The 71,841-nt window shown below is 41.3% G+C and overlaps 2 protein-coding genes and 1 long non-coding RNA gene across 8 annotated transcripts in view; 2 read left to right on the top strand and 1 right to left on the bottom strand.

Moving 5' to 3' along the window:
* The window catches only part of SPC24 (SPC24, NDC80 kinetochore complex component), a 13,649-nt gene extending 9,207 nt beyond the window's left edge, over positions 1–4,442 (top strand). For all 3 annotated transcript variants that reach the window (XM_027851205.1, XM_027851207.1, XM_027851206.1), the window contains exons 2-5: positions 1,918–2,062; positions 3,368–3,472; positions 3,988–4,064; positions 4,158–4,442. In XM_027851205.1, coding sequence (XP_027707006.1) covers positions 1,918–2,062; positions 3,368–3,472; positions 3,988–4,064; positions 4,158–4,264 — 434 coding nt within the window. In that variant the 3' untranslated portion in view covers positions 4,265–4,442. The remainder of the gene's footprint in view (positions 1–1,917; positions 2,063–3,367; positions 3,473–3,987; positions 4,065–4,157) is intronic.
* An 11,434-nt stretch (positions 4,443–15,876) lies between these two features.
* On the bottom strand, positions 15,877–51,975 carry LDLR (low density lipoprotein receptor). 2 transcript variants are annotated; one of them, XM_027850876.1, is made up of 18 exons: positions 51,736–51,975; positions 41,034–41,153; positions 39,533–39,655; positions 38,229–38,606; positions 33,140–33,262; positions 32,574–32,696; positions 31,961–32,080; positions 29,419–29,544; positions 28,071–28,242; positions 27,666–27,893; positions 25,366–25,484; positions 23,698–23,837; positions 22,349–22,490; positions 21,886–22,038; positions 21,381–21,551; positions 20,630–20,707; positions 19,331–19,488; positions 15,877–18,121 (listed from the first exon to the last, which is right to left on the bottom strand). In XM_027850876.1, the coding sequence occupies exons 1-18, from the start codon at positions 51,815–51,817 to the stop codon at positions 18,086–18,088; spliced, it is 2,592 nt and encodes an 863-aa protein (XP_027706677.1). In that variant the 5' UTR covers positions 51,818–51,975; the 3' UTR covers positions 15,877–18,085. The 2 variants fall into 2 exon arrangements, with proteins under 2 accessions (XP_027706677.1, XP_027706676.1); XM_027850875.1 differs by having other exon boundaries at positions 20,630–20,710; positions 51,736–51,974.
* Positions 51,976–60,367: 8,392 nt separating this feature from the next.
* On the top strand, positions 60,368–69,183 carry LOC114035250. Of its 3 annotated transcripts, XR_003568200.1 has the most exons (5): positions 60,368–60,665; positions 62,484–62,710; positions 65,207–65,510; positions 65,617–65,719; positions 67,700–69,183. It is a non-coding gene; the product is annotated as an uncharacterized LOC114035250 (long non-coding RNA). The 3 variants fall into 3 exon arrangements; XR_003568201.1 differs by lacking the exon at positions 65,207–65,510; XR_003568202.1 differs by lacking the exon at positions 65,617–65,719 and having other exon boundaries at positions 65,207–65,585.
* Positions 69,184–71,841: the final 2,658 nt, after the last annotated feature.

The following is a 71,841-nucleotide window of genomic DNA, read 5'->3' as shown; positions in this document are numbered from 1 at the left end:
TTCTGCCTGGTTTCAACTCCATGGAAGAAGATGCCTCCGGTCCTCATTTTCCTGCCTCCTTTTGTGTGTTGTCTCCCCTCAGTATATTGTATGCTCCTTGAGGGCAGTGACAGTCTTTATTTTAATGTATTCCCAGTGCTTAGCACAGTGCCTGGCACAGTAGGCCCTTAATAAATGTATTTTGGATTAGAAATAAATATTACTGCTTACTCAGCATTTGAATGAATGAATATTGCAAACACAGGACAAAAACACTTCAAGAATTCAGGGAAAGGAGAGGATCATTTGTGATTGAAATGACCAGAGAATCTTCATGAAGGAGGTGGTTTTTGAGCTGAACCTTGAAGGGAGAGTGGAAAATGGGCAGCCATCGAAGTGGAGAGTGTAGGGCTTGGGCCTAGTCCCCTTGCTCCTAAGCCCTTAGAGTAGGGGCATCCATGAGTCGTTTTAGCTGTCTTTGGAGTGGGGAGGATAGATAGGAGTGTCCAGTCCTGCAGCTTCTCTTACCCTACTCTTTTGCCCCTGGTGCCAGGCATGCTCAGGCTGCTTGTGGCCCTCAGCCAAGAGAGGAATATCCCCAGACCATGCCTGTCTCTTAAAGGCAAGGTAAAGGAAAGACTGTCTTTGGGGAAATGCATTTGGAAATGCCTGACCACACAAGAGATAGGAAGGTTCACAGAAGGTAAAATAGATAATTTTGATTGCATGAAATTTTTTTTAAAATTGCACAAACAAAACCAATGCAACTAAAATTAAAAGATCAAATTTTGCACAAACAAAACCAATGCAATTAAAATTAGAAGAGCAGGATAGCAGGGCGGGGGAGATCTTTGCAGCAAGTTTCTTAAATAGAGGTCCCACTTCTCAAATATATAGGGAACTGAGCCAAATTTATAAGAATTAGAGTCATTCTTCACTAGATGAATGATCAAAGGATATGAATAGTTAGTTTTCAGAGGAAAAATCAGTAGTCATATGAAAAATGTTCTAAATCCCTAGTAATTAGAGAAATGCAAATTAAAACAACTGAGGTACCACATCATACTCATCAGATTGGCTAAGATGACAGAAAAGGAAAGTCACAGATGCTGGAGGAATGCGGGAAACAGGTATGCTAATGTACTGCTGGTGAAGCTGTGAACTAGTCTAACCATTCTGGAAAGTAATTTGGAACTATGTCCAGAAAACTACTAAAATTTGCATATCCTTTGACCCAGAAATAATTCTATACCCCCAAAGAGATCAAAGAAAAAGAAAAACAACTCATATGCATAAAAATATAATATGTCTTTTTGTGGTGGCAAAGAAGGGATGCTCATCACCTGAGGAATGACTGAAAAAGTTGTAGCATATGATTGTGATGGAATACCATTGTGCTGTAAGAAATAATGAAGAGGCTGGTTTCAGAAAAACCTGGGAAGACTTGTATGATGCCAGGTGAAGTGAGCAGACCCAAGAGAACATTGTACAGAAACAGCAGTATTGTAAAGATAAGTAACTCTGAAAGACTTAGCTACTCTGAACAGTGCAATAATCCAAGATATTTCCAAAGGACTCATGATATAAAATGCTATACACCTCCAAATAACAGACTGATGAACTCAGAATGAAAATTGAAGCTTTTTTTTCTCTTTTTCTTGCTTTTTTTTTTTTTCTGGAACATGTCTAATGCAGAAATTTTTGGGTGTGACTTCATTTTGTAATAGGTTTTGTATTTCTTGTCTTCTCAGTAAGGGGATGGGGAAGGGAGATAATTTGGAATTAAAAATAAAATTGAATTAAAAAAAAAAAGAAAAACACCTCTTATTTGTACTGTACATTTCCTGTTTTCCCAGAAGGAAAGGGAACCCTGGCTATTCACTATTTTTCCTAACTAAGCATCTGATGTTGAATATACCGTTTCTGGTCTGTCTGCAGAGATCCTTGCTATGGAGGAAGATGTGGCCCAGAAACTAATTGATGAGGAGGAAACAGCACAACACGTTGAATCCAAGTTACAGAAAATTGAATCTGAGCTTCAGAAAACCAGCGAGAAGGATGCCAGTCTAAAGGCTGATCTCCAATATCCTTGTCCTTTTTCTTTTAAAATATTGTATTGTTTTTTTTTTCACATCACTATAACTTTCCAGTGACTACCCCCATGTCTAGGGAATTATCAGTTATAACACATAAGTGGAGATAGAGACTAGACCTATGATTTCATTGATCTAGGGAACATCTGAATGAGAAAACTCCTTCTACCAATGCAGGTTGGCACCTCTCTGTAACTTTTAGTCTTGGAGAGCTGCCTACAGTACTGAGAGGTAAGGGACTTGTCCAGGGTCACATAGCCGACACATGTCAGAGGCAGGGCTAGGATCCAGGCCTTCCTGGCCCAAAGGCCAGCTTTCTATCCCCTATATTAAGCTACTTCTCTAACACATAAATGCAGTCATAGAGAAACTAATCAAACCATTGACCATGTCAAAGTATCTACCTTATTCCACATGTATACTCTGCTACCTCTTTACGGAGAGGCAGGAGAAAAGTTTCATCGTCAGTCCTCAGAAGTCATGATTAGCTGCTGCACCAACCAGGAATTCCAAGATTTTCTGTGCCATTTTCCTTTACCTGATTATGGTCATCATGTCAGTTGTTAGGATGATGTTTACTTTGCTCTGCTTAAGTTCATACACGTTTTCCCATGAGTATGACTTCTTCATACTCTTCAAACATCCTCCAAATGATAGCTATATACTTTCCTTCCAGTTCTTTGCTATTTCAAAAAGTGCTACTAAAATATTTTTGTATTTATGAGACCTTTCCCTCCGTCTTTGACTTCCTTGGAATATATGCCTAGTAGTAGAATTATTGGGTCAAAAAGTTTATACACTTTAGTGACTTTTTTAAGTATAAGTCCTACTTATTTTCCAACAATTTATAGCTCCATCAATAGTGCAGTAGTGTGCTCATTTTCCCATAGCCCCTCCAACATTTATCATTTTCATCTTTTGTCATCTATATTAGTTTGGAAGCCAAGTGAAACCTCAGAGAGCTGAAACCTCATTTGCATTTATTTTATTAGTGATTGGGAGGATTCTTTCATGTAGTTATTGATAGCTTGTATTTCTTCTTTTGACAACTACCTAGTCAAACTCTGACCGTTTATCTGTTGGGATAGCTTCTACTATCCTTTTCCAAAAGCTTGAATTCAAAGCTAGCCTCCAGCAAAGACTTGTCCTTTGAAATATACTTAGGGTTTCTTATGAATTACATATATTTGTGGATTTGGAAGAAAGCTGCTCATATTAGAGACCAGTATTGTGATTTTGATAGGACCTAGAGGGGAGTATTCAAAAATGAATATCTCTTTAACTTCCTGTTGCACTCTGTTGATGAAAGAGCTAGAAGAACTCAAGGAAATGGAGCAAGACCTCACAAAGACAGAAGGAGAAGTGGATGAAGATTCGACTGTTGTGATCCCTTCGGCTGTGTAAGTGTCCCGTAATGTACATCGCCAGGAAGCCATGCTCATGTGAGATGTGAAGTGTTTGACCCAATAGAATGGCCTCCACTTTCAGCAGAGATTCTTGACAGCGTCCATTACATCCCACTTTGATGCTTCAAAATGGTATGGAGGTGACTGTGGGTTCTTGGAGGTTGTACCAGTGGAGCATGAGTTCTGTCAGGTCATACCAAACTGGGCCCCGTTGCCAATCATCATTCAAGGAGCAGCCAAATTAAGTACAGAGATCACCAAAAGATTGGCTACCCCAGCTCGTGAAACTCTGTTAATGCTTGGAAGGATCATAGGATTTAGAGCTGGAAGGAAGCTTAGAGATCATCCTGTCCAGCCCCTTTCATTTTATAGATGGGAAACCTGAGGCCCAAATAGGTTAAAGGGATCAAAATTTCTTTCAATGGATGAAACTATACTACTCCTAATAACTTACAACTAGAATATTAACATATTCCCAGTCACCAAACCTTTTGTGTTTTCTTTTGCAGATATGTGTCTCAACTTTATCATCGAGTCAGTAAAATTGAGTGGGATTATGAATGTGAACCAACTGTGATCAAAGGCAGTATCCTTCTCTGACTGTCAAGGGGTCAAGGGTCCCAATGGGGGCGCGGGGGTTGTAAATAGAAATTTGTTTTCCTTTACTTTGGCTCCTCAGTTCATCATGGCCCCAACATTGCCCAGCCTATCCATTTCGACAGCACCCAGCACTCTAAGAAGTTTATCAGTGACTATCTGTGGAGCTTGGTGGACACACAGTGGTGACCAGTCCGTTGGCCTCATTGGTGTATGTTTTGGGGGGGGGATGTGAAGTGGAGGGGAGCTGTGTTAGAATGGGCAGTCTTAGGGAACCTCGTTCATATGGGTGCTATACCATTTGGTGTATATGTGTTTAATATTGATATTACTTCATTATCTGTGGTACTTTTTAGCAAAATGTAATTTCCCTGCTTATCTCTTTCAGTTAAATCTGTTTTTGCTTTTGCTTTGTCTGAGATCATGATTACTACCCGTTTTGTTTTTTTTTTACTTTAGCTAAAGCGTAATAGATTCTGCTCCAGCCCCTTACCTTTACTCTGTGTGTGTCTCTCTGCTTCAAGTGTGTTTCTTATAAACAACATATTGTAGGATTCTGGATTTTAATCTACTCTGCTTGCTGCTTCCATTTTATGGAACCACGAGTTCATCCCATTCACAGTTACGATTATTGTATATTTCCCTCCAACCTATTTTTTTTTCCGTTTATTCTTCTCTCTCTCCTTTTACCCTTTCCCTCCTCATCAGTGTCACAGAGGGATTAAGGGAGGATTTGAATCCATGATTTCACCTTAACATTTTATCCAAGATAACACCCACCAGCCCATTAGTTCCGTGAGAGTAACTGGCAATTTGAGACCTCAAGTCTCCAGATTAGGCTGCAGAGTAAAAATGTCTACCCAGTCATTTTTCCTAAACCCATAGCTCACTATCCAAGGAGAGGGCTGACCAACTAGTCAATAGTATATAGTATATCACCAATGTCAGAAAGGACAGTTGGCAAGGGCAGGAGTAGAATCATTTCTTGGCTTCTGCCTTGCTATCTAACAGCCGCCAGGAGATGGCACTAAGATCAAGGCCCTGAGCCTCACTCTTCCCTTGTTCTTGCGGGGACTTGAGGCAAACCAGTCATCTAGCACTTACTAAGTAAGCACCAACTATATGCCAGGTACCATGTAAACCACTGGAGTCCACTGGATTTCCTGGCCCCAACATGGGACTTAAAGTTCTGAGAGGATAGTTATGCTTTATTTTCCCAAATGGCTTCGCCCAAAGGGAAAAGCAAAGAATTCAAGCCTAACCCAGGGGACTGGGTATTATATTAAAAATAGCATTAGTGACTCCCTTTTGCCTTTATCCACCATTTTGTGAGGCTAAGTTTCTGCTGCTTCAAAGTCATCTGATTTTGGAGAAGTCCCAAAGGTCACTCAGCTTAAGGAATGTCACAAAACTACCCCCTCACCCTTTTACTTCAGTGTCTACCAAAATCCTCCACCACCGAGAAACCGGATGTCTCAGTGCCTCTAATCCTGTTTTTCACTCCCTCCAAACTGTATTTTAATTGTATAGAAACCAAACTTCAGGGTCCTTGGTTACAGAGAGCCTCGGTCCCAATTTGAAACTTGGTTTCTTTATTCTACCATTAACATTAAGCAAAGAATCAAACCTAACCCAGGGAACCGGGTCCTGTGGGGGATACAAGCTAAGAATGTGGCCCACAGAGACCTTAGGCTAGTTCCCAAGAAATAAGTTTAAAAAAAAAAAGAAATATTCAATGTTATCGGCCTCTGGACCGTGATTAAATTATAACTGGGGATTACTTGAACCCAAAGACCTCGTGCTTCAAACTTGCATGTCCCCAGCTGGGGTTCTACTCTCCTCTGTTCTTCCAAAGGGACCTGCCTAGTTTTTTTTTTGTTTGGTTCCCCCCCCACCCCCCACCCCCCCGTGGGAGAGCAGCTAAGAGAAGCAGAATGGGGTGACAACTAACAGCAGCTTTTCCGCTAGTCATGGCCTCGGAGGGGATGCCTTTCAGATGGAATCTGCTGACCAGACGATAAAAGTCAGTTCCGGGGGACATGTGCAGGGGGTTGGCAGGGTCCAAGTACTCTGGAGACGTGCAGAAGGCAGGGAGGGACAAGGAATGTACAAGTGGGTGAGGAATGTGGCCTAGGCTTGTTCTCCAAGAGCATCATTCCCCCTGGCCTCATTCAGGGAGTTGCTTGGCTTGGAAAGAACGAAATTGTGGAAAGAGAGATGAATATCCTCATGAAGAGCTAGGCGTGAGAAGGGGTGGATATGCATGTTTCAGCGTCTGACTCACAGGGTAGCTATGGACCCTAGTACAGGCTGGTACACTACTCCAGCCCAGCCTGTTTCTCTCTACCACACCAGACCAGACTTCCTTCTACTTCTCCTCCATAGCCTGGGATCTGGGACTACTCTAACAGAAAGGAGATACTGAAAGCTACTGTACCCTCCTTCGGGAAACTGAGTACAATAGCTAAAGACTCCCAAAGCCTCAGAGATGGAAGTAGAGCTGGGATCTAAACTTCCTTGGGGAATTAGGGTGCAAATTAAACCTGTCCAGCTGTTCAGGTTTTGAATAGTCACCTATGACTAATGTTTAAGTATGAATCACATCCTCTTCCTCCTAGGGTAATGACCGGCTCCACCCACATATTTCACTAAACCCACCCTCCCAGGGTCCTGGGCAAGCTTCCCTGAGGACTCAAGCTCTAAGAATCAGATTTAGAACTGGAAGGGACCTTAGACACCATCCAGTCCAATTCCTGCATTTTCTATGTGGGACATGGATTACACGTATGTGAGGCCACAGGGCCAGATGAGGAAGTGACGTAGCCTAAGCCATATAAGAAGTTGACCAAGCTGCTATTTGAACTCAGGTCCTTTGACCTTCCACTACCCAGTTCGGGGTGGGTGATGGTTGGTCTCTGGATCATCACTCACTAGTAGCAGACGTTGGTCTTTTTTCTGGGGTTTAGAAGGTGTCTAGAAGGTGCTCTGATGTGAGCTGCCCCAGGCTGAGGGTCAGAGCTAGGGGCTGGGCTCAAGGCAGACGCCACAATAGAAACTTGAGGCTCCTGGAGCCTCTTATCGGGGGTGGAGCAGGAGCTTTGGGGGCCCTGCCTCAGAATGAGGTGATGTCCCTCCCTTCACCCCCTGGTGTCAGACCAGGGTTCAGCCTCTCTGGCTACTCTGAGATAATCCTTCACTTTGCCAGTAGGGGTGGGGCAGGGTGGGAAAGAGACGTGTCTGGCAGGAATGTGTAATCTGAAATCTGTCAGCAAATGCCTACCCTGCATGGGCACTCAGAAGAGGAGACCACTGGAGGGAATGAGTGGGGTCAGCCTCCCACCTTGATAATATCATCTCTCCAGATGGAGACTTGGCCCAGGTATCAGCGGCACCAGCCACTACTGTCCCTGACTGAGAAGGAAAGGTTCCTGGTATTTTCTCCCTTCAAGTACCTGGGATCTTTGTACCACCCAGGACCCACCTAGGCCAGCCCTGGGAAGGGTGTTGGGTATGGAACTCTCTCCTGCCAGCCACTAGGTACTTGACCTTCTATGGCCTCAGCAGTATGGAAAGGCAAAGCTTCAATGGAGGTGGGAGACTTTGGCTGGTCAGAGGCCGAAGAGACAATGCTTAGGATCTAGGGCAGAGAAATGTTTCAGAGGAGAGAAAAAGCATTTAAAGACTGATAGGTCACAAGCAAATTCTGAGCTGTTTTCTTCCTGGGGGCCTTGGGACTACTGAGTTGTTTTGTTTTTGTTTTTTTTTGGTGAGGCAGTCGGGGTTAAGTGACTTGCCCAGAGTCACACAGCTGGAGGGACCACTGAGTTCTGAGATGAAAGAAAGTAGCTAATAGCTTCCTCTTTCCTCCTCCTATCTTGCTGCCCTCCTTTTCCACCTGCCCACCCATTCCAAGGGCACAGGGAGGTTTAAAGGCTAGAGCTGCAGAGCAGGAAACGAGCTCAGCACAAGAGAGCACTGTCCTGGGGTCACCAACATGGTTAATGGTCAGAAAGGCTCTGCTAGTAGAAGTTGCCCTTGCAGGGAGATAAGCACTTCAGAACCTGCCATTGGGTATGGCTGGATCAGGCCAGTGTGTGAACACACTCATGTGTTCTCCATCCACACTGTGGGAGCCTGTCTGGTGCCCTGCTGTACCTGGAATTCCCTCCCTCCAACCGCCCATGACCCTTTTACCCCTACCCATGAATGACCTACCCAGTCCTGCCCTCCACATGCTGCTTCAGGTCCTGGATTTACTTGGCCTGTGCCCAGTCCCTTCAGGCAGGCCCTATTCTACATGGAACTGGGGAACTTTGTCATCTTGGCAAAGGAGTTAATTAATTTGTTCTTAGGCTGGAGCTCCATGCCTCCCCCTTCCCCATATACCACACCTTCCCCCCCTCCTAAACATTTTTAATTCAACAGGGGCTTTCCGAAGATAGTCTTCTCTAAAAAGAAATGGCCCTCCTTGCTTGTCCACATTTATCTGTTACAGGGGACGATTTTTTTTTAAATTGTTTAGGGGGAGGTGGAGCCAATATGGCAGAGTGAAAGCAGAGACTCACCTGAGTTCCCCTGAATTCCTCTCCAAATAACTTTAAAATAACATCTCTAATTGAATTCTAGGGTAGCAGAACCAACAAAAGGTCAAGATGAAACAATTTTTCAGGCCAGGATAACTTAGGAGGTCAGCAGGAAAGGTGTGTCTCAGTGGGGTGGTGGGCAGACCTGGAGCCCAGCTCAGAAAGTGCCAGCAGCAGACCTTCAAGGCAATTCATCAATAGTAGCAACTTTAGGAGTTCTCAAGGGGGTCAGACAACTGGTCAGAAGGAAATTACAGGGGATCCTTTGTTGGCACTGGATGCAGGACTCTGTCGCATTGCCTATACTTAGTTCCCAGACACAGTCTGAGAGCTAAGAAGAGCACTCACTCACAAGTACTTGAGACTGAAGGCATACAGAGGCCCTGGTCACAGTTCCAGGGTGGAGAAGAATGCTTGTAGTTGCTCAAAGACCAGGAGAATAGTAAACACAACTCTCCTTAGATCATACCACCTTGGAAGAACAGAAAACCTACAGACCCCTAGAACTAGCTCTGAAAATAGCAGCAAGAAAGACCTGAAGCTTGAGATAATGCTCTCTCCACCCCAGGAGTAGAGGCCAACTTTAACATAAAATTATAATTAAGAAATAGACTGGAGAAATGAGCAAACAACAACAAAAAGAACCTGACCATTAAGGGATGATTAAGAAACAAACTCAGAAGACAACTAAGTCAAAACTGCTATATCCAAAGCTTCAAAGAAAAATATGAATTGGTCACAAGCCCAAAAAGAATTTCTGAAAGAGCTTAAAAAATATTCTAAAAATCAAATAAGAAAGGTAGGGGGGAAATGGGAAAAGAAATGAGAGTGATGCAAAAATTATGAAAAGAGAGTCAAGAGCTTGGTAAAGGAGGCACACACAAAAAAAAATACTGAAGAAAATAACAACATAGAATTGACCAAATGGTAAAAGAGGTACAAAAAATTCACTGAAGAAAAGAACTTAAAAAGTATAATTAGCCAAATGGAAAAGAAAGTACAAAACTTCACTTAAGAAATTATTTCCTTAATAAGATATTCAGGCAATGGGTATAGAAATCTGTCCTGCCCTACAGGAAAATAGAAGGCGAAGGGGATAAGAGAAGGGGTTGTGGTAATGGAAAGGAGGACAGATTGGGGGAAGGGGTATTCAGAATCCATGCCGTCTTGGAGTGGGGGGGAGAGGAGAGATGGGGAGAAAACGTGGAACTCAAAATCTTGTGGAAGTGAATGTTGAAAACTAAAAATAAATAAATTAATAATAAAAAAAGAAATTATTTCCTTAAAAATTTGAATTGGCAAGTGGAAGCTAATGACTCCATGATACATCAAGGAACAATAAAAGTCAAAAGAATGAAAAACAGAAGAAAATGTGAAGTATCTCATTGGAAAAAACAACTGACTTGAAAAATAGGCTGAGGAAAGATAATTTATGAATTATTGGGTTACCTGAAAGCCATGATCAAAAAAAGAGCCTAGATATCATATTTTAAGAAATTATCACAGAAAACTGCCATGATATCCTAGAACCAGAGGCTAAAATAGAAATTGAAAGAATCTACTGATCATCTCCTGAAAGAGATCCAAAATGAAAACTCACAGGAATATTATAGCCAAATTCCAGAGCTCCCAGATCAAGGAGAAAATATTGCAAGCAGCCAGAAAGAAACAATTCAAATATCATGGAGCCACAATCAGGATACGACAAGATTTAGCAGTTTCTACATTAAAGGACCAGAGGGCTTGGAATGTGGTATTACAGAGGATAAAGGGGATAAGATTACAACCTAGAATAACCTACCCAGAAAAACTTTCAGGGGGGAAAATGGATGTTCAATGAAATAGAGGACTTTCAAATATTCCTGATAAAAAGACCAAAGCTGAATAGGAAATCTGACTTTTGATACAAGACTCAAGAGAAGAATATCAAGTTAAACAGGAAAGAGAAATCATAAATGATTCAATAAAGTTAATCTGTTTAGATCCTACACAGGAAGATGATACTTAGAACTCCTAAGAACTTCTATTATTATTAGGGCAGTTAGAAGGAGTATGCAAGGACAGAGGGCATGAATGTGAGTTGAATGTGATGGGATGTTATCTAAAAAAATGAATATTAAGGGATGAGAAAGGGAGATGCACTGGGAGAAGGGCAAAGGAAGAGGTGGAATGGGGTAAATTATCAGAGAAGAGTCACAAAAGGAAGAGCTGTTACAGTGGAGGGGAAGAAACTTACTCTCATTGAAATTGGCTCAAAGAGGGAATAACACACCTACTCAGTTGGGTATAGAAATCTATCTTGCCCTACAGGGAATTAGGAGGGGAGAAAGATAAGAAAAGGGGATGGCATGTGATAGAAGGGGCGGCGGAGTGGGGGAGGTAGGAGTCAGAAGTAAAACAGACTTTTGAGGAGGGACAGGGTAAAAGGACAGAGAAAAAAAAGGATAAATGGGAAAAAAATAGGATAGAGGGAAACACACAGTTAGCAACCGTATCTATGAATGTGAATGGGTTGAACTCACTCATAAAACAGAACCAGATGGCAGAGTGGATTAAAAAACAGAATCTGAACACAAAACACTTACTAGATGTGTGACCCTGGGCAAGTCACTTAACCTCAGTTGCCTAGCAAAAAGCAGAACAAAAACAAAAAAAAAAACCCAGAATCTGACTGCATTGTTTACAAGAAACACTTGAAGTACAGAGACACAAAGAGTAAGGGTAAGGGCCTAAAGCAGAATCTATTACTATCAGCTGATGTAAAAAAAAGCAGGGGTAGCAATCATGGTCTCAAAGCAAAAGCAAAAATAGATCTAATTAAAAGAGATAAGCAGGGACACTAAATTTTGCTGAAAGATACCATAGACGATAAAGTAATATCAATACCAAACATATATGAACCAAATGATATAGCATCCAAATTCTTAAAAGAAAAGCTAAATGAGTTACAATAAGAAATAGATAATACAACTATACTAGTGGGGAACCTCAATTTTCCCCTCTCAAAACTAGGTAAATCTAATAAAAAATAAACAAGAAAGAAGTTAAAAAGATGAATAGAATTTTAGAAAAGTTAGATATGATAGACCTCCGGAGAAAACTGAATGAGACTAGAAAGGAATATACTTTTTTCTCAATGGTACATGGTACCTATACAAAAATGACTATGTATACATAAAAACCTCACAACTAAATGCAGAAAAACACTGCATTAAATTATTAAATGCATCCTTTTCAGACTATAATGCAATTAAAATTACATTCAATAAAGGACCAAGATTAGAAGGAAAGCAAAAAAAGGGAAAAAATTTTGTAGCAAATTCCTCTGATAAAGGCCTCATTTCTCAAATATATAAAGAATTGAGACACATTTATAAAAATATGAATCATTCCCCAATTGATAACTGGTCAAAGTATATGAACAGGTAGTTTTCAGAAGAAATCAAAGCTATCTATACTCATATGAAAAAATGCTCTCAATCACCATTGCTTAGACAAATACAAATTAAAACAACTCTGAGGTGCCACCTCACACATATCAGATTGGCTAATATAACAGAAAAGGAAAATGACAAACATTGGAGGGGATATGGAAAAATTGGGACACTAATGCATTGTTAGCAGAGTTGTGAACTGATCCAGCCTTTCTGGAGGACAATTGGGAACTATGCCCAAAGGGCTATAAAAACTATGTGTATACCTGTGATCCAGCAATATTAGGTCTGTATCCCAAAGAGATCAAAAAAAAAAAAAAGGAAAAGGATCCATATGTATAAAAATATTTATAGCAGCTCTTTTTGGGGTGGCAAAGAATTGGAAATTGAGGGGATGCCCATCTATTGGGGAATGGCTGAACAAGTTGTGGTATGTGACTGTAATGGAATACTATTGTGCTCTAAGAAATGATGAGTAGGATGATTTCAGAAAAACTTAAGAGTTACATGAACTAATGCTAAGTGAAGTGAGCAGAACCAGAACATTGCACATAATAACAGCAACATTGTGCAACGATCAACTGTGAATGCCTGAGTTATTCTTAGCAATACAATGATCCAAGACAATTCTGAAGGACTTTTGATAGAAAATACTATCTACCTCCAGAGAAAGAACCGATGGAGTCTGAATGAAGATTGAAGCATGCTTTTTTTAAACTTTATTTTTCTTGGGCTTTTTTTTTGGTCTGTGTGTTCATTTGCAACATGGCTAATATAGATACATGTTTTGCATTACTTTACATTTATAGTCTATGTCAAGTTTCTTGTCTTCTCAAAGAGGAGAGAGGAGAGAGAGAGGGAGAGAGGAAGAGAATCTGAAACTCATGATTTTAGGAAATGAATGTTAAAAATTGTTTTTAAATGTAATTGGAAAAAATTAAATTTAAAAAGTAAAAAATTTGTTTGGAGGGAAGATGCAGGGGGTAAGGGAGACTAGTGATGGTGATGCCAAAAAAAAAGAGTGTCATTGAAGTATTTTTATTTTTATTTGTATTATTTATAAATAATGCATTTTGATCTTTTATTTTTATCACTAAAATTTTCCCCAGTATCTCTCACCCACCTCATCCCAAACAGTCATCCCATATAACAAATTATATTCATATATATTGTTATTGGGTTTTTTTTGGTGAGGCAATTGTTGTTAAGTGACTTGCCTAGAGTACACACAGCTAGCGAGTGTTATGTGTCTGAGGCCGGATCTGAACTCAGGTCCTCCTGACTCCAGGGTGGTGCTCTATCCACTGTGCCACCTAGCTGCCCCAATAAAATACAAATAATATTTTTTAAGGAAAAGAAAAAGAGAAATCAGGAAACCTGATCAATACATTGAAAAAGTATGAAAATATGTGTAACTACCACACCCATGGACTTTCCACCTCTGCAAAGGGGTGTCTCCTCATACCTCTTCTTTGAAGCCAGGCTTGTTCTTTGCAGTTTTGCTGCTTTTGTTTGCTTTGTGATTGTTCTTTCCACTTATATTGTTGAGGTCAAAGGTTGTATTGTTCTCTTGACTCTGGATCCATCCATGTAAATCTTTGCATGTAAAGTTCATGGGTTTGTTTGCTTTTTAACGCAGTGGGGAGAAGAAAGGAAGTGGTGGGGCAGAGAAGCAGTCCAGCTTTGTAATCAATATGTTGAATTTCTTTTATACTTAAAAACAAAACAGACTGTACAAAGTAGAGATTATAGGTTTCATTTACAGGCTTCTTTTTCCTGTTCTTCGTATATGAAACCATTCATATTTGTTGATGTTTATTAAATTCAGAGTAGCAAAAAATAAAAATTTATGACAGAGAGAAAATAATAAAAAGCAGTGACTCCCATGAAGGAATGTCTGGCTACCTGGGACATTGGGGTTGGTGTCAGTGGTGGTGGTATTTTTGGAGGTGCAAGTACCCCCTGATTCATTCCATCTATCTTTTGGCAAACTAATATGCATAGCTCCAGTACGTGGGGAGAGAGAGGGTTTTAAGGATAGAGCCAAAAGCCTTGCTGTGCTTTTTCCTTGGCTGATTTGCCCCACCCTGGAATGCCTATTCTTTGGTGCTATTCCCAGGGCACAGTGACAGAGGAGAGAACATTACTCAGGAGATTAGAGGGGATGTGTTTGCCCCTATATATAGTCTGTTCTTTGAACAGAGAATCCAGGGTGGATGGTAATGTCTTTGGAAGACCTGGTATGGAAAACTCAACTCTGTCTAATCATACTGTCAGACATATGGGCAGTCCCTTTCTTAGATCTACCACTTTCTTTTAAAAATATATTAATTTTTAAAATACTTTTTATTTTGTTCTCTTCCACCTACTGTTCCCCCCCCACACAAAAAAATCTTCATAAGCAAATACACATAAATCCAGCAAAACAAATTCCCATGTAGGCCACGTCCAAAAATAGGCCACATCCAAAAATAAAATGCATTCTGCATTTTAAATCTGTCATTTCCCTGGCAAGAGGTAAGTAGCATGTTTCATATTCAGTTTTCTGGACTTGGGTCTACCACCTTCTCATCCCCTTCCCCCACTCTCAAACATACAAGCTGGTTCAAAGCAGGTAAGCTAGTCCCATCCCCACCAGCTCTTACTAGGTCTCCATTTCTGAGGGCCCTGCTGGCCAAGAGGCTGAGGTGGGAGTCTGCTTCCAACACTTCTTACTTCTGGAGGTCCTGCCCTAGGTTAGAGCTGGTGTACAAATAGAAGCTGGTCCCCATTTGGCCCCCTGCCCCCAATCCATTCTTCAGGCTCAAGATCACTCACATGGCTTCTTAAAACTTTACATCATCCCTTATCTAAAGTTAAACCTCCTTCACTGCAACCAGTTACATTGCAACTTTCAATTCTTGGATTTTCATCTGGGCTTCCATCTGAGATGAGGAGGGACCGAGAACTGAGTGTAACCATTCTGGCCCACAGCCTCACTCAGAAAGAGGCACAAGAAGCTGAACAGCTAAACCCAAGAAGGATCCCAACAGGTTGGGTCAGCTCGCGTCTACACTCCCTCTCCTTCCTGCCAAGAAAACAAAATAAGCAGCCTCAAACATCCCTTCTTCCCCTTCTCCAAGGCTGAAGGTAGATCTCTGTTTCTATCGTTACTCAGATGCGGAATCAAGTTTTCTTAGAAACTAATCTTACTTTATTAAGGTAATCTTGCATTTTGCCAGAGGCTGATAATTAGGCAGATCATGCAATGAGGAGGGCTGGGATGGGGAAGGCACGGAAGGTTGGTGAGTAGCTCAGGAGTCCAAGAGGATTAGAATGACAAAAGGTCTCAGGTGAGAAAAAACAACAGGTTGATGCCCAAAGTTTGTTTGGAAGAAGTTTCGAGAGCTAGATAGCTAAGTTTCCCCCACCCCCTACTTTTTGGTTAGGGATTTTATGTATTAAAACAATCACTACCCTTTTCAAAATTGAGGAGATTATGGAACAGGACTCCAGTTCCAAGGTTCAAATTCTAGAATTTTGATAACCTTTGAGGAGCCACCGCCAATGGACATCCAAGCAAAAGCAGCACCATCGCAGAGATAAGAAAGGCTTTGGCATTAGATTGTCAGTTATGGAACAACAGCCCCCTGCTGGCCAGGTGTGTGGCAACTGGGCAGTAACGAAGTGGGGTTGGGTAGCCTCCATCTGGGCAATATCCCAGGCCCCAGGGTTCTCCTGGAGGACTCCCGTGGACAAATGGAAGAAAGGTAGGGATTAAGTGGAAGAGGAAACACACATTAACTTAAAACTTTGTACTTAAGAAATTTAATTGATCACAATAAGACAATCAGGCTACAAAAACATTTTGTACATACAGTTGTTTAAAAAGTCTGACACCCACCCATTCCAAAGTGTTTCAGGTGTGTGTGCAAATGACATTTATCCAGGAAGCATCAGCCACAGTGGTGCAAATGTCATATTTAGATATAGGATGAGGAAAGACCCAGAAAAAAAATCACCCCAGACATAGAGGGTGCCCCATGAAGTTAAAAAAATAAATAAAGTGATTTAAAAAAAATGAGTGAGTGGTCTTACCCAAATATACAAAGAATACACAAAAAGACATATTGTGTGCAAAAAAAAAACCCCACACAAATAACCTACTGACTGTATGTTATTTTATTTACAGGCTTTAGAGCGTCTTTCACAGCTTCTGGTAACAGAGGGTTGTAGTGTTTTACATCTTTCTCTACTCTGGTCTTTATGTCCTGTTCACTCCCCCTTCCTTTACACTCTAAAAAGGATGGATGAGGGCAAGGGGAGAACAAACATTCACCAATCAGGAATGAGGGCAGTTTGCCTGGCTCTCTCCAGTGTTCAGTTGAACAACAAACATTTATTCAGGGCCCATGAAGTGCAAGGCAGCCAGTCCGATGGCTGACTGATGCTCTTCTTTCCAAAAGGAAAATAAAGAGCTGAACCCAGCATAAGGATCACCAGTCCTATGCAAACATTCTGGGCAAAGGACACTGATTTGAGATGTACTGAGACAGCGCATCTCCCTAAGTGAAGTAAAGCATTCAATGGCGCAGTCTAGAAGGATTCACAAGGAACATGAGGGGAGCAGACTTTTCAAATAGCCTATTAGATGTGAGCTAGAAAGATAATGGATGGCAATTCTAAACTGTATTTTAAACAATGAAGTCCTGGCTTAGGTTTCCTGATCAATTCTTCCATTTGGACAGACTCAGAAGAACACACACACACACACACACACACACAGAGACACACCCCTTCTCACTTGCTGAACAGTATACAAAACATAGCAAATTCACAAATACAATGAAATCTTTTTGTTTGCAATTTGCAATTGTTAGTCCTGGCCAAGCTCTCATTATTAGTCAAAATAATATTTACAAAAGAAAACAGTGCAAAACCATAATAAAAATATAAAATTTACAAATATACAACCCTGAACTGAAAAAGTGCAAGAAAAAAAAAAGGGATACAAAATTCACCCATGAAAAGGAAGAGGGGTGAGAAGCAGGGAGGTGTTGGGGTGGGGGGGACAAGAAAAAACTTCATATAATGGCAGACTATGAACTCTCAGGACCAAACTGCCCTAGTTGGAGTTCACTGGATAAGTGTCTAGTACATTGTGGTATATTATAGGATGAATGATGGCAGAAGTTACTGTAAATGAGTGGTTAAGTGACTGGGGTGAGGCTAGTTTTAGCTCAAGCTAACCCCACATTTGATTACTAGTTATCTCTGAGGCAACTTAATGGCTTAAAAGAAGAGCACAGATGTGCTTGGGAGGCCAAGTTTGGGATTAATTGGGAGGGTGGGTATCAGGACAGGTTGTCTACCAAGAACTCCAAGGTAGAAGTAAACACTTTCACTCCTGAGATAAAGTGAGTGGGGAAGGGATGGGGCGCAGCACCTGACCAGGAGTAGCACCTGCTTCCATCTGGAAGCCACTGTGCTTTTGTGCAGTCCCCAAGTCTTCACGTAACCGCATTCCTCATCTTGACTCCTTTATCCAAAAGACTGGTAGAAGAAGCATCCAAATCCCACCAAAGAAATATTGCAGCCTTACATCCAGAGAATCATCTCCATCTTGTTTCCTGTTTTTCTTCTCCTTCACACGTAAGGGAAATTACCAACAAAAACCATCATTCAAGAGACCCTATCAGAAGCCTGACTGCCTTGCCTCCAAGATGAATAAATATATAAAACACAACTCCAAGCAGACAGCCAGCTTAGCCCAGACACCACCAACAAAGCCCATTCCTCTGGGGCTGAGTGAAGGTGGTGGCTTTGTTTTGTCTTTTGTTTTCCTTTTTCTTCTTTCTTTAGGTGGGAGGATATCAGTTAGGTCCCTTGGGAAGTAGTAGCAGTGGCTGCCCTGGGAAGTGAGCAGTTGATAAAGGAACTGGGAAAGAAAAGGCATTTTCCTCCCGTAAATAAGCAGCAACTTTTGGTTAAGAGGCACTTCTTGTGGCAACCATTCATGCGATATCATCTTCCAGGCTCACCATCTGTCTCTGCAAATGCAAGAAGGAGAGTTTAGGAATGGCCATATTGTTTCTTCTATTCAGTTGTCAAAACACCCCCTCTGAAGCTTCCCAGACCAGAACAGGTGAGGAAGTTTGGCTCTGATACCAAGAGTGGGACAAGTGATCCATAATGAAGCAGCACAGTATGGGGGCAAAGGCACCAAAAACCCTGTACCGGTCACAACTCATTTTGTTACCTTGGACAAATCACTTGCTACGATTATCCCCATTTTAGAGCTGAGGAAACTGAGGCAGACAGGTTAAGGGACTTGTCCATGTTTGCATATGTTTACACACTGAGGTTAGAATTGAACTCAGATCTTCCTGACTCCAGACCCATTCTTCCATCTATTGTGTCACCTAGCTGCTGTCAAACTGAAGGAGTTGCATACGTAAAAAAATATATATATATATATATACATATATACATACATATATATATATATATATATATATATATATACACACAAACTGTTTCTGTTTCTGTAATAGCAAAAAAAGAAAAAGAAAAAAAGAAAGAAAAAGAACTAGGAGTTGTCCGTCAAGTGGGGAAAGGCTAAATAAATTACGGTATATAAATGTAATGGAATACTATTGTGCCATACTAAATGATAATGGAATAATTTCAGAAAAACCTGTTAAGACTAGTATGAACTGATGCAGAGGAAAGGAAGCATGTACTAAGACAGCACATCTCCAGAACAATTTATACAATGACAATAACACTGTAAAAATAAAAAACTTTGAATGACCTAAGAACCGATCAATTTAATGACTAACCATGATTGCAAAAGGACTAACAATGAAGCATGCCACCTAGCTCCAGACAGAGAGGCGAGGATGGACTCAGGGTGCAGAATTAGACAAATATTTTTGGACATGGCCAATGTGGAAATTTGTTTTGCCTGATTGTTCATATTTGTTACAAAGGTTTTGTTTTTCATCTTTTTTTTTTTAAATGGGAGTGGAGAGGAGGGGAGAAAAACCAATTTTTGTTCATTAAAAAATATAAGTGCGATAAAAAATTGTAAAGAGTTAGTCAAAACGATCTCTCTAGTCCCCTCCAGCTCTTAAAGTCTTTGAATTACACCACAGATGCCCCCATGGGGAAGTCATTTATCACAGGACTGGGCACACAATGTGCACTCAATGAATATTTGTCAGACACGTGGCTAAAGGAAGAAACACGCCAATTACCGAGGGGTATGTGTAGCCATCTTGACTCCTACAGATGTGAACTTCATCTTCTGTTGTCTTTTGATAGACGGGATTATCAAAGTTTATACTATTGATGTTCCTGAGACGCCAGTTCTTCCATAGCCAGTATGCTCCAAAGCAAAGCAAAGTGATCACAACTGGAGAAAGGGAAAGAGAAGTAAAATGGAATATAAGCCGCTCGAGGGCAGGAACTATTTTTCATTTTGTCGTTGTCTCCCCAGAGCCTAGCATAATCCCCAGTACTTAGTAAATACTGTAGGATCAAATACTGTAGGAATTATCTCTTAAAAGTCACTAAATTGTGCATACCCTTTGACATAGGGATACTCCTGCTAGGCATATACCCCCAAAGAGGTCAGAGGAAAAGATCCCATATATGAAAAAAATACTAGAGTAGTGGATTTTTTTAGTCATATCAAAGAACTAGAAGGAAAATGAGTATATACCAATTGGAGAATGGCTGAACATATTGTAGAGAAATATGAATGGAAAATTACCATAAGAAATTATGAATATGAATAAATCTGAGAAATTTGGTAAGATATATATGAACTGATACATAGCAAAGATGCCTAGCAGAACCAGGAGATCAGTTTACATGATGATACAGATGATACAAAAAAGATACTCTGAAAGACTTGAGAACTGTGATAAAGACTGACCAATCAAGGTTTCAGAGGACTGATGGTGAAACAAGTGTCCTGCTTCTTGTAAAGACTTGGTGGACTACAGGTAAAGATTGAGACATACATTTTGAGACACAGCCAATGTACTGATCTGTTTTGTTTGGATGTCCTAACTAGTCACAAGAAAGGGTTCTACGGTGGGGGATGGAGTCAAAGTCCCAGAGATGAAGTGATGGCAAATAAACTCTGCTCAAAAATCCTCATTGGCTCCCTACTGCCTCCCAAGTAAAGTTTTAACTCCTCAGAGCTCTCTACAGCTTGGCACCACCCTCATCTCATATTACTCCACTTTACGCTCCATCCAAACTAGGCTATTTGGTGTCCCCCTAATATTCCATGCACTTTCCTACCTCCATGCCTTTGCTTAAGTAAATTCCTCCCAATTTCTCTTCACCTGTTGAATACTATGTCTGTTCATTGAAGTCCAATTCAAATGCTATTTCCTCCCCAAAAGCTAACTTATTGTAGACTAAATAAAAATTTGTTCATATATTAATGAAATGCAGACTTTGCTTCATGGAGTTGGAAGAAAGGTTTAAAAAAAATGTTCTGAGAAGAGGGCATCTATCCCAGCAGGATATCTGCATCTTACCTATTGGTAAAACAATGACGAGAGCTGTGGATCCACCTTGATGCTCCTGACCATCTTTCATACCCAATGGATTATGAACTGCTGAGGAAGAAACACACAAAAGTAAGTAAAAGGAGGAAGATGAAAAAACAAAAAAACAAAAAAATGCATAATTAGTTTATGAAGGTTAGGACTTGGAAGAGCGAACTATACTACCATGTTTCTTTTAGAAATTCAAATGACCTCACTCCCATCTACTGAGAAAAAGTAGACTTTTAAGTCCTCAAACTAACTCCATCAAGCTTAATTACCTTGTTGGGTGAAAGTGGTCAATCTATAGGGACAGCATGGCATAGCAGAGGGAGTGCTGGGGCTAAGGATCAGGAAGACCCAAGTTAAAATCGCACCTTTCATATGAGCTGTGTAAAGTTGGGCAAGTTCACACAATTACTATCAATCAATAAAACTGTGTGCCAGGCACTGCGCTAAGTGCTGTGTCCCGTGCAACTCTCTAGGATTTATCTACTGTCCATAAGATCTTTTAACACCATAGAGGAAAGTGGGCCATTTGGGATGTTTGGACTAGATGACCTCTAAGTTTCCCTTTCTCTCTCAGGTTCTGTGATGCTCCTGTATCTTTGCGGAAGACTATAAAAAGGAATTCCATGCAAGGAGATCTCATTCATTTTTAATTGTCAGGGTGATTAGCTCAATGTAAAGTCTTTCAAGTCATAAAGGCATTCATGATCCTACTGGACAACCTGAAATATACCTTTTTGGGACATTGTAACCATTTCTGCAGTTGTGAGGCGAGGAGTGCCATGTTTGGGCGTCTGCTTCTGAGTTGTTACAGTTGTTACTAATCGAGTAAGAGTGGTTGTTTTAGAAGGAGGCTCCTTTGTTGCACTGGTCATGGTAGAAGTAACAGGTACAACAATCGCTTCTGTAAGAACAGAAATGTCCTAAGGATCAACAAGATTCTAGTAAATTCCATTAACACAAGACCAACACAGAGCTTCCTTGAAATTCGATGCAGATCCTGGGTTCATTAAACGCCAAGGACTGTGATCTACTGCATAAATATTGTAATTGGAACTTAGGCAGAAGGGGGAGACCTGAAGCAGAATATCAAAGGCATAATGGAACCTCAGAGCTTTTTCTAAGACAAGAGGAAGCCATCCCCCCAAATAGGTTGTTCACCCAGTAAAAATGCACCCTGGGTAGGCTTAACAGTCCCCTTGAAAGGCTGGTGGCCAAGGATTCCCGAAGCCTCTTACCTTTGGTACACCTTCGCATATCTGTAGCCAGGTACATGCCATCAGGACAGGCACAGGTGTATTTGGGGGAGTGAGAGCTGATTTGTGGAGCTGGAAGGCACAGATACTGGCAGCCACCATTGGGGAGAGAAGTCTTTTCACACCAATTCACCCCTGAAAGGCCAGGAAACACAGAGGTGAACATATACCAATTCACAAACATTCACATTGAGCACTCTCTCTACACACCCTTACACACAGCATTGTGTAAGGCACAGGGAGCACAAAGACAAAAACCAAAGCAGTCTCTTGCCATCATGCAGCTCACATTCTTCTTAGAAGAGACACATCTAGCACCATGAATAAGTGAAAATGGAAGAACAATTCACTTCCAAAGGAGAACAGCAAGATAAGTCAAGAAACAGAGAAACACAAAGGAAAAGTTTCAAGAAGCCATGAAAGCCTATAAAAGTCAATCTAATACCTGTAGGCTGGGTGAGGTTGTGATAGAGAACAATGTCCTCTGGAGACAACAGATCTTCTGCCACCAAAATGATATCGGAGCCCGTGAGGCGATTTGCACTGAAAATGGCTTCATTCATAATATCTGTCCAGAAGACCTTATCCTAAGGAATCATTTAAGAACAACAGATCCTTTTAACCAATAGGTTTTCTCCAGCCCCCATGAAGTCTCTATAAAGCCCAAATCTCCCAGCCCAACGGGCAGGCACAGATATGCAAATGTATATGCATGCCTACACAGCAGGCTGTCAGAAAAGGTCAGGCCCTTCACCTCCACAGAATGGCTTCCTTTTGTTAAGGGCATGAATAGTAGAACCCATGAACCACTAAGACTAACAGGAGGCGCAGTTGGTGGCGCAGTGGATAGAGCACCAGCCCTGCAGTCAGGAGGACCTGAGTTCAAATCCAGCCTCAGACACTTGACACTTATTAATTGTGTGACCTTGGGCAAGTCACTTAACCCCAATTGCCTCATTACTCTCCCTACCCATCCCTCCCAAAAAAAAGGACAGGAGAAATCCTAAGGACTGGCCCTCCCTTCCCTCTGATCTCTCACAAATAAAAATTATATCTGAACAAGATCATAGAATCAAAGGATCATAAACCTAAGAGGATCATAGATGGAGGCCATCTAATTTAACCTCTCTTATTTTAGGGATGAGGAAACTGAGGCCCAGGAAGATTATGTGACTTGCCCTAAGTCTTACCAGTGGTAATAATAATGCTACCAACTAATATTTTCTATAGCACTTTAGTACATATGATCTCAGCTGATGCCCACAACAACCTTGTGATAAAGATGCTATTATTATCTGGATTTTATAGCTAGGGAAAACCAAGGCTGAGAGAGGTTAAGTGACTTGGCCAGGGTCACAGAGTCAATAACTATCTGAAGAAGAATTCAAACTCAGATCATCCTGATTCCAAGTCTAGTGCTTTATTCAGATCAGATCAATGATGGTAGAATTCAAATCCTGGTCCTATGGCCCCAGAGTTAATGTTCTTTCCACCATGCAGTTCATTTTCCTCTAAGACAAGGGGCTAACCCAGAAAAAGTAGGAAGAGGTGATACAGTTTGCAAATAATTTAGATGGAAAAAATAATTACGGGGATGGAGAGAAAGGAGGAAGGAAGGAAATTTATTTAAAATTCCAGTGTGAAACATCACTTGCCAAATCCCTGTAATAAAGCTTATTCCTTTTCATAATTAAGCATCCAGAGCAAACCTTGTTTCCTGAAAAGAGATTTGCTTATAAGCAAAATGAGCCCCTCCCCTTTGCATTTTCTACCTAAATTACCTCAAAGCCTCACCTCGAAGATTGCCAAGGAGAATGGGTGTGCAAGTTTGTTTTTATCCTCTAAAACAGTCCTCCTATTTCCACCATTGAAGTCCACACTGGAAATGGAGTGGAGTTTGGAGTCAACCCAGTAGACACGACCATTGGAAAGATCTACAAACAAGACAGAGATAAGGTGAGGGCAGCGGTAGACACTGGAGCTCCTGGCCTTTCAAACATTAAAACTGCTTGACAATTAGCTGCCTTGAAGAAGCTCCTGCTTTCCCTCTCTCTCATCACCAGCTTCAGAATACCAAAGAAATGCAGGATTTCATCAGTGTGGGTATTATGTTCCCTGCCACCAATTCAGATCATTATAGCCTCTCCTTGTCTTAGCAGATCATTTTCACGAGTGGTCCAAAATATACAATTCCTTGGTGGTCAGCCTTCTAGGAAGCAGAAGTCTGCACTGAAGGAGGCTGGAGAATAGCCCATCTTGCTGGGCCCGAGCCTGACTGGACAGTTTATGTTCTGTGGGCATAGCCTTCAAGAATCCAGGGTCACTTCTATGACACAATCAGGAATCACGAGAAGACATTAATGAAGGTCATGAGGTTACCACTATGTTAAAGATACCCAGATGGACAGCTGTGGGAGTAGCTGCTAAGGGGTGAGACATATTATAGAAAATATAGTTGTCATATGCCTCTGCATTTCATTCATTTTTAGAAAAAAATGCAAAATCTAAATTTTTGTGAAATTTTCCTGCAATTTGTATATTGTGTTATAAAGTTGGAAGGGAATTTTGGTTTTTTGTTTTGTTTTTGTTTGTTTGTTTGTTTGTTTGTTTTTTAAGGTTCCACTATCTTCCTCTTAGCAGCAGAGGAGTGGAGAACTAGGAATATGCAATGGTACGCTCACTGTTAGATGTGGTCATTGAATTGCTTGATTTAGCTTAAATGTCTTTCTTTGTTACAAGGCCAAGCTGAATGCAGGGGTGGTGGGGAGGCATTAAGTGGAAAAGAGTGTTGATTTTAAAAAGATAACATCAGTTTCCTTAACCATAATAGGGGGTAATAAATAAGAAGACCCCTCCTCCACTTCCTTGCAGAGGACCAAGACCATGGGTAAGGAAAGTGGCATATAATGTCAGACTTTTTCAAAGTTCTGGTTAGGTTGGTTTTTTTTTTTAACCTTTTTCTTTTATTCTTTGCAATCAGGAATGGCTTCCTGGGAGGGGGAAGGAGGAAGGGCACAATGGGAAATGAAAGTGATGTAAAAACAAAATATATCCCAAAGGGCATTTCATTTTTTAAAATGAAGTAATAGCACTGACCTCACAGGTCATCATAAGGATTAAATGAGGAAATGTATGTTGCTCACTTTGCAAATCTTAAAGCACTACATAAATGTTGGCTATTATTATAGCATTTTTAGCTCTACAAAATTATTACATAAAGTTAAAAAAAAAAGGAAACAATAAAACCTAAGGAAATAATAATCAAATCTGGGGGCTTAAAGTGGAGTGATACTGAAGCACTTTGCATTTTATCATTATCCTTCTGTTTATTCCCAAACAACACCTATCTCACTAAGAAATTCTTTGCTACTGAGCCAGAGGTAGTTACTTTGTGGTATCGTATTGGCAGAAGTGGATTGCTTTTTCTGACCAATCCACGTTTCTTCCCTCAGCACAACATACCAAGAGTGATTCCATTGGGCCACAGTATATCTTCCGTCACCAGGGGGAAGGTGTCAACTCCATTCAGACCACCTTTCCCAATCTTAGCAGGGGTTCCCCAGTCTGTCCAATACATGAAGCTGAAGGAGAAGAGGGAAAAAAGAGTAGACATGAAAATTGACAGAGAATCAGGCATTTCAGAATTAAAAGAGAGCTAGGGGGCCATCTAGTCCAACCTATGTCTGAATAAGAATCCCTTCCACTACACATCCAGCAAACTTTGCTGGAGGGCCCCTAATGAGGGGAAACTGACCACCTCTGGCAGTAGCCCATTCCATTTCAGAAGAGCATTAAATCATATGTCATAGTAGCATTATAAATTTCAGAGCTGGAACAGAAGTTAACATTCAGAGAGGAATTTAACTCTCAACCAGTACATAAATCCCTCTATGGAAATTAAGAAGCTTTTCTTCACAATAAGCCTGAATCTGTCTTTTTGCAATAAACAGACACCACAATCCTCCCATATTGGCCTTCTGGAGGCAAACAGAACAAGCCTCATCTCTCTTTATGCATTAATCCTTCAAGTGCTTGAAGACAGCTATCATGTCCACCAAGTCTTATCTTCTTAGGGTAAATATCCCTACTTCCTTCAACAGATTCTCCTGCAGCAAGAGCCAGCATGAGGGCCTCATTCAGTAGAGAGATGGCATGACATCTACCTTTAATGGCCGATCTACAACTCATTAATGACTCTGAAAACTGCAAAGTGGGAGGCAGGAGGTGGGATATTGTTAATATTTACTGTTCTTGTACCCTTCAGTTATGCCTGCTGCTCTGCTCTATACAGAGCAACATGCAGGACTCGCCTTTCAAGCAAGGTACTATCCTGCCTTTGCCCGAACATTTCCAGGACCAAAACTTCCCACCTCCCAACGTAGCCCATTCCCGTTTGAAAATTCTTCCTTTAAATAAACTGAAATCTGCCTCCCTGCAACTAATTCCTTGACTTTCAATTGCTTGACCTAAAGAGCCACACAGAACAGGAAGGGTATACCCTCTTTCCACAACAGCCCTTAAAGTATTTAATGAGCACAATCATGCTCCCCTAAGTCTTTTCTTCCCCAAGCTATTCATCCCCAGTCCCTTCAACTCTCCCATCTGGATACCCTGGAGGCATCCCTCTAGTCTCCCTCTTTTAGATATGCCCTAACTAGGTCAATATTGTTCAAAGGTGGTACTAGGAATGAATTCGATTCTCCAAATGTGGTTGGATCCAGTACTGAGTACAGTTAAGACTATTATTAGCTATGACTGGCCACCTCCACACCCTGCTACCTCCACTTCAGCCATCATCCCCACACCTCCTTCCCAGAGGAACCTTAAACTCTGACCCTGGAACCACCCTGGGCTCTGACACTCGAGTTTTCATTCCATTTTGTCCAGAAATGGGACTCTATACCACTTGCTAGCCTTCTCCATGACACACTGCCATGCCCTGTTCCCCTCCCTAACTCCTCTTTATGTGATATCTTCCCTCAGAAAATGAAAGCTTCTTGAGAACAAGAACTGTCTTGCTTGCTTGTATTTATCCCATATTTAGCATAGTATCCTTGTTCATGGTAAGGGCCTGATAAATGTGTTATCTTTCTATGACCAGGACACCACACTTGTTTTAGTACATCCTAACATCCCTCCAGTTTGGGAGGATTTTTTTTTAGAGTGGGGCTTTAAACAGTGACATCAAATTTGCTTCACACTGAGCTGGAGGCCAACTAAAAACCCCAGGTATCTTTCATAGGAACAGCCATCAAGCCAGGTTGCCCTCATCCTATATTTGTGTAAATGATTTTTCAAACTTCAAGGAAAGACTATATAACTCACAGCGACTGGATGGCTCATTTACATAACACAGCAGAAGCCAAGGCAGCCTGGGCAGGGATCCTGGCTCTGCTCCTGATTGTCTCTGTGGCTCTGAGCCAAGCACTAAATCTCTCTGGGCTTCACCTTACTTATCTGTAAAAACAAAGTAGACTGGATACTCTTTAAGGCTCCTTCTGCTTTTAAATCCTATGCTTCTAAAAAGGAACCTCCTGAAGAGTCAGACTACTTCTTGTGTGCTGCTTGGGTTCCCATGGTGTCACGTCCCTAGGAAGACATCGGTCCTTCTCATATGATACAACCCCTACAACTCACTTGGTAAAAGGCTAGCTTTTGCTCTCCAAGGGCAATGTTTTGCCTTCAGTAAAATTGCAATAACTATGAATTTCCTTCACCCTAATACCCCCACGGTGCATCATGTCCCATCTAGAAATACATACCCATGAACTGGATCTACCACAATGGCCCGAGGTTTAGCACCTTCCTGCTTGAAAAGTGTCCTCCTCTTGGAGCCCTTAGTATTGGCCACAGAAATGGTACCAAGGACAGAGTCTGTCCAGTAGAGATTCCCATGGATCCAGTCAACTGCGATGCCATCAGGAGCCTGGATATCCCCACTGATCACAGTGTCATGAGTGGAAAAACTGTGGGCACTGTCAATTTCAGAACTAGAACAAAACAAAGGGATCAAAGGAATCAGGCAAATATACTAATTCCTTCTTTACCTCAGGCCTTTGGGCTTAGCTAGTGAGGAAATCTGGGAGGTCAGGGGAAAGTTACCAAACCTATGGAACTACCGAAATGTAATTTTAAGAAAACCCAAATAAAATTCAATTCTCTTTTACCTATAGATCTTCTTCTGTGACAAGTCAGACCAGTAGATCTTATTACTGGCAACCTCCATGTCCAAGGCTACTACATTCTTCAGGTTTGGAATGAGGCTGGTGTATTCACTTCGGTCCAAAGTCATCTTCCTCACTTCGTGGCGATTGGTGAAAAACAGGTAGGCAATGGTGCCTAGGCCATAAAGGGGAGCAGTTCAGCTTGAGAAGATGATCCCTTGGACTTCCCACAAACTCTGACTCAAAAATCCCATAGGAAAATAAAGATACTTTCTGTCTCTGTCTAATATCTGTGGGCAACAACTATTTCTGAGAATGAGTAAAACCCATTAGAGGAAAACTGACAACAAAACTCTGCAGATCTCAGTATTTTGCTCCCTTTTAGGAGCAGGAAAAACAGAGAATGGATAGAAATTTAAGGCAATGGTTCTCAACTTCAATCACACCTAGCAATCTTATACAGAACAGGAAGGAGACCCCCTCATTTTATAGATGGCTTTACCCAAGGCCACACAGTGAGTTACACAGCAGGGCCAGGATTTGAACCCAGGTCTTCTGAGTTCCAATACAGTGCCCTTACCCCATACACCACTCATTCTCTCAGTCAGTCTCTCCAATTTCAGGATTTCCACACAGTAGGAAGCCATGAAGAATATTCCATTATTTTCTTGGTTCAGTTCCCCGAGTGAAAAGATACCCCTGACAAGCGACCAATAAGTGACTAGAGACATTTTCTGGTTCTTATATGTAGCAGCAACTTTAGTAAATAACTTGCTACATAATCTTATGAGAGGATATTGTGTAACAAGAACTGTTGGGCGGGAAATCTGAAGACATGGAATCTCTTGGCTACTCTAACAATTACTATCTATATAAACTTGCACAGTGCACTTAAACCCTAAGAGTTCTGATATCCTTATCTGTAAGATAAGAATAATAACCTCTTCTTCCTTGCTTACTTTCCCTCTCTGCCCCAGTGGTTACCAGAGGACCAGGTAAGATAATGGACAGCAGAAGGTGCTTTGCAAACCGCAAAAAAAAAAATCCAAACATAAGAAGTCACTATTAAATGTTGAAACCTGCCTTATCTAAGGCAAGCTCCTGAGAACATGTCCAATCAGGTGCTCCTCTAATTACTCAATAGCTCTGAAGAGCTAGCATTCCTCCCAGCCTCAGGTTATTTTGATCTGTTGTTTCATTTGGGATTTCTATGACAAAGTTTAGGTGACGAAATTCTCTAAAGATTTTTTGTTTAACCAGTACCATCACCAACATTTCTCACTTGTTCCTCTGTCGTATTATTTCCCTCCCCCTTTCCCTCCACTGAAAAGATCAAGAGGTCTGGGCTCACCAATGGCCTTGCACGTCTTAGTGATCGGGTCAGTTTGGTAGCCTTCATTACACTCGCACTTATAACTTCCTGGAAGATTTACGCAGAATTGGCTGCAGGTGTCTGGGTTCTGGCATTCATCGATATCTGAGAATAAGCATAATAATAACAATGATGACAATAATAATAATGGTAGCAATAACAATAATGGCTGGTATTTATATAGTGCTTTACAGTTTTAAAAGGACATTACAAGTATTATCTCATTCAATATTTATAACAACCCTGATTGGGAGTTATGGGGGGATAATTCCAGTGCTAGTGAAATTTTCAATTCAAACTTCTCAGGTTGGGATCATATCCTTGAAATAAAAGTTCTTAGCCAGTGATGGAAAAGGGACAAGGATAGGAACTGGACCTGTGATGTCATTCATTACAAAGGGTACTTCCAGGTGAATAAACTCCTTCTTTCAAAACAGATGGGCACCTCCTCAGAAATGTATTCATCTTGGAGAGTTACCAAGGGCACAGAATTGTTATATGGCTCAGCCAAACACGGAAATGTGTTTTGCATGACTGCTCATGTAAAATCTATAGCAAATTGCTTGCCTTCTCAAGGAGGGGGGAGGGGATGAAGAGAAGGAGAGAATTTGGAACTCAACAGTTTAAAAAATGAATGTTAAAAATTGTTTTTACATGTAATTGAAAAAAAATTAAATTTTTCAAAATGGCACAGCCAGTGTGATTGAGAGAAGGAAACTGAACTCAGGTCTTCCTGGTTCTAAGGACAGTTAGCCATGGCACCACACTACCTGTCAATGACTCTGGGGGGGAGGGGAGGAACTTGACCTAGGATTTCCACATCGAAGAAACCTCTAGGTGAGGGGAATCCCTCTACATGTGCAAGTAGACAGTCCTCCAGAATTGCTAAGAGCTCTGAGAAGTGAGGTGAAGTCACTTGCCCAAAGATCCCATAGCCAGCATGTGTCAGGCCCACATTTGTTCTGTGTGGGCCAAGAAGACTTAGTCTAAATCTACCTGACTTCAAGGCCACCTCTTTATCCACTACACTAAGCTGCCTCTCTATGAGATATACATGTGTCAAAAATATTTATTTTATGCAGTGATTTTTCCATTAAGAGAAGACAAATGAATTTCCTCTACCTTATTCTAAAATATCTTCTACCCTGGGTCCTCAAGCACTGGGGGAACGTCAAAGTGTTTCAAACCCAAAAGGTTTCCCTAGATGAAAAGACTCCTAGAACCTAAGATAAAGAAGGGACTCAGAGGGGACTGATAGTCCAAGCCACAACTAAACAAGGACTACCCACCTCTACATCATCCCCAACAGGTGGTCAGCCAGATTTTTTTTTGAAAGGCTTCCAATGAGGAAGAAAATGATACCTCCCAAGGCACCCCATTCCGCTTCTGGACAGCTTTAATTGTTAGGACATTTCCCTTATGTCAAACCCAAATTTGCGCCTTTGTAACTCACTCACTGCTCTACAGAGTTTTGCTCTACAGGGCATACAGAATAAATCTGACCCTTTTCCTATGTGACAGTCTTTCAAATACTTGAAAATAACAATCATGTGCCCCCTAAGTCTTCTCTTCTCCTATCTAAACACACCCAGTTTCTTTACTCAACCTTTATGGGACACAGCCCTCCAGTGTCCTGGTTGCCCTCCTTCAGGTGCTCTTCAGATTATCAACAGCCTCCCTAAACTATGGTTCCTAGAGCTGAACAGAGCATAACATCTTCCATGGCCTGGACATTATGTATCTCCTAATGCTGCTTAAGATTACATTAGCTGTTGACTTATTCTGAGCTCTTAGCTCATCTAAAAAACCCCAAATCTCTTGCTGATGAACTTTAACTTCACCACCCCAACTTGAGAAATTGATTTTTGGGTCCTAGATGTAAGACTTTACATTTATCACTATTAACTTTTATTTTATGTAAGATTCTGTCCCATCAAGTGTTTTAGTCCCATCAATTTTTTTCTTTAATCCTAATGCTATTATCTAAGTCCACAACCTTTCCAGCTTTGTATCATCTTACAGTGCTAGTGATATTTTGATAAGTAGGCCATCTAAGACACTGATAATAACGTTAAACAGCATAAAGACCAATCATTCAGTCAATAAGCATTTATTAACTCCTACTATGTGTCAGGTACTGTGCTAAGCACTTTACAATTATTATCTCATTTGATCCTCACAATTCTGGGAGGTAGGTGCTATAATTATACCCATTTTACAGATAAGGAAACTGAAGCTTATGTAGTTTTTCCCAACTCATACATTCCTAGGATCATCGATGCAGAACAGGAAGACATCTTAGAGGTTCTCCTCCAACCTCCACATTTAACAGATAAACTGAGGTACAGAAGTTAAGTAACTTGCCCAATGGCATAGATGTAAGCAGAAGAAGGATTTGAACCTAAGACTTCTAGATCCAAATCCAGATCTCCTTCCACTATCCCACATTAGCAAAAATATTCTCCATGAACCTACCACATCAAGGAGACATAAATAGAGGGAACAACATTCAGAATTTTACCTTCACATCTTTTTTGGTCAACAAGCCGGAAGCCTTCGGGGCATAGGCATTCATACCCTAACTTGAGGTCATTACATATATGTGAGCAGCCACCTTTGTTGTCCAGACATTCATTGGTTCCTGAGCAAAGAAGACACAGTGAAATTCTGGACCCAAGACTCTCTCCTTTGTATGCCCTTGTCATTTCAGATTTTTCTGAACTCTTCCTCACACTCAAGGGTTTCTCAACTCTGCTGGCCTCAAGGCAGGCCTGTGTGTTAAAGGGGAAGGAGCGGTTCTAAGTTCTCTCCACATGTCCACAAATTTTTTTATACAGGTGACTAATCAAGTTAAAACAAACGATAAGGACAACTTTAAAGAGGGAAAGAAGTCATTAGATTGGGTGGGAAGAAGGCAGGCCTGTCATCCTTTAGAATCAGCATCAAGGAAGAAAGTTAAGAATGAATCTACTAGAGTCATCTGGGACTCCTAAATAGATTAAGGACACCCCCGATCCAGGCCTGCATGTTTACCTCAGAGAGAAGGCACCCTCCCCCACACCCTTCAAGTAGACTAGAAGCCCAGCTCTCATTTCCAATCTCTTAATAGCCAAATTCAGGGGTTCTGGTCTTACCACACTCCTTGATGGGTTCATCAGACCAGTCCCGACAGTCTCTGGGTCCATTACACACTTTGTCAAAAGTGATACACTCTCCACTGTGGCATTTAAATTTGTCTGGGCCCTCACACAGTGTTACTATAATCAGTAAAAATGGGAAGAAGAGAAAAAAATACCATTAGGCATAGGGAAGTTGCTGAGACTTGGAAAGTCGTGCATTCATTTTTTCTAAAGTCTTCTCAGTAATAAACCCAATCTCAAAAGAGAGCGCTGCACAGTTGACAGAGAACCAGTCCTGGAATCAAAAACACCTGGGTTCAATTCCCCACTTTCAACATACATTGGCTCTTTAATCCTTGGCGAGACCGACACACTTAACCTCTCATTGCCCCAACAGCTCTCTAAGACTTGAGTGGCAGAACCAATGGTAACCTCATTGGGAGATCCCTGTGTTTATGAAATCACCCATATAAATAAAATAATCAGAACTGCAAAATTCCCTGGCTAAGCACCACTTCCCTCTCCTACCAGTGATGCTCATGTCCAGAACTCCTTTGGAGCAACAGTGTGCTGGGCCTCACCGTTGACACAGCCTATTTCATCGCTCATGTCCTTGCAGTCATATTCCTTGTTGCATTGCCGGCTCCCATGGACACACTCCCCATCATTGCACTGAAACTCATCAGGGCGGCAGGTGGCTTTGACTGAGAACATGAAAGACCAAGCGATAATGTTTTTAAATTGTTATCATCAATGCAGAAATTCCCCAACAGGAGAATGATGTTTTGTTGTCGTTTTTTTAAATCCCCCTTTTTAAGACGGAGCACAGTAACCAGGGAGAGCAGATATTTAGATTAAAAGAAAAAAACTTAGTAGATGTCAGGATATGAGGAGAAACCCTGTTTTCCAGAGCTAAGACCCAGCAAGGAAGCTTGCCCTGAGCTTGGCATAACAACCATCCTTTGCGCTCACCCTCTGGTGTAATCATTGCATTGCTTTGACCAGCACCAGGTGCTCTCTGAGCTCAGACAAGTTCTAGTCATGAAGCCCCACTATGAATCAAACTCGTCACATTGTTGCTGTTACCCTCCATCATCAGGGCTACAGTTCACTGCTCAGCCATTAGTATAAGTAATGAAATCTCCTCACACTGCCTCAAGTCTGAGGGCAGGGCTCTAACAAGCCAAGCTTCCCTCACTTTGAAATTAAATTTTATTTGATTCCTGACTCTCCTGTCTCTAGCCTGCTGTGTTTGGCTCCCACCACCCGCAGGTTAGAGGCCGGTTCCCGTCTGGTTGACAAAAGTAACACTGTAGTCAGAAAAACATCACACCCATTTCAATTCTTTATTTCCATTTCAAAAAACATCAGGCTAGGATGTACTGTGCTGAGTTAAAATATACCTGATAAATTGGGAGGGGGGGGAAGAAGAAAAAGAATCTGAAAAAGAAAGGGGATGGAGGAGGACATTTTTGACTGGCTGTCTGACACTCAGGAGGATGGACTCTTGTTCAAAGAGCCACCCCTCCCAGTGATCCACAAAAGCAAAATGGTTTTCCTCTTTCTTGGACTTTGAGGAAAATAGACCAGTACATGAAAGAGCAGACGTGCGTTCTAAGAGGGGGAGAACCTGTGCTTATACACAATGGGCAGTTTACTTCCTCCAGGAGCAGCTGATAGAGACTTGCAGCAGAAGCACATGGCAAAAGCAGGAGTGGGTTTACAATGAAATTGTGAAGACACAAAGACAAAAAATTCCCACGAGAAAGAAAAGGGAAAATTGTCTAAGAGACCAAAGTGGATGCACAATTGGGGGTTGGATAGATTAATCGTTTGCCACTAAGGTAAAGGAAGAGAAGGAAGGAAGGAATTACTCCCTGACTAGGAAAGAAGGGTCCTGTGTTTCACTTCAAGTAGAGAGGGCCTATTCTTGGTTTCCCTGTGGACAAAACCCAGCAATATTTACAAAGACTGCATTCTGAATGGTGTTAACTTGCATCTGAACTGCAAAAGCTATCTAAAATCAAAGACTTGAAAAGATGGTGGAAGCCTCCAAGAGAAGCAGCTCTCTACACTTCCAGTTCATCTACTGGGGAGAAAAATGGAAGGTCTAAGTGTGGGGGGAAAAAGAAGAAAAAGACTCTGAAAGAGAAAGGGGATGGAGGAGGACATTTTTGACCAACGTCAGGAGGCTGCAGTCTGGAAGAATGTGACACAGAGAAAGATGAAAAGGGACAACTGGCATTACACATCTGAGCCTTCCTGAAGAAAAGGGAGTTGAACCTTCTTTTCAAGGAAAAAGCTGCTGCCTGTTCTCCAAGGAATGAGGATGTGGACTCCCAGGTGGTGTCAGGTAAGAGCCATCCAGTACAGGGCAGGGGAAGAAGAAACCAGTAGTGGTGGTTGGAGATGCTCTGCTCAGGGCCTATTGCTTGTTAAGAAGTCTGTTGTTGGTTTCCTTGGGGCATCTATCTGGAGTGTGACACAGAACCAGGTACTTCAAGACTTGGCCAAGCTGGGATTTCTCAACCTGCTTCTTTCTGATGATTCATTCAGGCGCAAATAATACTGCTAAAATGAAACTAGAAAGCACTGAAAAGGATTATGACATGTTGGCAAGAGACTGAAGACCTCTGAAACACAGATGGTGTTTTTATCACTGCTGCCAATCAAAGGCAGGAATAAAGGCAAGGTAAAGTAAGTTAGCATATGGTTAAGAAGATGGTGTTTGAGAAGAGGATTTGGGTTCCTGGACCATGGCCCATAATATAGGAATGAAAAATTCCTAGCCAGGGATGGACCTCATATTTAATGGTACAGTGGAAAGAGTGTACTTGGAATCAGAGGACCTGGGTTCAAATCTCATTTCTGTCACTTGACAGCTTTGTGACCTTGGGCAAGTCACTTAACTTAGGTCTCAGTTACCTCCACTGAAAAAAAAAAAGAGAGAGAGAGAGAGAGAGAGAGTTGAACTAGATAGATATTCTCTCAGGTTCCTTCCAGCTCTAAATCTATGTTCTATAATAAAAAATGGCTTTAAACTGAAAGAAGTAAACTTTTTACATAGATCCACCAACCTATGAAGGGACTCCTGGAAATTCAGAGTGGAAAAAATCCAAGAAAGGAGCCAGCAGCAAAGCCACGATCTCATATAAATGCACAAAGTATGGATAATAAGGTAAACTAAAAATCCTAATGCCAGAAGGTGAATTTGACATCACAGGTATCAAAGAGACTTTGTTGGCTAACACCCACTATTAGAATATGACTCTGAGGGGCAGCTTGGTGGCGCAGTAGATAGAGCACCGGCCCTGAAGTCAGGAGGACCTGAGTTCAAATCTGGCCTCAGACCAAACACTTGACACTTACTAGCTGTGTGACCCTGGGCAAGTCACTTAACCCCAATTGCCTAAAAAAAAAAAAACAAAAAAAACCCACATCTGTCATTTCCAAACTGGTTAGATAACCTCTTGCTTAGAAGAAAGTACATTATAATATAATAAAAGACTTCAATTTAAAAAAAAAAGAATATGACTCTGGAAGGGTGTACTGTAGTTAAAAGAAAAGGCAAAAGGAATACAAGTGAGGAGGATGGCATATAACTACAGCTATTAAGAAGATGTACTCCCATGAGGAAATTCAGAAACCAGAAGCAGGAAGCACAGTGGAGAACATCTGGGAGATGGTCAACAAAGGGAGAAGCAGAAATGATTATTTTTACTGGGGGATACTACAGACCACTTTGATAAAAAGGAAAAAAAAATAGATGAAGAATTTAGTAATGGATGAGTAAGTGATCTGGGAATGCATCAGTCTGAGCTTTCTCTCTGCCAAAAGCAAAACAGATAACAGTAACTTCTGGACTTGCTTTGATGATCAGTTCTTTCATCAAAAAGGTGGAGGAAATAAGGAAAGGCACTTCTATTCTGGACGTAATTCTCCCCAAATATGAGGAACTGTCTACTGAGGTAGTAGTAATAGGAATCTTGGGAGTATGTGAACCCTCCACTTCAGAGTCCATAAGAGAAAAGGAGAAGGAATCTGGGTCAGTCTGACATATCCCGTAGATTTTAGAAGAGCAGTTTTCAATTAATTCAGAGAAAGAATTAGTAGGATTTCGTAGACAAAAATTCAAGAGAATAAGTCAGCCCAGTCAATGAAGCTCTTACAAATAGATGAGGAAAAAAAGAAAAAAAAAAGAAAAATAGATGAGGAAGTTGATCAGGGGAGTCTCTATTTAATTAGACGATTTCTTTCAATCAACCTGTTGAGATTACAGGACATGCCTTAGAAGATCTAAGAGACATCTCCCCATGGAAGTGAGCATGCCCAATGGCACCCTACTTAGAGGTCATAGACAACTCCTAGGACTGGGACTGTCTCTAAGACGTGGTAAAGGCATAACTACTTGCACCTTGCTGAGAGAACATACAGAACTCCCGATGACTGGCTGTCTGACACTCAGGAGGATGGACTGTTGTTCAAAGAGCCACCCCTCCCGGTGATCCACAAAAGCAAGCTGATTTCCCTCTTTCTTGAACTTTGAGGAAAACAGACCAGTACATGAAAGAGCAGACATGCTTTCTAAAAGGGGGAGAACCTGTGCTCACTCACAATGGGCAGTTTACTTCCTCCAGGAGCAGCCGACAGAGACTTGCAGCAGAAGCACATGGCAGAAGCAGGAGTGGGTTTACATGTAGGTTACAAAGAAGACACAAAGACAAAAAATTCCCATGAGAAAGAAAAGGGAAAATTGTCTAAGAGACAAAGTGGATGCACAGGCATACACAAAGGGAATACAAAGGCAAAAATTAAAACAGTCCCTACCTTTAAGGAACTAACATTTAGATGGAATGTTCTAGTGGACTGTACTTAAGAGAAGGCAGAATCACTATTTTAAAGCAGTGCTTACCCTCAAGGAATCTTACCATGGACATAGGACTTAGACACAAGAATCAATCAAGAGTGACAAATGAGTGATGCATATAATGAGTAATAAAAGTATTTGGGGAGGAATCAAGGAAGATTTCTATGAAGGAGGTGATAAAGAGTTGCAAGCACATTGGGCTAACTGACCCATTTAGTGAATCTCCTCCCCTATCCTTTCCTTACAGCCACTACCCTTTAACTTATAGTTTCCTAAGGCCTTATGACTTTTCATGGAGCCTTAGTAATAAAAAAAAATTCCTACATAAGCCTTCATGTATTTATTACCTCTGTGATCTTGGGGAAGCAATTTCACTTCCCTAAAAAAGCTTATTAAACTATGAGAGACTGGACTGGAGGATCTTTAAGGTTCCTTCCAATTCTAAACAAATCCTATGTTTCTAAATGGTCCTTGAAAGTTGAGAAGAGAACTCAAGACCATTGGAGAGAAGAAAGAAAAGGCATTCCAGAGCAGGGGACCAAGAAAGGAGACCAGAGGCAGTAACAGTCATGAGGGGAGGGGAAACAATCAGATGACTAGTCTGGCTGGATAAATGGACAGTGCTTATTGTGGATGTACAGGTAGAAGGATAGAATGGGGAAGACCTTCAGTGCTAGGCTGAAGAGTAGATTTTGCCCTGTAGGCATTGGAGATTTGTTAAGCAGTGTAATGACAGGATGGTAAACTGCATTGGAAGAAAAGATGCCAATTATCTATGGGAAATTAAGTTTCTGGGGACGTACCACAGCCCTCCTCATCAGACTTGTCTTTGCAGTCATAACTCCCATCACACTTCCAGCTCATGTGGATACACTCCCCACTGCTACAGTGGAACTCCAGAGAAGAGCAAGGCTTGGATTCCTTCACCAAGTTGTGTCCTCCACAGTTGTCAAGCCATTCATCAGAGCCATCACTACAGTCCTGGTCGCCATCACAGGCCCATAGCTTGGGGATACATACAGTGTTGTTGCACTGGAATGTTTCTGGATTGCAAGTGGGGTCTGGACAATTCAGCTCATCACTTCCATCCTCACAGTCCTGGTCGGTATCACAGACAAAATCCTGGGAGATGCAGTTTCCATTATGGCATTGGAACTGGTCTTGGGCACATGTCTTAGGGGCTAGGAGAGAAGGAAATCAGGTGATTTTCAAGCATATCTGCTTGCCTCAAATACCTCTTACAACAGAACCCTTTGGCTGTTACATGAATGAATTTTCTAATCTCATAATTGAACATAATTGGGTCATAAATGAGTCAGGCAGCAACCAGCATTTATTAGGAAGTTACTATGGACTCAGTATTGGAGTAGACGCCTTGGGGACAAATGAATTAGTACAGGTACAAGTACTGTGCCTTATCCCAAGAAGCCTGCATCCTGGATGGAGAGACAGGATTTATACACTTGAAATAATTAGGGGATGGGTACACAAAGGTATGCAATAAAGTTGTGAAGCCCTCAACCAATAAGCATTTATTAAATATTTACTATGTATGCCAAGCACCATCCTAAGTGCTAAAAATACTACCCCCCCCCTGAAAAAAAAGAAAAAAGAAAAAAAGGTATGGAAGTGCTATAGTCTCTGTCGGGGAAGGGAGAACACCCACTGATGAAATCTGATATGTGGTGAGACACTTAAGTACTGCTCAGAAAAGGGGGAGATGAGTGGGAGATGGAAAGGGGGCAAAAAAGGAAGAGGTGGGACTGAAACATAGAGGGCCCTGAAGAACGGGCAGAATTTGGATTTATGAATGGAGAAGAGAAGGGAAGGTGTTTCAGGAAGGAAATGACTAAGGGTAGTAGTGCTGGAGAGTTGAGGAGGAAGTGATACTAAACAGGTCATCGGGTAAATTCCCAAATAGTCAAAGTTGATGATTTCTGAGACACCAATTGTCACTGTATCACAGAGACTGCGGTATTCTCGAAAACCACACTAGATTTTAATCAGCTAACATCTGAGGTCTGAAGTTAGCTCTCATGGCTCTAGCAAGTCCTTACAAGAGCCCTCTAAATCACACCCACCCTGCTCAGCACCTTTCTATACTTACGGCAATCTCGTTCATCTGAACCATTCTCGCAATCGGTTTGGGAGTCACATTTCCAGGACAAGGGAATGCAGCGATTAATGCGGCCACCACAGCTGAACTCCCCAAGTTTGCATGTCACAGACGCTACGACAAATGGCAACAACCTTCTTTTAAACAGCAAAAGAGCAGGACTAAGAGGCTGCCTGGGGTAGTGGGTGGGGACAGAACCTCTGCACTAGAGTCCTGGCTCAGCCATTTAGGAATCATGACTTTGGGCAATTCTTCTTCCTCTTCTTAAGCCTCAACTTCCTCATGTGTAAAATGGGGGAAGGGGTGCCTAATGATGAGCCCTTCTGGCTTTATGATGGAAAAGCAGTATGATGGAGTATTAAGAAGGATGTACTTAGGGTGGGAAGACCCTAAGTTTGAATCACATCCTAGATACCGGCTGTGTGAACAAGGAAAAGTCCCTTAACCTCTCTCAAAGCCTCAGCTGTCTCCTCTGTGAAATGGGAACAACGGCCCTGTCTCATAAGGTTGTGGTGAAGAAAACACTCTAACTTTGTAACCTCACTACAGAAATGAGAGTCATCGTGACAGGGATCCCACAAGCTCAACTAATAGCATTCCTGACGTGGCTGTTGTGAGGTGAGCATCTTGTAAACTATCCAGAGTATGACATAAGTGTAAGGAATTAGTACTGCTAGTGAAGGTGGTGCAGTACAGGTGGCTCTCAAACCCCACCTCTGCCATATACCGAAGCTGTGGGACTCAGTGACCCAGGCAACACTGTAATATTGTAAGTGGCAGAGCAGGTACCTATCTATATCTATGGAGGGGGATTCCCACAACGATGGACTCATGAGTCTAGACAAAAAACAAATACAAAAAACCCCAAAACCAACCAAGCCCCCCCAAAAAGATGTATAATTAGTTTAATCGCTTTCCTTTTTAAGGTAAAAAATATATACTTTCAAAAGAAAACACCCAATTGTTATTTTATGAGACAAAATGGTTCCAAGCTATTTTGGGGTAGCATCATTTGGCTGAACTAATTAGTTCACATTTAACGAACAGACTGCTCTTCAAGACAGCCAGGTCTATACATGTACCCATAGTCCACTCGCACATTCCCAATTCCTAACAGAGATTAATCACTGACAGCCCTTAACTCCCTTAAATCTTCTTTTCTGTTTTTCTCCATCATAGTGAGATCATATGTTTTAGACCGAGCAAGATTCTCACAACAACCCAGTGAAGAGTTGCTATTATTATCCCCATTTTACCTGGAATCCACAGACCCCTGTAGACTCCAGGGGGGGTCAGTCAATTTGGAAGGAAAAAAAATCATCTCTGTTTTCAGTAACTTCTAACTAAAACATAGCATTTCCTTGGATTATGAATTTTCAAAAACAAACATTCTTCTGATGAGGTTTCCATGGACTTCACCAGACTGCCAAAGGGATTTATGACACAAAAGAGGCTAAGACCCCCCTGTTTTAGAAGGTCAAAGGTGACTTACAGCAGGTCTCCAGGGTTTCATCAGATCCATCCCCACACTCAGCAGTGCCATCGCAGACCCACTTATAGGAGATACACCTTCCATCTAGGCACTGGAATTCATTCCTCCCACATTTGTACACTGCAACAAAAAAAAGACAAGAGGGGAAGACAGGAGATGAACTAAAAGCTTGACAAGTGGCCTACGGCAATCAGCACAGCCAGAAATAATTGAACTAAAAGAAGAATTGCTAAATAGATAAAGAAGACTGCTAAATAACAAAACTAATAACAAACTCAAGTATCATTAACTCAAGTACCATTAACTAGCATTACCATTAATTTAACTGGCTGGCCAAAGTACCCAGACTGTGTTGTTCAGCTGGGTTGCAATCTGAGGATTATTCTCAACTATTGCTGAAATTATAGAATTGGGTCTGGGACAGGGGGTCCCAGAGCTCCATATAATAAAGAAGGACTCTCAACACAAAGAAATTAAAGAGAATAGTAAAGAATTAAAGAGGAAAGTAAAGAAAGTGGCATACACATACACAAGTAAGTAAATTCATAGTCTCTAACCTCTTACTTGGTTTGTGACTATCCAAACAGGAAAAATCAAGTGGATGAATCTCTATTGTCCAAACTATGATAGGCACTTGGATATAAAGTTCACCTATCACTAATATTTTGAACAAATGAGTTGTACCTTAATTCCTGCCACATAGTAGGCATTTAATATACTCTTGCTGACTTGCCCTAGATTTGAATAGGAAAGTAAGAGTGAGATTGCCTTTGGGAAACCGCAAAGTTCTTTTAATTAACCCAAGCTTCTCTCTGAAACCTATATTTTTAAAAACCAGTATTCTTCTGGTGATATCCTATGACTGTGCATCATATGAAGCCAGTTTTCCAAAGAATCATTGCTGAGAAAACCCAAACAATGGAGAGATATCAAGGAAGGAAAGCATCAGAGAAATGTATGGTTGGAAAAAAAAATGAGAACAAAACAACAATTGGTGAACGAATGACCCAACTGATGGATTTATTGATAAGATGCACACCATAAAGAGCCCAGGAAAAACTGGGTGAAGCACCCTAGTAATGTTGAGTTCTTTGGTGGCTTTATGAGAAGACATGGACAAGATAAGAGCCATATAGGATAGGTAGGCAAGGATAGGCTTTGACCTGCTAGAGAGAATACTCATATTGATGAGAACACAGATCCATCAGGGTACTGAAGTGGGAACTTCTTTAATTATCTATGTAATATGGCGTATGATGGTTGTGTTGGTGTCTGACTCCCCCACGCTACGTCCTACCCACTAAACTGTGGGCTCCATGAGCATAAAGACTCTGTTTTAGCTATCAAAAAAAGAAAACTTCCCACAGACAAAAGGAGGAAATTCTCAAGCATGGTCAGCACTTGATACATATTTGTTAACCCAAACTGAATTAGAGCTAAGATTAAAGGAGAAATCACGTACAATCTAGGGGTGGATGTTATGGAAATGGGCAAGAATTAGAGATACTCATGTAGTTCACCTCAAGTCAGTCAATTATTAAATGCTTATTATGTGCCAAAGCACTATGTTAAGCCTTGGGGGTACAAAGCAAGACAAAAACATGGTTCCTGCCTTCAGGAAGCTCACGTTCTAATGGGAAAGACAACAAGGAAAAAAACAAAATGTACATACATACAAGATATATATAGTGATGTGGAAGTAAGTCTTGTATAAGTTGAAGACAAGAGTGAATTTTCAACTGGGCTGTCATCCCTTTTACTAAACTATGAGTGACATTTGTTCCTGTCCAAATGTAGTCCTTGCCATCTGCCCCCCAACTACTCCCGTCAGCAACTTCTGCTTGGGGGTATTTCACAACTCAGCAATGGTGGCCATGTATGTGCCTTAGATGCAAGGGTATAAAGTCACATAAGCAGCAGAGAGCTTTTTCCAAGCTCATCTGAAAACAGAAGCAGTCAACAAGCCTGGTGGCAATGGCTCACAATGCCCATTTTCTTGACTGGCCAAAGAATCAGCAACAGGTCCATCCAGATTACAAAAGGCCTAGGAACACTGGCTACCAAACTTGCCCCTGATTCATGGCCAAGCTGCTCACCTGGCTCTGAGTGAGCATGCCATTAGCTAATGAGAGTTAGTACACATATGGAACTCCAAGGTTTGCATAGCCCTTTACATCCGTTATCTCATTAGATACTCACTACAGCCCTGTGAAATGGGCTTGCTATTTTTATCCCCATTTTACAGATGAGGAAACTGAGGCTCAGAGCAGGTTAAATGATTTACCCCGGGTCACACAGCTAGTAAATGTTTGAAGCAGGATTTGAACTGCAGGATATCAAAGAATTAGAGCTGGAGAGAATATTGCAGACATCTAGTCCAATCCCTTCTTTTGCAGATGAGGAAACTAAAGCACAAAGGGACAGTGACTTACCCAAGGTGACACAGGTAACAAGTGACAGAGCCTGGATTTGAGCCCAGGTTCTGTGACCCCAAATTCTTTGGTTGACCCTTGGTTCTGCTTACTTCCATCACTCAATAGTGGGTCACAGTTGGGGTTGGTGGGGGTGTGGCTGGCAAGACTGTCCTTCCATCTATTAGGTGAGTAACTGGAGATGGAATTCCAGCCTAGAGCCTCTGACTCCTAATCCAGCCCTCTTCACACCCTAATAGCATGAAAGCTGGAGGGGCCATAGAAACCATCTATTCCAACCTCTTTGTTTTGTAGATAAGGAAAACTGAGGCTTGTTTTATATTCCACCAACAGACTCAATGCCTCCTGGTCCCTCCCAAAGACTAGGGCTTTTTCTAAAGAGTTTCCCAAGACAGTTTATGGGAGATGTGCTTACGGAATCTGCAAATATTCTTTCAATTCAATTGAAACCGTTTATTCAGGCTCCTTTTTGGGCAGTCAGTGTATTCGAAGTACTTCAATAAATGTTTTTTGAATTGAATTGAATCCTATGTGCTCGGTATTGAGGGGCGCAAAAAATGTAGGTTCCTGATCTCTGAAAGTGTCCATTTAACAGGGAAGAAGAGAAGAAAAGTAAGAGAATTATTGGAAGTACTAAACTGATAGACAGTATTTTGTCTTTATTTAACTATATTCGTGTTATAACTGTCCCATTGCAACCCTCCCCCTATACCACACTCTCTGGCTTGGCTAAGTATAATTTGGAGAACAGCTGAAACTATGTTTGGCCAGGTAGGGTAAGGCCAAACAATGAAGGCTCCTGAATGCCAGGCAAAGGGCTTTCACTTGAGGAAGGATCAAAGAAAGCAAGATTCAGGAATAATTAGAGGGAGGACAGAATGGATCAGCTAGGGAAGGCTGTTACAACATCCCAGCAAATGCTAGGACAAATGGAAGAAGCCCGTAGAAAGATGAATTGACATCGAGAGGGTGACTGGAGACATTTCCAAGAGTTAGAAGGAGAAAGGTATCATGGTGTAATGGACAGTGCTGGAATATGAATCAGGAAGACCTGGGTTCAAACCCTGTCTCAGATATTTACTAGCTGTGCGACCCTGGGTAAATTACTGTCCAAGCTTCAGTTTCTTCATCTGAATGATGAAGAGTTGGGCTACTTGGCTTCTGAGATCCCCCCAACTCTAAATTTTTATTCCTAAAGGTCTTGTCAAGTGAACCAGAAAATTGGTTGGGAAGAAAACAAATTGGGTTTTGGACAGATTCTGTGATGTTAGACTGTACAAACTAGTGTTTCATAGTGGAAAGAATGCTGGGTTCAAATCCCAGCTCTGACTCTTCCTAGCTATTGAGACCACGGGTAAGTCCTTTTGCAAACTTTTTCTTCTTTCATGACATAACTAATATGGAAATATGTTTTATATGATCATATATATAGTTTATATCAAATGACTTATTGTCGTAGGGAGTGGGAAAGAAGGAGAAAATTTGGAACTCAAAATTTTATAAAAAATGAATGTTAAATATTTCCTTTACATGTGATTGGAAAAAATAAAATAATATTAAATAAAATATTGTATAAAATAATGAAATGCAAGCTATCATCATTCTTATTATTTCACAGATAAGAAATTAGGCTGCATCAAGATGAAATGACCTGGCCTAAATAACTCCTGAAGGATCAGAACCAGGATTAAAAGCCCCTAGTTTCCAGAACTTGTCCACTGGTATTTGTTGCAAGCTGTTACAAGGTTCAAATTGAATGACTTAGTTTATTAATCACTCTGGGGGATAGGACTGAAGAAGAGCTGTGAGGTCCCTCCCAGCAGAAACATTCCACACGTCAGAAACTTTGGACTGTTCCAGGACAGGAAGTCCTGAGCAAGGACATTTCTCATGCTTTGTCACCAAAGGAGGAGCTAAAATCACCCCACAGACTCAGAGGCTCAGGTCAGCCCTTCCTGTCTGAGAATGAAGAGGAAGCACTGAACTTGGTAGAACCCGTCCATCTTTTTTACAACATTTGAACAAGAATGTGTCAAGTAAACAAAACCTCCATAAGGAGAATTTGCCTGGGGCATGGGGGAGACAAGCATTTATTAAGTGCCTATGTATGCCAGTGATATCTGGGAGATAGGAAAGTATGATTGATTTTGTTGTTTGTCCAGTGTTCCTGAAGAAGACCATGACATCAGGGAGGTGAGCCATGACATGCAAGCGAATTGGATTTAAGTGAGGGAGAGCTGTGCAAGGTCACCAGCCTCACTTGCACCTCCGGAGCCATCTGGGTCCAGTGGCAAGAGTATGGAGAAGAGAAAGGAAGAAGGGGAATTTCTCTCCCATCTACCTACCCAACTTAGGAGGACATTTTTCAGTCTAGCCATAGTATTGATGCCAGATAACTTGCTATTAGGATAGTCTAGACAATAATAAGGGCTTGATCTGATCAGGGGAAGATGAAGGGTCAGAGATAAAGTAGAAGTGATAAGAGTAGCAAGACAGAGCAAATAAGGGTTTGTAGAGAGTAAGGGAAGGAGAGAAAAGAGGGAAAGATTACTCAGAGGTGGTGGCCTCCAATGTCATCAGATGTTTATGTTGCAAGCAGATCTCAGTCTTCATATTTTAACAATTTCAATACAGAAAAGTTTATTAATAAGATGACATTATAGCTGAAATGTTATCAATCAAACTAGGCTGAAGACTTCACTTGGACTTCAGAGGACCTGGGTTAGATACTGGCTCCCTCACTGTGATGTTGAGAGGGAAGGAATAAGCATTTATTAAGTGCCAGGCCCTGTGCTAGGTGCTTTTTTTACAAGTATATTCTCATTCAAACCTCAAAACAACCCTTCATTGTTCAGTTGTGTCCACTGTGACCCCATTTGGGGTTTTCTTGACAGAGATACTGAAATGGTTTGCCATTTCCTTCTCCAGCTCATTTTACAGATGAGGAAAACTGAGGTAAACAGGGTTGAATGCCCGGGGTCACACAGCTAGTAAGTGTCTAAGGTTGGATGCGAATGCTGGTTTTCTTAATTCCAGATCCAGTGCTCTATCCACTGCACCACCATGCCCCTCTTGGACAAGTTGCTCCATTTCCCTGGACCTCAGTTTCTTTAATTGTAAAATGGGAAGTGGGATTGGCCTAGAACACCTCTAAAGTTCCTTCAAGCTCTAAATCTCTGATATCCTCAGTATGTCAGATACCACTGAACTCACCACCGAGTAGGGAAGGATGAATGGGTGGGTCCTAGCCCACTATCATTCGACCCCCAAGTGTGCCTGGATAATTTTTGAAAAAGGGGAACCAAGAGAGAACACGTAACGGTGCTAGGAGAGCACTTCTCTTAACTGGCCAACAACAAAAAAAGGGCAAAACAAATGTCTCATGCATAACAGGTGAAAAAAAAACAAAACACAACTTCTGAATTTCTGCTTTTTTACCCCCATGCAAATGAAGTGGTAACTGCTTTCTATGACTTTTCCTCCTCCTTCACCACTACCACCCACCAAAGCAAATTAAGAGATTTTGATGTAGTTTCCTAAACATGTGGTGAGCCAGACATGGAATCAAGCATCTCTTCTGACTTATACTGGCTGTGTGCCCAAGGCAACCCACTTAGCTTCCTGGAACTCTACAGGACCCCAAGTGATAGAGCAGCTGCCCATGGAGGGCAATGCCTTCATCTAGGACACACTAAACCAATGAAGTCACAGGTCTCCCCCATTCCCCACCACCAAGGGGGCAACTTCCAAACAAATTCTCAGATTTTGGTATATGTTTTGGAGAAGGGCAGCTAGGTGGCAAAGTGGATAGAGCACCAGTACTGAAGTCAGGAGGACCTGAGTTCAAATCGGGCTTCAGACACTTGACACTAGCTGTGTGACCCTGGGCAAGTCACTTAATGCTGACTGCCTCACCCCCCCCCCAAAAAATGTTTTGGACAGAAAGCTTGAGTCTCCAGTTTTTCCTAGCATCAGTCTTTTTGTCTTTTTTCTCTCCCTTCCACCACCTTTCTCTTTCTCTTCCCCTTCCTCTCTTTTCCTCTTCTCTCCCTTTCTCTCTCTCCCTCCATCTCCTCCTTCTCTCTTTCTCTCTCTCTCCATCCCTTCTCTGGTCATCGATGGCAATGCCCCACACTAACTGATTACTTCCACAATCTCTTAGCAACTGTCAACTCACCTGAAAAATAGAAGCTATTAGCAAGCTTAATGTACACTTTGGATGAATTTCAAGGGCCTCCAGCTACATCTGGACCACTAGGGAATGTGCTAGAGGCTCAACGGTGAAAACCAACTATACCTTAGCCTAATCTCCACTTGGGGGAAAACACACCCTAGAATTATTGTTGGATTTTTAGGATCATATTTTTAGAGCTGGAAGGTACCTTAAAGGCAGCTTGTTTTCTAGCCTAGTGATAGACCAAGCAAGTAAATACAAAGTATTCAAAAGGGAATAGGGGGAGGAGGGGTAGAGAAGAGAGGAGAGGAAATCTGAGACCTACTCCTATCCCTTAACTTTGCTAACTTAACGCTGCTAAGAGGTTAAGGGGGTTCTCTCTGAAGATCTGACTAGAATAAACTTACAAAGTGCTCTAAGACTTAACAGGGAAGTTCTCTGATTTGCCTAGGTATAGGTGATCTGTGAAGGGATTTAGCTGAATACTGAAAAAATACCCATTAGTGGCTTTTGATCAAGAGTAACCATCATCATGTCCAACATGGATGGGCACTCACTGAATTTCCCCAGAAATGCCCAGGACTGCCATTCCCACACAAAGTGTTGGTTATCCTTATGGGTCATCTGCCTGAAAGCAGAGACAAAGAACAGGTGAGGAGGCATTGCTCCACACGAGAAATAAACAAAAACCTGCATGACACCTAAGACAAGGTAACGAATAACTGATGATAAAGTAACTAACATCTGCTCTCAGAAGATTTTCCAAAGCATAGTTGGCTGTGACCCTCCTAAGTCCTCAAATACAAAGCATATAACCTCATCCAACAATCTCTTTCCCACATTCAGTGTCTCAGAAGTCAGAGAACCTGGTTTCAAATCCTCCCTCAGCTGCTTAATACAATGCACTTTACAAAGCTGATCTCAACAAGGGAGATGAGATATGGTTATGCATATAAACTGTTATCTCTATGTGAGCTACCACTGTTATCCGTGTGACCTTGGGCAGTTACTTAATCTCCCCTTCACCCCTAAAATGGTCGGTAGAGGGTTTGGACTGGATGACCTGTAAGATCCTTTTCAGCTCTAAATCTAACAAGGCACTGTGTTTATTAGGGCCCAAGATAGTAAGATGAAGTCCCTCCCCTCAAAGCCCATATGCAGGGTTTGCTCAGGTAAGGATGGTGCGAACAAGTAAATATCACTTTCTGGATCAGGAATAGGTCCCGAGCTTGTAACAACTGCGTGAGTTATTGATATCCCTAAGTATGGTAATAAAGGCCTAATAGCTGATTACCAGTCCAGTCAGACTGGCCACAGCTGAAATCTCAGATTTCGGTGCGGTTCAGACCCACAAAGCCAACCTTTCTCCCATTAAAAGCCCAGAATTTTACTTTTTTTTTTTTTTTTAACTAATAAACAAGAGGTATTTGCTTACAACACAGCCTATAATCCTATAGGCTCAGGTGGCCATGAGTGGGAAGAGGATCATTTAACTATTATTATTATTATTATCCCTCAAAAGCCCTTAAAACCATTACTACACTTTTTAAAAATGCAGTTGAAGAAAATAGGCCTGAACTTAGTATCTGGCGGTGTTATCGGAACACCCCAGTACGCTGTTGTTAACAAAGTCAGAAATCTCCAGGGCAGGTGTAAAAGGTCTTATAGGTTTGAGCCTTTAATTTTATAGAGCCAGGGAATACCATTCTTGCATTTAATTTTACTGCGATGGGGAAGAAAAACAAGAAGCTTAAAGTTGATACTATTATTTTTATCAGTCCCTGCAAAGATTAAGATTTTTAAGACTCTGTAAGAGTTAAGAGTTAAGAGCCCGGGTTCTTGACATTCACAAAGAAACAAAGTGGTGCGAACCGTTAACAGTGTTTGCTAAATCCATCAGCGTAGGGTTTGTTCACTTGGGTGTAGTAGCACTAGCCCTAGGAAATTTTGACTTTGAGGGGTTTGAGCAGAGCGAGCCTTTCGTTCTTAAGAGGAAATTAACCGCAGGGGCCATAAAATGGCTTAAGGGCTGGCAAAGACGAGGAGACTTGGTCAGGGAGTCACGAGACCTGGGTTTGGGTTCTGGCTCTTACGGGTGAGCTTAGCCAGGTCTCTTCCCCTCTCTGGGTCTCAGTTTCCCCATCTGTATCCCCAGTGTCTAGCACTGCCTCGAGCATGGTAGATGCTTAATAATGTGGAATCGAATTGGATTGCAGGACAGGCATATTCCATGATCCCTTTCAACTCAGAACCCTATGACTAGTCTGAAGGAGAAGTCATTTGACGGTTCCGGTCACTCCAAACTGGAAGCAGGAGGGCAGGAGCCCAGGGGTTCAGTAACAGAGGAAGGAAAGCCAGGAACTTCACCCTTCCCCCCAACCCCTCCCCGAGACTTCCGGAGGTCCGGACCGGCGCTAGGCTGGGAGGTGCCACGCAGGAAAACCCACTCCCCTCTTGCTGTCTCTGGCCCCCATTGGCCAAGGGGAGTGGCTCGAGGATCGCCAGTTCCAGAGGTACCCAATGGGAATGGCCTCACCCTTCCCCTTTCGACACAGTGCAGGGGGGTTGGGGGGAGTGGCGGATGGAAGGAGGAAGCAGAAGGTCGGGGCACCTCGAGGGTAGCTTGACCAGGGACCGCTAAGTCTGAGCCCCGCAGCCTGGAAGCCAGAAAATCTGCAAGGGGAGGAATTCTGGAGGCCCCAGGCCAGGGCCCGATGGGGTGCCCGTCAGCCTGGGCGGGGCCAGGCCGAGGGAAGAGACCACGATTCTTCCCCTGTAATGGAGCGGGCACCCGGCACGTCAGTCCCGCCGCCTCCTCCCACTCGGGTCCGCCCCTAGGGATTGCTTACCGCGGTGGGAGGAGAGGAGGACGGGCGCGAAGTTTTCTAAGAAAGGGGCGGACCCCAAACGAAAGAAAGTCATACGGGATGGAATGTTAGACCCTAGAGGTCCCTTTACGCCTGAGGAAACTGAGCCCTAGAGAGAATTTAGACCTGGAAGGAGCCTCTGAGGCCATCGAGTGCAGAACCCTCATTTTCACAGATGAGGAAACTGAGGCCCAGAGAGGTTAAGTATTTTAACTAAACTCCCAAGGGGAGCGTGAGCATCAGCGGTGGGTTTAAACCTCAGTTATCACACTCCAATTCCAGCTGACCAAAAGGCTTTCTAGAGGACACGCCAGCTCATCAGTGGCAGAAGCCGAGGTGAGCCCCAGATTTGTACCATTCCTGCCCTGCCGTCCTCTGCCTTCAAATTCCGATTCGGCGACTCCCGGGGCCACCTAGGCTTTATTGCCTTGATTCTAGTATCCCCATCCCCATCCGTGGTAATATGTGCTCTTAGGTAAGTCCCCGTTTCCACTCCATCTGGCAAATGAATGAGCAAAAGCCGTCCAAGTGGGTGCGCCTCCCTCTCGCTGGTTTCGGCAGAATGAAAGGCCGCCAAGAAACAATGAATGGAAGCATGAGGGAGAGGGAAGGCAGGAGGAACCTCTCGTCTCTGGAGCTTGTAGGGTTAACTATCTCCAGCGGGCAGAACGACATTCCAACTCAGCGAATGGGAGCTGTAGCTCTATATGGTAGTGGCTAGTAGAAATCCCACCTCAGTCCCCCTCCTTCCATTTCCGACCGGCTTTCAGCAAACCATGAATAATAGAGAAACTTTATTCTCATGACACCATCCTGCTATATCTAAGCCGCCCTGCCTATGCCATGGTAATGGTCACTACCAGATAAATTCACGATTTCCACCACTGGGATAATGCCCTTTAAGCTCATAGAAAACACAGTATTGTGACTAGTTTATCTTCGCATCTCCAGCTCGAGCCTTGGCACGTGGCAGAAGCTTACCAAAAGTGTTGGTCCAATTGAAAAGTAACAGGTTTCCAATTATTTGATTCTCCTAGCACTTTCTAGTGAAAGAGAAATGGTTAAGATCGGTTTCGCAGAGATTGTGAGAACGACAGCCTTAGCCACTGTACTCACAAGCATAACAGTAATGTTACAATGAATCAACAGACCCCTCTAACCAATAAGCCGGTCAGAACATTCCAAGTCCCAGTCAATCGGGCGGGGGGAGGGGGGGGCCGGAATCTTACCTGCTTTCGTGGCAGTAGGTAGAATCAGAATGACAAAGAACCCTGAGCTCAGCAATACATCTAAAGCTCTGAAGCCTTTCATGCTTCCTTCTCCCCCTTTTGCCTTGCTTTCTTTCCCCCTGCTTCTATTGTGTCCGATGCCAACAGTTGGTTTTAACTGGACTTTAAATTTTCGGCGGAAACCCAGACGTGACCGACCACGTCTGTATGGGAAATGCTTGGGGGGCAGGAGTTATTTGCAGAATTTCAATGTGCGGCTTCGATGAGGGGGAGGAGCTTAATGTGGGGTGATTTTCAAAAATCTTCACCTCACAGAAGGAGGAGGAGATTCCAACACATGATGTGACATAGGCACCATCTTTAACCCGTGAAACCCTGACTGTGAGTGAACAATTTTCCAGAGACCCCTGGCAACCCTTCCTGAGCCCTGCGAAACAAGTTCCTGAAACGTTTCCTATTTGTCTATCGCTGTTCTAGGTACCGCTGCCCACATACTCGAAGAAGGTACACCAGCATCTGTACTCCTCAAAAACTGCAATCATTTATCTGTTTCCCTTGGACTGATAATGAATGGCCACGGCTGTAGCCGTGGCTACAAAAAAAAAGAAAAGGCTGTAGCCTTTTCTCCGTTAAATGGCTACACGTCATAACTTGGCCCTGATTTTCACAATAATATTCTCCATGGCCTTTGGAATTCCTATCTGTGTATTTAACCAAAGCAATCACACCTGTGAAGCTGCGAGGTATTTTCCGATTTTACAATGACACTTGTGTGTTGAATTGCCTCCAACCTCCAGGCTTGAAAGCATTACGAGGATAGCCGCACCCTTCTAAACACAAACAAAACAAAAATGCCACCTCCACCCTTCCGGCTGGTGTTCAAAGCTAAAATCTTTTTCCTCTTTGGAAGTGAAGACCGAAGGTGAAGTGAGAGGTTGAACAGGCTAGTTTCCCAAATGAAATAAAAACAAAAAGCAACCTCCCCCCACTCCCAATATCTGACTTTCCCCATAGAATATTTGTCCAAGGCTACCCTGGTGCTTAGTGCTCCCCCATTACTTTGAATATACCAGCCTCACCTCAACACCTCACCTCCCCAGAATGTAAACTCTTCGAGGGATAAGGACTCTCACCTTTTTGTCTCGTATCCCAAGTGGCCCCGAATAGTACCTAGAACTTAGCAGGCAGTTACCTAATAAATTTGAGCCCTACGGAGAACCTAGATCTAGATCTGGAAAAGACCTCTAGAGGCTGGCAGAAAATAAGCATTTATTAAGCTCTTACTGTGTGCCAACGCACTGTGCTAACTAAACTAGAGCTGTTGGTTGGATTGAAAGTAATAGTGATTAGTTAGGCTAATCTTGTTGCCAAAGGGAATTTACTTAAGGGATGCAAATACTGAGCCTCTTGCCCAAAGCCCTGAAACTCCTTTGGACTTCTCCAGGAATGAGGGAGGGTCCTGAGGTCCTGCCATCTAAAAAGACGGCAGCAGCAAGCAATAAAGGGGATGTGGTGAGCAAATGTTTGTTGAATTGAATGGACCACCATGCTCTCACTTATGAATGCCTTTTCTTCTTGTAGACTGGAGAAAGAGGTTACAGAGTGTATTTTAGTTTCCATTTCCATAAATGGCAAACAATAAAGAGGTGAGGTTAATTCCTCCCCAAGAGTTAAGATTCATTCAGCTATTCCTCCTTTTCATTCTGTATGCCCAAAGCTACTACAATCACAAACGTGGTTTTGATTTCTTTTGTGTAACTTAATAAGCATGTCAGGACAAAAAAATGTAATCCTAAAGCATGCTCCTCCTCCTTGGGCCTCTCAGAGCACTTTGTTCCACATCTCTCTATTGTACTCATCACATAAACCTATGAATTATAGCTCTTTTTATTACAGTCCTAATCCTCTACCAGACTTCAACCTCAATGAAGGCAGCCATCTTGTCTCATTTAAGTTTTGGACCTTGCCTGGCATTTAGTACAGTGCTTAACATATAGTGGACATTTACTGTTTTCTTTTTGAATGAAAAGTAATGACAAATTTAAGGCAAAGTAGTTATAGTGCAGATTCTCAGCCTTTGGGATTGCTTCTTTTCCTTTGTGCAAAAGTCAGGCTAAGAAAAAATGGAAGACAAGTAAAAAAGTTTTATTACAAATTTTATCTTTTTCCCACCCTCAATGTCAAATATTTGGAAGGGAAAAGGGAGGATAGTGTTAGGGTTGGCAAAAAGATAAAGAAAAGAGGGTCCTTGAAGCATTTTTTTTTAAATGAACAAAAGATTACAAAAGAAGGAAACATAAGCAGGATAGTTTGAAAAGTTATATGTTGATTTTATTGTATACTTAAAAGTAAAAGCGAGCTCTCAGTGATAGAGATTTGCAATATCCTATACAGTCCTTTTCTGTTTTACTTGGTGTTTGTTGAGTTGAGAACAAAAAAAATTTTTTTTTGAAAATTAAAGCTAAAAGTGTTGCTTTCACAAGGTAGAAAGGAAAGTCTACTAGTTGAGAGTACAGGAGACCTGTGAGTCACAACCTTTCAGCCTATTCATAGAATCTGTCCTTCCTTACCTCACAGAATTGCAGAATAGCCCCAAGAGCACTGGATTTGTCATGCAACAAAAGATTTGCCTCAAATCCCAGCTCTGCTTCTCAGTGATTTGGGGCAGGCACCAACTTTGAACATCCGATTCATCATCAAGGTTTGGACTAGATAAGCTCTAAGGTCCCCTGGAGCTTTAAATTCCTAGGATTTGATCTCCTGAGGTCTAAGTGAGATAACTGTCATGCAAGCCCTTTATCCCAAAGTACTATACAAGTTCAAAGGATTATATGATCTTATTTATTATATAGGATCAAAAAATTAATTCAAGTCCCTATGCCAGTGGTTCCCAACCTGTATATTTTATTTATTGCAAGGGGTCCAAGATGCATGTATGTTCACCAAGTACTATCATTTTGGTCTCTTATTTTGGCTCCAAAAAAATCTGAAGCATGAGTAATGGGTTTCTACATTCAGATTTTATATGATCCAGTGAGGCATTGGTGCTTAGTCTGATCATGTTACACATGGATGCTGTCAAGGTGTTTCACTTAGCTTAGAGTACAATACCTGAGTTAGCCAGTGAGTGGCTATTTACTTGAACCTTTTCCTCTCCATGGGCTGCCCAGGCAGAGTGTGGCAAGCCCTTTAGCAGACTACAATAATCCCCTTTCTCTCTCTCCCTTTCTTCTATCTCTCTCTCTCTCTCTCTCACACACACACACACACACACACACACACACACCTCCTTCCCCTAGTATTATACATACCATTAATAATCAGTCATGGGAGTAAAGCAGGAATGCTCAACCTCCCCACTATTATTTGATATACTTTGGGAAATGCTTGCAAAAGAAATAGGACAAAAGAAAGAAAGGCATAAAGATAGATAAAGAAGAGACAAAAACTATAGTAATTGGCTGATGACATGATGGTATACTTGGAAAATCCTAGAAAAACACCAAAAATACTAATTGAGACAATATATACTGCAAAGTTGCAGGCTACAAAATAAACTCTCAAAAATCAACTGCATTTCTATATAATCATAATAAAATCCATGAATCAATAATAGAAAGGGAAATCCCATTCCAAGTAACACAAAATATATAAAATATCTGGGGATAGATATAACAAAGCACATGAAAGACTTGTTTATGTTCAATTACAAAGTGCTACTTAAAGAAATAGAGAAGAACTTAAAATAGCAGGAGGAATATTCAGTGCTCATGGCTAAGCCATGCCAATATAATAAAAATGAAAATACTACCAAAGTTAGTTTACACTTTTAATGCTATACAAATCAAATTATCAAGGGAATACTTTCTAGAACTCTGTAGAATAATAACAAAATTAATTTGGAAAAACAAAAGGTCTAGAATACCAAGGAAAATAATGAAAAGAGGAAGAAACAAGGGAGAATAGTACTCAGGACTTAATACTATATGATAAAACAGAGGTCATCGGAACTACCTGGTATTGCTTAAAAAATACAGAGATAGATCAATGGAACAGACTAAATAAGGGAGAATCAGAAACAATAGAACTCATTAACACACTGTTTGATAAATTGAAAAACATAAATTACTTAGGAAAGAACTCCCTATTTAATAAACACTACTGGTAAAACTGGAAAGCAGTGCGGCAGAAATTAGGCTTAGACCAACACCTTACCTCTTATTCCACAATATAATCTAATACATGGATACATGACCTTAATATTAGTGACTATACTATTATAAAAAATTAGAAGAGAAGCAAATTATAAACCTCTCACAGCTATGGGTAGGAAATATACTCTTATTCTTACCCAAACAAGAGATAGAGGCAGTTACAAAAGATAAAATAGGTAACTTTGATTATACAACACAAAAAAAACTTCTGCACAGACAAAATTAATGCACATAGGATAAGGGAAGAGGTCAAATGGGAAAAAATACATTGTCGGTGGATCTATGAAAGGGTACAACCTTCTTGGAACTCAATTTGAAATTATGCAAATAAAGTGACTAAAATGTCCATACCCCTTGAACCAGAGACTCCATTACCAGGATTATACTCCAAGGAAGCCATTGATAAGAAGAAAGTCTTCATATATACCAATATATTTATAACAGTACTTTTTGTGATAGCCAAGAACTGGAAACAAAGTAGATGCCCATCAACTGGGGAGTGGCTAAACAAATTATAGTTCATGAAAGCAATGGAATATTACTGTACTGCAAGAAATTATATTTGTACTCAGGGAAAATTAGTATGATCTTTCAGGAGAAGAGACGGATATTCAACGAAATAGGGGACTTCCAAACCTTCCTGATAAAAAGACCAGAGCTCAACAGAAAATTTGATCTTCAAATACAACACTCAAGAGAGACATAAAAAGGTAAACAGGACAGAAAGAAATAACATGTTACAAATAAGGGCAAACTGTTTACATCCCTACAAGGGAAGATGACACTTGTAACTCTTGAGAACTGTATTGTTATTACACCATGTTAAAGGGGTATACATAAAGAGGGTGGGTATAAGTTGACTTCTATGTAATGATAAAAAAAAATCTAATCAAGTGGGTTAAATGGATCCAAGTGAGTGGATTAATCTGATCTAACTAAGAAAATGTACTGACAGAAAAGGAAAGGAGGAGGCAGACAAGGGTAAATTACATACAGGAAAAGGCACGAGAACCTATTACGGGAGAGGGAAAGAAGGGAGGGAGATGAGCATTGTTTGAACCGTACTCTCATCAGATTTGGCTCAAGAAGGGAATAACAATCAATTAGGTATAGAAATCTAACTTGCCCTACAGGCAGTAGGAGGGAAAAGGCAAAGGAAAAGGGAGGGGGAATAGAAGGGAGGGAAGAAGTAGTAAAGGTAAAGGGGAAGAAAAGGGATGGGGCTAATAGAAGGGAGGCAGGACTGAGGGAGGTGGTGGTCAAAAGCAAAACACTAGTGAGGAGGGAAAAGGAGAAAGGAGAAAGCAAAGCATTAACAGGGGGGACAAGGATGGAGAGAAAGACACAGATAGTAATCATAACTGTGAATGTGAATGGGATGAACTCTCCCATAAAACAGAAGCAGATAGCAGAATGGATTAAAAACTATAATCCTACAATGTTGTTTACAGGAAACCCATTTGAAACAGAGGGACACACACAGGGTAAAGGTAAAAGGCTGGAGCAAAATATATTATGCTTTAACTGAAGTAAAAAAAAAAAAACAGGGGTAGCAATCCTGATCTCAGATAAAGTAAAAGCAAAAATAGATCTTATCAAAAGAGATACGGAAGGAAACTACATCCTGCTAAAAGGCACCATAGACATGAAGTAATATCATTACTAAACATATATGCACCAAATGGTATACCATCCAGATTCTTAGAGGAGAAGTTCAGGGACTTACAGGGAAAAATAGACAGCAAAACTATACTAGTGGGGGACCTCAACCTCCCCCTCTCTGAACTAGATAAATCTAACCACAAAATAAACAAGAAAGAAGTTAAGGAGGTAAATAGAATATTAGAAAAGTTAGGTATGATAGAACACTGAAGAAGAAGGAAAGGCCACTGAGGGACAGGAAGGAGGCACAGGGAGACAGAGGGAGTGGCTTGGCTAGGCTCTTACTGGCAGATATCACTGCTTAATGCATTTTGTATTTCTGGGAACTAAATTAACTTCAGATTCTAAGAAAATTGGGGACAGAGCAAATCTGTAAAGGGGCAGTTTTATTTCATAAATGTCCTCTTCCATTTAACTGTAACTAAATAGGAGCTGAAAATTTGTACTCTTTGTTTAAAACATAAGAACATATAATAAATATGATGTAACTGGCTAAAAAAAAGAAATTATGTTTGTGATGAATACAGAGAAGTATGGAAAAATCTATATGAACTGATGCAGAGTGAAGAAAGTACAGCCAAGAAAACAATATATACAATTAACTACAACAATGTAAATGGAAAGAATAACCACACAGACAAAAATATGACATATAATAAAATTATAAAGATCAAAAATGACTTGCATGAAAAAATATAAGAAGATACTCCCAACTTCATGGAAGAGGGAGGTCTATAGGTGTTATACATTGCATATGTTTTTGAACTTTTGCAATGTATTGATCAGTTGTGCTGGGGATTTTTCCTCTTCTTTTCTTGTCTTTAAAAAATACTCTTTGTTATATGAGATGGTTCTCTGGGAGGGGGAGATGGAGGGCTATTGGGATAACTATGATGATGTTTAAAAAAAAAAGAAGACAGCAATAGCCAAAACTGGTCATTATTCCAGTAGTGGAGAGCTGGGGAGTCCTTTCCCTCCTTGTAGAGTCCTCACACAGCCAGCCTCTGAGCACATCATCTTGGCTGAGCTCATCTTCTCCTCTCCACAGTTTGACTCCATTACCAGGCTGGCCCTCTTGATTCCAAAGCTGGTTCCCTTGGCCCCACTCTTGAATGCTTGCTTCTTCCCTGGACCTCCCTGACTGCCTTTAAATCACAACTAAAATTCCACCATCTCCAGGAAGCCTTCTCCGGCCTTTCCTAATTCTAGTGCCTTCCCTCTGTTAATTATTTCCTATTTATCAAGCTTGCTTTATATGTATTTGTTTGCATGTTATCTTCCCCTTAGATTGCAAGCTTCTTGAGGGCAGGGACTGTCTTTTGCCTTTTTTGGTATGTCCAGCACTTAGTACACAATTTGTTCAGTCATTTCATTCATGTCCGACAGGATTTTCTTGGCAAAGATGCTGTAATGATTTGCCATTACCTTCTCTGGTTCATTTTTATAGATGAGGGAACTGAGGCAAACAGGGTTAAGTGACTTGCCCAGAGTCATACAACTAGTAAGTGTCTGAGGTCAAATTTGAATTCAGGTCTTCCTGATTATTCTAGGACTGGCACCCTATCCACTGTGCTGATGGGATGATGGGACCTGGACCCTGAACTTTCCCACAATGGGGTAAGACCATGTCTTTGCCTTGAACTTTCCCATACTGGCTTTTTGTCTGAGGCATCTGGCTCACCTAGATACTCAATAATCCTTTTAACTGCCCTTTCACTGAGGCTCTCCAATCCAGCCCAGACCACTTAACTCCTTTCATTAGCTGCACCTGACCCACTCCAGCCTACCTTCCACTCCTTATCCCATCCAGATCTTCTCACAATCTGATTTGAATATAAGTATCAGTCTCATCCTCAACAAATTTGTAGATTTCCTAGGAGTCTCCACCACCTAACTGGTGTTATAATAAAACCTCACTTCTCTGACTAAAAGAAGGCTTGAGTGGTCAACTTCTTTCGAAGCAGATCCCCTGTACCCTTGCATTTTGGGGTTCCTAGCACCCCGAATCACAACATATTGGGGGCCCTCTATGGGCATTTGCCTGACCCTCTCAAGCCCTTCTCCAGCCAAGACCAGAAGGTATATAAGCCTCCCCTCTCTCTATCCCTTTATTGCTCTGCAGTTGGGGTCACTCTCCAAGCACCTAGGCAGACTTGGAGGTACTTTTTGAGCCTGACACTCTCAGGCTCCATTTGGGTCAGATGGTTACGAGGCTCTCTTAGACCTGGGCACACCTTCCGCTGCTTGGAGGATGCCCTATCTGGAAGTGTATGCCCCATTCTCTCAATTCTCTAGGATGCTAGGAATTGGGAAAACTTCAGATTTTTCTTGATTTCCTGAGGCTAACTCCCTCTACACCCTGGGATCCTTCTTCCCAGAGGGACTCCCAGTCCCCATACCTGGGCCTGCCAGATCCCCCTTCTCTTTTGGCCTCGTGACCATCAGATCCTTGCATCTGGATGCACCGGGACTTCCCTGATATTTGCCCTAGGTTAGAACTGGAAAAAGCTCAGTCTCCAAGACCTTGAAAGGGAAATCTTTGTGCGTGGCCTCAATACAATCTAGAAGACCAAGAAAAATTGTAAAAGTTTAAAAAAAATTTCTTAAGATTCTTCTTCCTTTGACCCCGGCTCCAACCAGACTAAGGCTACAATGAAAAGTTAGAAAAACTAAAAACATCTTAGCAGATCCTAGAAGTTTTGAAACACTTCCTTACAATCCTGGTCACACCCTTTCCCCCACTCACTTCCCCTAAATCAAGAGGTTATCTTCAGTGTGGGGATTGCAAAAAGCCCCATGTTTTCCTGTTAAGCCCTCTCATCCCAGATCAAACTAAGAGAAAAGAGTGCTGGAGAATGGTAGGGAATTTGATTCACCCTCCCCTACCTGTCAAAAGGAAGGAGGAGGAAAGGACAGCAGCTACATCGGGGCTCCACTGGCAATGACCCCGGTCCCTGGGCACCCTGTAGCCCACCTAGAAAGCCTGGAAGTATCACCGCCACCCCCAGCAGCTGTGGGGAGAGAGGAAAGTGAGATGGGTCAAGGCAATATGAGGTAAGAAACCAGTCAGCTTCTGCATTCAGTAAGCCCACTCTTTTAAAGTTGTAATTTCAACATATTAATAATGAGATGCTGATTTTCTGTGTAAAGTAATTTGGAAATGCATTCAACAAGATTGAAGTCACCTAATTGGTAATGGGTTATTTCAAGTTTCAAATTGGTAAGCTTTTGTATCAGTTATGTCCTACAACTTTTCATAACTTGGATGTTAGAATATGAAATGAGAGAAACTAAAAAGACGGTGCAAATTTTGTTTCCCCTCTAACCCTGTCATATAATTCTTTGTAACTGCCATTTAGAAAACTGGATATTTTCACCTTGGCCTATAGTTAAGAGGAAATTGCAGCTAAAACAATTTGGCTCTTACTTAACGAAAATTGTAAGATTGTTAACTAACATATTTCGGTTACTTTTAATGCTGAAACCTAAAGCTGGTAATTGATTGGGTACCAGCTGGATTCCCCACTATGGAAATGAGGGGATGAGGTGAAAGCCTTATCCAGATTGGTTCTGTCCATTCAGAGCTGTCCTCAGGGCTAGTCAAAAGGTATGGCCCACAGCAGCTCTAAGGGTAGATGGGGTAAACAGGAAGCTCCTTCTCAGGGTTCCCTGTCGATCCTCTCCCCTTTATTTTGTAAACTGGCCAAAGAGCTTGTTTGGGTCTTGGAGTTCCTAAACAATGAACTTGGCTTGCTGAGAATTTGCAGATATATAGAAATGATCTCTAATGATTGGCTTTTATACCAGCACAAATTTAAATTTGAGATGAAAGTCCTGGTAAATTTTCCCCCAAGCTGTGATTAGTGAAACTTGTTGTTTGAGGTAAAAGCCCTTGGGACTACAACTGATTTTGAGTTGTCTGATAGATCATAATGATCTATGCATGATCAATAGTCAATAATCCATCATCTGAGAGAAATGCCACAAGCTACTCAGAGAATGTGATACAGGTGGAGTTCTGCAGCTGGAAAAGCTGAGAGGACAGTTTTAACCTCAGTCTAAAATGGGATCCTCTTGGCTCAGTTTCCCCATCATATTCCCACCTGACTTCCTGAGTCTGGCTTTGAGGTGGAATTGATGGATCATGTCCCTGTTTTATTCTTATATAGCAAATTTCTATAATCAGAGCAGGTCAGAAAATTAGTACTTGGGTTTATCATCTACCTGCTGATATAGTCATGTGAATTATTATCCCATTGACTAAGGCTGGAATAATGAAATGTGTTTAAGATCTGAGCTTTTCAGCCTAAAATTATATTCCTTTCTATATCCTAGGCAACTTAGTAATTGGGTATTGCTATTCATTACTAAAATGAAATCAGAAACATCTTCAGTTTGGTTTGAGGAAGAGAATTTCAGTGCAATCAGTTTTCTTGGAGGGAGGTAACTTCTTTGACCTAGTCATTACTTAAAAATCCTCCCAAGTCTTTTGTTATAATTGGAGTAAAAGTCAGTCAATCTTCTTAGAGGGAGGTAACCTCTTTGGCCTAGTCATTACTTAAATATCCTCCCTAGTTTTTTGTTATAATTGGAGTAAAAGTCAGTCTCTGGCAAATTCATTTGTGTAACTATTGAACCCAAGGGTGGAAAACTTTTACCTGTAAAAGTGTTGTTACTTCCTGATAGCATTTGAGCTTCCTAAAAGAATTGGAATCAGAGTGGAAACTTTTGAGAAAGTAACAAAATTAGATAACCCTGTATGTCAAAGGTAAATTATTCTAATGGTACTCTTGCTTTCTTTCTTTGTTTCCCCCATCCTGACATCACTTTTCTCCCTATATTTGGGCCCTACCTATTGAACTTGCTCGTCAGATTTTTGTCTTCCAGATTACTGGCCTTTCACCTACTGTTGGGTACCAGTGGGTACCAGCCCACGCTCACCTATCATCCCCTGGATGCAGCCTTTACTCAGTTCCAGCCAACCTCCTCCCTGGAACGCCCTCAAGGCAGGGCCAGCTCTACCGACCTTTGCCAGCATGAAGCAGTTGCTGAGATCTTCGCCCTTTACCTCAAAAGATTTTGGGTCCCATTTGTTTGAGGTGGGAATGATGGGATGATGGGAACTGGACCCTGAATTTTCTCACTCTGGTGTTTCTCCTGAGGCATCTGGCCTACCTAGATACTTGATAATCCTTTTAACCACCCTTTCCCTGTAACTCTTCCAACCCACCCCAGACCACTTAACTCCTTTCATTGTCTACACCTGACCCACCCCAGGCTACCTGCCAATCCTTAATCGCATCCAAATCTTCTCACAGTCTTTTTTGTATATGAATATCAGTCCCATCCTCAACAAATTCATAGATTTACTAGGAGTCTCCACCACCTAACTGGTGTTATAATAAAACCTCCCTATTCTGACTTAAAGAAGGCTTGAATAGTTGAATTCTTTTCAGGCAGACCTATAGGCAGACCCCCTATATCCTTGCATTCCCAGCACCCCAAACCACAACAGTGCCACTTAGCTTAATAAATGTTTGTTCATTGATTGACTAATTATTGATTGAGTAACTGCCTCTCTGTATCTGTGGTTAGAAATTGTCTCTCTGCATTTCCCTGGGTGGTGTCTCCTACTGGTTGAATAGTTCCTTTTCAAAGCAACATAGCCAAGGAGGAAGAGGAGAGAGAAATTCTCTTCAATCCCCTAAGAGATTCTCTCTAAGGGGCCAGAGCCCTCCTCCACTTCTGGCTCAAACTAATGAACTCTGCCAGGGTTTAGGTATTTAAAGCCCTGAAAAAAGTGTGTCCAAGATTTTGCTTATCTAATGAGACTATTCCCCTACTTTTTTAGTCTATGGGAGTAAGAGGTTAATGGGGTATAGCTTAATTTTGCCAATAGTTTAACACCTTATTATCACATTAAAATCTTGTCATTTTTGACTAACTCCTCCTAATACATCAACTGAGCTTGAGATATCACATCTATTGCTTTCCTTACACATAGAATTAAAGTGATTAGGAAAACAAACAACTTTTTTTAAACACAGCTGAGAGATAGGTTTTGCTATCTCTCCCTTCCCCTCCCTTATCTGTGTGGCTGGGGAAAGTCTCTGTAAACCTTTTAGGCACATAAAGCTTGGGGCTGGGGGCAAATTTTGCTCTTTTCCTTAGGAATGAAGGAATTCAGATCAAGCAAAATCTCTCCAACTGATCAATCTGATTATTTCGTAATCGTAATTCCCAGTAGTTCTCAGTGTTCAGCAGACTGTTGATCTGATCATGATGCTGTGCCTAGGCTAGTACCTACTTGGCTAAGTCTTGGTCTCAGAAGTTCCAAGGTCATAAAGAGCCAAAAACATAGCCTATGGTAGTTTTGGATAAGATAAGGCAAGGTAAGGCAAAATATGGCAAGGTAAGACAAGATTAAGACAAGATCAGACTTAGTCTTATCAACTTATCTTAGTCTTATCATCCTTGTTGGATTGGGTATTGTAGAATCTTAGAGCAAGTAGAAGAGTCTTAGAATCTCTCCTACCTTTCACTCAAGAATTGCACAGACACAGATTTCTAGAAACCATGACAGCAAAGCAAAATTTCCCACAGCTTGTGAGTATTTCACAGGAATTTTTTCTGGCCTTTCAGAATGAAATATCACGTTTTATTTTGTTATTAAAACGAAAATTAATTTAAATGAAATTAATTTTAAAATTTTGCTTAATTTATCATCTTTTGTGTCGTGTATTCTCAACCTTTTGTTATTTTTCACTTGTTTTCAGTCGTGTCTGACTCTTTGTGACCCCATTTGGGGTTTTCTTGGCAAAAATACTGGAGTTTGGCATTTTCCTTCTCCAGCTCATTTTATAGATGGAGACATTGAGGCAAACAGAATTAAGTGACTTGCGCAGGATCACACATAAGTGTCCAAGGCTACATTTGAACTCGAGTCTTCCTGACTCCATGCCTGGTGCTCTATACACTGTACCCCTAGCTGCCCTTATTTTCTCAATCTGTCAATACTAATAATATATTGAAAAGGGGTCTTCATTTTTGAGAAAGGCTGGGAATCACTACCTTTGCACTATTTTTATTGAAAAAAGACTTAGTGGGCAGCTAAGTGGTATAGTAAATAGAATGCTAGCCTTAGAATCAAGTAGACCTGAGTTCACATCTGGCTTCAGAGACTTATTTGCTGTGTGATCTCTTTGGTAAGTCACTTAACCTCAGTTTCCTTCTTGTAAAATGATGAAAATAACAGCATTTATTGTAAAAGGCTGTTGTGGAGATCAAAGGAGATAACATATAAGGTGCTTCCCAAACTTAAAAGTTCTATTTAAATGTTAACTATTATTATTGTTAATAATTAAAATAATTAGTAACTAAATTAATAAATAATTAAAATAAAAATTATTAATAAGTGAGAATAATGTCTTCATTTCTTGATAGAAAAGTTTAAAAATTTAAAGAGCTGCTTTGGGGAAAGCACAGTATTTGAGTTCCTCCAGGTGACTAAATTTAATTCTTTAATTAAATTGTTTGATAGTGGACGGTATAACTATTTTAACTTTTTGTTTTGTTTTGTTTTATTTTGTTTTTAGTCCTGTGCTTTGTTGGCACTCAGCCTGGAATTCCTGCCTCCTTGGTTGATAACTGAATGGGTGTGAAATTACCTAGGCCACCATCCCTAGCCTGGGGACACCCAGGCCAACTGGCCACATGCACTTCTGCCCCTTCCTTCCTTCTACCCACCTGGATCTGCATCTGAACTGAACTTCTAGATTTTCTCCAAACATTGAGGAAGTTACTCCACTTAGCTTTAGAGCTATTGACCTAGGATTGAGCCCCCTTGAGTGGAAGGAGAGTGATAAATTTGCCTAGTCTGGCCCCAGACCAGCTATCATAGTATGTATCTTATTCAGCCTTCCAGCCAGACTGCCTTGTGAAATGGCTAACTACCACCTCACCTACCCATATGCTGTAAGTGTTTAACAAGTGGCTTTCTTTCCAGGTTAGGAGGGGCGAGGGATTTGTGCACAACACACTTCTGAGTTTAATCTGCATTATGGACATTTTCTCCTTTACTTTATGAAGTCTAGACAATCAACAAAACAGTAAGTCAAGCCCTAATTTATGTTTGCCATTTTCTGAGATGTAAATATTCACACTGATAATTTAACAATCAGTGGGACTGGCTTCAGCACCGCACCCTCCCACCCCCCATACTCCTTCCCCACCTCTTAACTCTGGACACAGTAATCAAATCAATGCTACAACATAGCTTCTGGAGAGGGCATATCAGATGACTGCCCTATGGATCAATTACCCAGTCTTCTGACTCCCCAGAGCAAAGCCCCCTTCCCTGACTATCAAATCCTTCTGTGTCATCTGCCCCTTAGAATGTAGATTCCCTAATTGAAGGGGACTGGAAGAGGGTTGGGTAGAAAGTAGAGAACGTGAACCTGAAAATAAAATTGAATTTTAAAAAAAAATTACAATATTTTTAAAAAGACTGTACAGGAACTATCTTGCTTTTATATTTGTATCCCCAGCACTTAGCACAATGCTTGGTGTGCAGTAAGCACTTAATTTTTTATTCATTTATTCATTCACTAAAATTCATATAAAATAAATATTTGTTGAGTGGATGGAAAAACGAATGATCATATCTACACAATGAATTCCTAGGATGCCAGGAAACTAAGGAGGTTTTCTTTTTCTTGTAAAAAAAAAGTTTTATTGATACTATTTAAAAATAAACATTATCCGTATTTCACAATTACTCTCCCCATTCCCCTCTTGTAAAAAAGTACAGTTAGTCAAAAACAAAATGACACGTTGTTCATTTATGATAGTGTGTGCCTCGGTCTCTTTACCTGATTTTGCAGGGAGGTAGTTACATCATCAGACGTCTGTAGTTGATTGATCTATGCATTGATGTTAGTTCTGATGTCTTTAAATGTTATTTTCCTTTATATTTTTGTGGTTTTGCTCTTGGTTTGCTCATTGTTTTCCATCAGTTCATACAAGTCTTCCCAAGTTTCTCCAAATTCTTATCCATCAGTCCTTACACATAATAATTTTCCATTACATTCATATTCCACCATTTATTCAGCCATTACTCACATCTGGGCATCCATTCTGCTTCTGCTTTCCTTTCTGATACCACAAAAAGTACCACTATAAATATTTAGGCATTTGTGAGAGCTTTCCCTATGGCTTTGACCTACCTGGGGCAAATACTCAATGGCAGTATCATTGGGTCAAAAGGGTATGATGAGTTTTAGTCACTTTCTAGTACTATTTCAAATTGTTTTCTAAAACAATTGAACTAATTTACATCTCCACTAATGAAGTATGAGTATACTTGTCTTCCCATGGCCCCTCCAACATTAACTATATCTATCTTTTATCATCTATGCCAATTTGATGGCATAAGCTTCAACCTCAGAATTGTTTTAATTTACATTTCTCTTTTTGTACATTAATGATTTGGACTTTTTTTTCACATTTTTTAATCATTTATTTGCATTTTATCTCTTGAATTTGTTTCTGTTCTATGACCACTGATTCCTTGGAGATGGGCTCTTGGTTTTATATTTCTCTATCAATTCCCTGTGTATCTTAGATATCAAATCTTTATCAGCAATATTTGCATATTTTATGCAAATATAATGGAAAGACTATCTCATGAGATCCTAGTCCTTCAAGTACACGAATATTCACCTTTCTTAATAGGTTATACAGTGAATGTGCAATATTCTCTGCTTTGGTGAGCTTTCCTTGGGTCACAAGTGACTGATGGGCCAGAACTGCAATGATGAAGAGATGTTGAATTGCCCTCAGAGTCAAAAGGACCAATGAGGGGAGCTGAGTTCAAATACAAAAAGATCCATAAGCTCCTCCTTTGGGCCTTTTTGTGCTTCTCCCTCAGCAGCCTTCAATGGGAGTTTTTGTTGAGGGGTGGAGGGGAAGGGAGGAGATGGTTAGGGAGAGGGGCAGCAGCTATGGCTGCCTAATTTCCCCATCAGGCCTCCATATATCCCCGAGTGCATAATGCTTATTTCTTTATGTTTATTCTTTCCTGATCTTAGGTGATTGAGTATTTAAAGATGCAATGGACAAAGTTATGACTTTGTGAGCTTTGAAAGATTGGAAAAGCTGTCAAAAGTACTCTCAGCTACTAAAGTCTGTAGCAAAGACAGCTGGGGGTGATAGCAACAAAAGATGAGTACAATGAGATGATAGTACTGAGGAATTAGCTGCTTGACTCAGCCCAGCAGTCGATTGACCTATCAGCAGAAATACCAAGTCCTATAAGGAGCTAACCCAACTGAGCAAGAGAATGACTGATCCAGAATCAATGCCAGTTCCTGAAGAGAATTTGGTAGAGCGTCCTCTAAGAAAGAAAAGGACTTCCAGAGTCAAGAATCCCAGGTCCTTACATCATCCCTACATGTTTTGCCTCAATGTACCTTTGTGCTTCAAGCTTGATATACCTTCTCAGTAAATATCCTTTTGTAAAAGCTAATTGATGTCAAGCAATTGATCATTTGAGGGAACACACAGGATGGGGGCTCATGAATATAGTACTACCATCCTAATCCCTAAGGGTTACTAAATGTTAGAACTCTGATGGCAACAGTAGGCAACTGTGCCCTGGGACCCAGCTGGCCAATTTCAGCAGGATATATCTTCCCAGTTGATAATTTCTCTTCTTATACCAAGTAGGTTTTTCAGGACAGAAGACAGTTGTTGCTTTTTGCCAGTCACGGCTCTGACCACAGTCCCTCAGGAAAGTGTCCAGCTGCCTTCTGAGATATTCTGACCCTCATCAGAGGAGGAAATTAGAGAAAATTTTAATCTCCAAGCTCCTACAGCACCCTTCATCATGTACTATCTTCCATATATAGTGCTCATAGTGTAAAAATTGCCACTTTGACGATTTACATTTGACAATTTGAAGAGACACTACTTTGCTCTCCACCTGCCGTCTTTGTGTATGAATTACATGACTTTAGTTTCTCCCTGAGCCAGTCTCTCTTAGTAAAGAATTAGACCCATGTTCAGCCCAGAACCTTATGAGTAGAAGGTGCTGGATAATTATTCATTGAATGAATGAATCCATGTAATTTGGTGGTAAATTTAAAAGCTTCTTGTCACCCAGATTGGTATAATGTAATCCCAAAGACAGTAGTTGGCCACTTTCATTCCTGCTAATGAACCACTTGCTTTGTCCTGGTTTTCACAGCTTCAATTATCCAAGAAGCACACAATGTACTTGGTTTGAATCAGCCTTGGCTGGTTCGGCAAAAGCTGGGCTAATTGTGGGTGAAGTAATCCAACCTTTGGCTGTACAAAGAATGGGAAATATTCAGTAACTTCAACTGTCCTAAAGACCCCAGAGGGCCCTGGGCCTCTTGGAATATGGGCCTGAATTTCATTTGGCTTTCTCTTGATCGTTTTCACAAAAATAAGAGGCAATCTCCTGCATGAATTCGAGAGAATTCATTAGGTTACATTTCTGTAACCTAATCCATCTGTGTAGATTCAAAAATAAAATGTTGTCTCCTCCTTATCTCATCATTTGTCAGTTTACAACATTTATAATTCAAGTGATCGAAATATGGATTATTAAATGTCTGATACGTTAAAATCCAACAATGAAAAAACTCTAACACTGCTGTTCCCACCATTCCCTCCCCAACAAATTGGATCAGAAACTGGAATGGGAAATAACTTGAGGGCATCCAGGTGGGCAATCACGATAGTTTAGCTTCTCCTCTAATGTAGGAGTCCACCAAAAAGACATTTTGAGAGGCAGCTAGGTAGAGCAAGGGATAGGACCTGATTTCTTCAGCCTCAGACACTAGCTATATGACCTTGGGCAAGTCACTTAACCCCCAACTCCCAAAAGAAGAAAAAAAGAGGCATTTTGAAATATAGCAAAGACATAGCTCACTGTCAGGATCCCTGCCTTTGCATAAATTTTCCTTGCCTCCACCTGACATTCCTAGAATATAATCCTTCCTCACCTCCTCCTTTTAGAATTTTTAGCTCTCTTCAAACCCCAGATCAAAGGTTCACTTCTACATGATTCCTGTCCTGTGTTCCCCTCTTCTCTTTCCACCCCACCCCCAGCTACTGGTGCCTTCTGTGCCAAACTCACCAAAAAAGATTAACTTGTGTTTCTTTCATGTATATTTTTTCTATTCATATATAAGTTCTCTCTTCTCCTCTCACCCCAAAGAAATATGCACTCCTTCAGGCAAGGGAGTGGGTTCATCTCTACTTTTGTATCCCCAGTGCCTAACACAAGGTCTGGCACATAGTAGGCTATTAATAAATGCTTGTTGATTAATTAATTAATTTGAGAATACATAGTTCAGTCATTAACACATCCTTCATATTAACACTGCGTAACAACTCCGCCATGTCCTCTTACCTATACCTGTTATCTCTCTAGTATCTTAACAGGTTGCTCTGCACATAAAAGGCATTTAAAATAAATATTTGTTGGTCTGAAATATAATCTCAGAATGTTGATTCTTTTAAAGAAGTGATCAGTATCTTTGAAATATCCTGAAAGAATCAGATGGAGATTAAATAACTGGGTCTTGAAAAGCCGTAGTGGTGGCAGCTAGTTGGCGCAGTGGATAGAGCGCTGGCCCTGAGTTCAAATCCGGTCTCAGACCAAACACTTGACACTTATTAGCTGTGTGACTCTGGGCAAGTCACTTAACCCCAATTGCCTAAAAAAAACCAACAACAGTCATAGTGGCAAAAAACTCTTTTTGGTGAGAAAGGATGAAAGTGCAGTTTGCCTTGGAAGAAATCACTTTGAAAATCAGCTTTTGACTGATTTTTTGGTTGAGAAAACCAAATAAGGTTTATTTGAGTCATTTTGCTCTGTGTTTATTCTTGAGACATGCTGCCAATTTAGAGAGTTAAAACCTGTAGTGGGTGATTTCACTCTGCTGGTGATAATAACTTAGTAGTCATTATTCATTTTGCATTTTTATGTGCTACCTAATTTTAATTATATGATTTCGCATTTGTTGTTCAATTGTTTTAGTCGTGCCCAACTCATCATGATCCCATTTAGGGTTTTCTTGACAAAAATATTGGAGTGGTTTGCCATTTCCTTCTCCAGTTCATTTTACAGATGGGGAAACTGAGGCAAACAGGGTTAAGTGACTTGCCTAGGGTTCCTAGCTAGTAAATGTCTGAGGCCAGATTTGAATTCAAGTCTCCCTGACTCCAGACCCTGTGCTCTATACACTGTGCCATCCAACTGTCCTGTGATTTCTTATTATATCCATTATTTTATATTTTGAGCAACTAATTGTCTAATTAACTAGACAATTTTTTGTTAGGGTAATTTTCTCATGGGAGTTCTAGCTTCTCTCAGCAGAAGCTGAGGGTCACAACCTATTGCATGGCAAAAACAAGGAAGTCTCACAAGACCTCTCCTTTGCTGACACGCAGCTCCCACGGTTGGCTCAGCTCTCCTCTCATTGGGAGAAAAGTCCTATCATACCCCTGAAACGAGAGCTGCAGGTGTCTAGCAGACTTGGTGATTGGCTATCACGTGGAGATCATGCTTTGATCAGGTGTTACTAGGGATATAAAAGAAAGCTACTAGCACTTAATAAACGGAGCTTCTGCCATCTTGCTGTCTCCCGCATCATCAATGCGTCTCCGGGTTAAGAGTATTGAGCTGGTCTCATGCTTACCACTGCAGCGGCCGCGTCAGTTTTTGGGCATCTGCTCTGTGATGGGCTATGCTGTTGGGGAGAGAAACCTGAGTATAATACATGTGTCCCTGTCCTCAGTCCAATAAAGCATAATTGACATTTTCTCCACGGAGGAAGAATGAAGGCTGAACATGTTGGCGTTAGTTTTTATAACCAATGCAGAAGGTGCATTGGTTATCTATCCTCCGTATCACCAGCTGTCCCTTTGTGTACCGTACAAGTCCAGGATGAGGTGTATGGGTGTTCAGGGAAGGCTCAGGTGTGAAAGCTTTTGTGAGCCCTTTTCAGGGCTGCTTTCTACCTTTAGTATCCACCTGCCACCCAGCTCTCACCTTATAGCTCCAAGAAGCTATAGCATGCACAGTGGTCATACCCTGGTAAACTGTTTTGGCAGAGGTGCTAAACCAAGTTGAAGGTAACCAATGGGCCTCAAACCAGTTGATGAGTTAGGGGGGATCTCCCCCAAACATATGAAGACT

Source organism: Vombatus ursinus, unplaced genomic scaffold (genome assembly GCF_900497805.2).
Source record: "Vombatus ursinus unplaced genomic scaffold, bare-nosed wombat genome assembly UNPS02009173.1, whole genome shotgun sequence".
NCBI lineage: Eukaryota > Metazoa > Chordata > Mammalia > Diprotodontia > Vombatidae > Vombatus > Vombatus ursinus.
This window is presented reverse-complemented; position numbering and strand designations above follow the sequence as displayed.

Excerpts from the sequence above, each read along its gene's own strand:
- LDLR (XM_027850875.1), bottom strand. The coding sequence starts at position 51,817 with ATGAAAGGCTTCAGAGCTTTAGATGTATTGCTGAGCTCAGGGTTCTTT. Across the intron at positions 32,081-32,573 it reads TGAACCCATCAAGGAGTGTG|GAACCAATGAATGTCTGGAC; the intron begins GTAAGACCAGAA and ends TTCTTTGCTCAG. Across the intron at positions 18,122-19,330 it reads ATGGCTACACATACCCCTCG|AGACAGATGGTGAGCCTGGA; the intron begins GTAATTGGCGTG and ends TTGCATTTGCAG.